Genomic DNA, 72,089 nt, shown 5'->3' on the forward strand with positions numbered 1-72,089 from the left:
GCCTTAGGACGCCGCTGAACGACCTTCCTGTCCTTATCAAGCCCCAACTTCTTCAAGACCTCCTCGGACAAATGCTGGCCAAACCGGTCTGCAAGAAACCAGACAAGAGTTAAATAAAAGAAGTAAAACAAAGCTCTAAAAAACAGGAGCATAACAGGCAAAGATGGGCCTCACACCGACCCTACTCACCCTGGTTGAGGGCCGGTATGAGGCCGACGCGGCAAAGCAGCTCATCCTGAAGAATAATCTGAGTCGGGGGTAACCATCCCTTCTCAGCATCAAATAGCTGCATCGCCCGCTCCTCATCCGCGTGAAGATAGACCTTCGAAGCGTCCATCTTAAGCTTACCCCGGGAGATATACTTCTCATATTCTCCCCGGTTCTCACACCGCAGGTTAACAAGGCTCTGGAAAGACCGAGGCAATGGGTAGTCCTCCGGCACTTGGACGTACACCTACCGCCGCTTCCAGTCCTTACAAGAAGTAATCTTGGACACAGAAACATAGCCCGGCTCCGTTTGCACGCTGTACCACCCCACCTTACCAGAGATCGACGGCCGAAGGGAGTGAAGCCGGCGGAATAAGTTCACTGTTGGGGCCTCCCCCTTAAAAAGACAAAGTCACACGAAGCCGACTATCGTCCTAATGGCCAACGGATGCAGTTGAGCCACCGCGACGTTCATAGCTTTGATGATGGCCGCAACGTATTCGTTCAAAAGAAACCGGAGCCCATACTCCAGGTGCCTGATATATACGCCGATATGGCCCGGGGGAGGGCAACAGACCACTTGACCCTCCTCGGGGATAACAATTTTGTACCCCTCAACGAAGGATAATGACCCTCGAAAAGAGTTTCACCGGAACAACTGGCGAATTTATCAGTCCATGCACGATCAATACCAGTCGTACAGGCCTCGCCGTGATCCAGGATACGCTGCCTCCCCCCATCAGAAAGAGCCCTTTCCTCACCGTCATCATCAACGTCATCACCAGCTTCGTCATCATCCACCCAATCCTCCAAAATTTGCGGATCAACCTCCGGAGAAGGAGACCTGGGACCCCCGGATCTTATCGGGACGGCGGCAAGCGCCCCCTCTTCATCAAAACGCAACGGGGAACCCCCCGTCGCAGGGTTACTAGGTCCGGCATCAGCAGAAGACATGTTCACAACAAAAAATTACTTAACAAATAAGAGATTGAGAAAAACTTGTTTGTTTACCTTGAAGAAAAGCACTAGCCGAAGTGACGACTATGAAGATTAGAAGAGAAAGAAGCCCTTGAAAGTTTAGAGAGAAGAAAATTTTTGAGAAAATGAAATTGGTGGCCAATTTCAGGGACTAACTGCCCTATTTATAGAGGAAAGCCCATGAGGAAGACCAATCAGGGCACAGCCCATGAAACGTCAGCCAATCAGCGAACAGACACGTGTCGGACATGCAACCATGGAATGTCAATCGTTGCAACAGTTGAACGTCAATCAACGCAACAGTGACCAAGCGTCTTCAACACGCCCCTTCATATCTCTTTGCCTATTCAGCTTCCTCAACAAGTTCCCAAGTATCTGTTCTCCGCCGGCCACATGATCAACCAAGCTAGGTAGCACCGGCCGGGGGCAATCAAAAACAACCGGCACTCTCAACCCTGGTCTCGGCCAACGTCACTTTCTTTTCCACATCGGATGCCCTTTACACATCCATGTGGAGGGGGGATATATCTGGTACGGCCTCAACATGACCAAGCCGACGAAGAAGCTCGCCGATGAAGAAATTTTTCCAATCGCAGAATATACGCTCAACACACATCGGAGCCCATACCACGACATAGACTACGCTGGGGGCAAATTGATGGGGCATATTCTGCACCCGCTGACCGAGTCAACATATTGAGCAAGGTCAAAGATATCCAAAGCAAGTCAACGCCTTGGACAGCCTAGCCGACGCCACCTGTCGGCCTGTCACTTGGGTCTCGGCCAGGCAACTAGCCAGCCGGGGCACACATCCGCGTACTCATATCCAAGACCCCTCGGCCGGCCTACCATGGGTCCCTCGGCCGAGGGCAAGACAGTCTTTCCACCTGCTAGCCACTTGGCCACTTGGCCACTACGTGACAAAAGGTGAAAGTCTATAAATACTCCTCAACCCTCATTGAGGAAAGGATCCCACAATTCATCTAAATATCACACATAAACTGGTATTATCTTCCTTATCTCTCTACAATATATTGCGCTAAGTAACACACAACTTAATCACTTTAAGTTTACTGACTTGAGCGTCGGAGTGAGTACGCTCGGCCAAAGCCGAGCCCTCAGTTTGTTCATTGTTTCAGGAGAGACCGAAAGGAAGTCAAGCAAAGACATCATTCTACGAGCCACGAGTGGTAACAAATATCTGCTCTGGAATTACACCCGAAACAAAAATATACACGATGGGAAAGAATTCAACTTAGATTAAATGTTACAAAAAAGAATACTACTATTAACACTTTTAAGAGATGTTTAGGCTTAAATTTTAAAACAACTACTATTGAAAGTTTAATTAGGACTCCAGATAATTATTATGGGAGTGAAATAGGATAACAACTAACAAGACAAGATGTTTATACCGACATAACGAAATAGAAGTATATGATAAGTAGTAGGCACAAGTCTTTGTTTCCTACACATATTTTTGTTTATCTCATTTACTTTTCTAGAGGTCGATTTTTTTAAAACTTCACATGGAATCAATTACACTGTAAACTACTACGTCTAATATTTCACGGTATACTATTTGCATAGTAAATTTTTATTATGGGTTATACTATTTGCATAGTAAATTTTTATTATAAAAAACTCTTTGATAAAGAGTAAGTCTTATCCAAGACAATTTTCACTAATACAATTGTAAAACAGATCTAAATACAACCCTATTAATGGAGAAAATTAAGTGGTTACTAAAAGATCATATTTTATGACAAATTTATATAAAACCGTTTTACACAAGTATTTTTGTCATTGAAAAGGGAGTAACAAATAAAACCAAGTTATTCTAATTCTTATTTTTTGCGGAAAATAAAAGTTAAAGATCATTGAAAGGGAAGGGATTATTTCATTAGAAGATAATATCATCTACTAAATTTGATTAGAGTGATAATTGTGGACATGGAATTCTCCACTCTGAAAACTTCGACAAATTCCTCACAAAATTGTAAGTTTTTTTACATTAATAGTTAAAAAAGTGTGATGTTTTCTGAAAGATTATTAGTCTATTATATAAATTCAATTTAATTGAACAAACTCCGATTTTTCAAGGGATGGCGAGCTTCCAATTTTTATAGACTCTTTCAAGTGATATTAGGGACTTCAACTCTTACAAACTACCTAAAATTAATTAAAAAATTAATCAAGATAATTTAAAAAATCTACCATGCTACGTATCATTTTATGAGATTAACACTAGGCAAACATAATTAGTGTGAATATAATTTCATTGCCTCCATGTTTACCAATACCCTGATTAGTCTCCATGTTTGACAGAGCAAGAATTCATGATTACTTGAACCGAGTTGATAGATAGAGAACGGTAGACTTGCTATTGGATAACTTATCTATAAAAGTAAGTGTAGTTTACGATTCAATTGATTTATTTTTGTTTAGTTAACGACATAATTTTTTTGATTGAGTTGTAGTCTATTTAGACAATGTCCTAATAGATGTAGACTTTTGATTTTATGTTTCAATTTTTTCTGAGTTAGTTTACGATATACTTCGTAATTATAATAATATAGTCCTATGTGCAAGACAACGACAGTAGACCATATATATACAAGTTTTGCGAGAAAATATTCGTGGTTGAAGACATATCTAATTTGGTGATGATCGTTGTTGTAAACAAAACGGTTACTGTGCACCAGTGCGGCAGTGCATGCATGTGATTACGACGGTGATTAGAGGATGTATGCAATTAATTATTAATTCGTACTTAATATCTTTTTATCTTTTTATTATTTTGTCTTTCTCAAAATAAATGATGGGACAAACTCTCATGCACACTATTTCACTAAATAAATAATAATAAAATTGGTAAGATATTAGTATTATTTTTTCTGAGAGAAAGATATTAGTATTATTGATAGAATAGAAATTAGAATTTTTTCAAGTTAATTCAAGTTTAATTAAGTTAAACTAAATTAAAGTTAGCTTTATTGATTTGACTTTGACTGAAAATATAAATTCTTATAGTTTAAAGTATGATTTTAATAAAAAAAACCTCACTAATCAATTTTTTTTTATTAATTTTATTGTCAGTCTCAACGAAAACTTAAGCGAGAGGACATTATTTATAGGCTCGTGCATCGCACGGGCATTAAATCTAGTTTATATATAAAGCAGGAATTTTTCAAGCGATATTAGAGAATCCAACTTTTTAAGAAATCTTAATAAGGGTAGATTTCGAAAAAACTTAAATGAATAAAATTATCCTAATAAAAGTAGATATCTTAGTATTTAAAACAAATTTTAATAAAATTATATTAATAAAAGTAGATATCTTAGTATTTAAAACAAATTTTAATAAAATTATCCTAATATAAGTAGATTAAAATTATCAAATAGATAATAGAAATTCATAATAGTTCAAGTTATCGCATTTATTTTCCCCCACTTATGGTCTCATACCTTTTTAGTTTTTAGTTTGTAATCTCGCATCAAAATTCAAGAAGTTGGCGGATAAAAAAATGAATTTATTTATTAAAGTGTTATGTTAAGATGATGTAGTGTAATCTTACGTAATTACACGAAGTATAAATTACGATTTCATCAAAATGTAATCACTAAGTAATCATTGGAGTGTGTGCATAGAAATCATAAACGTAAATGCCTCCATATACATTCAAGTTATAAATACATAAAACATTTCACTAATCTACTGTTGGGAAATTAGCGCCAATCTCCCACTCGCAACGGAAGCAACCAATCGACAAGTAAACCATAAAAGTAAATAAATATAAGCAATATTAAGATGAGACAGTATTTAGGGTCAAACCCAGGGCAAAACCTTCCAAACCGGAAGTAAAACCCACTAGCCAAAACGACTAGAATCCACTATAAAAATAGCACCAGTACAACGTAACCGTCTCGAATTAAATACTAATTCGAAACCCACAATAATATAAGATAACAACCTCTAGCCCTCCAGTAATATTAGTAAATGCCACCAATATTACTCCTAGAGTAACCTCCTAAACTATTGTATAAAAACACCCGTTATACTGCCTCTCACCCTCAAACCCCGACTTGCTCTCTACCAAGCTAAGTCATCTTGTTTGATTACATTTTGTGAGATACTTTTCCAAAGGATTTGTCATCCTTTATATAGCTATGTGAAAGTGACGTTACATTTTACTACATAAAGTCACCTCACGTTACCAACACATGAATTAGCACAATTCATATGTTTTTTTTTACATTCTTTACGTAATGTTAACAAATGAATTAATATTCATTTAAAATTACACAATGTTACATATACTTCATTAATACATGTAACACTTACCATTAAGTCTTGTGTTGGATGTTACTCAACAAATCTCCCCCTCCAACACAAGAGATCACCACGAGGAATCAACCATTGACCTTTTGAAATTACCAGCTGCACACCCGAGTTAGTATCTGGTCCCCACCTCTAACTCAATATCACGGCCAATGCACCGTGTACAGCCTAAACCCAGTTAATGACGTTACTTGACTCCGGAAAGAAACCTCTTGCTCTCCACCTTTCTACCAACAGGAATTTTACCTTTGCGCCCGTCTGTAACCTGAAAACAACCTACCTTCGTCGCCTCTTCCGCGAACAAAACACGTGCACGACTTTTTCGTTTCCAGCTATCCTTTGAGGTTTTTACTGCATCCAGACGGTATAAACCACGACGTAACTCCCCCTTCATGAGGACCATTGAACCCTTAATAACTTTTATTACTCCCCTATGAGCTTTACACCTATAACCTTCGGAGTCCAGTTGACTAAGTGAAATTAAATTCTGCCGCAACTTTGGAACATAAGCAATCTTGTCCAAAGTGTGCACCACCCCATTTGACATTTTGATTTTGACCACCCCAACACCCATGACATCAACTATTGAGTTATCAGCCAAACTCAATTTCCTAGTCACGCCTTCTTGGAGCTCATCAAAACTATCCTTCCGGGTGCAAATGTGGTTGACACAACCAGAATCTAATATCCATTCTTCCTTGGAAGACACGTCGTTCACATCCGTGACCGCAAATATGTCACTACCATCGGTAAGGAAACAACTACTACTTCCTTCTCCGGCAACCAAGTTGGTGTCGCCCTTGTTTTCTTCATTCCCTCATTTCTTAGGATAGAACCGCCTAATATGCCCAAGGTCACCACACTTGAAACACTTCACATCATTATTCCCAGAAGTGTTCCTGGACCGAGACCTGCCATGCTTCGATCCATCCTCCCTGTTAAACGATCGACCTCTCCCATCCCGAGCAACTACAACTGTATCCGTACTGTCGCTCCGCATCCCAGCCTTATCCTTCTTCCTCGCATCAAAGGACAATAAAGCTGTTTGTGCTTGCTCCACCGTGATAGTGTCTTTACCGCACAAAATAGTATCCACATAAGTCTCATATGTGTCCGGGAGAAAATTGAGGAGTAGTAACGCCTTATCTTCCTCCTCAAGCTTCACCTCGATCTTCTTTAACTCGTCTAACAGTCCATTGAATACATTTACATGCCCAATTAAATTTTCATCCCCGTCCATCCTTAACCGATATAACCGTCGCTTCAAAAACAACTTGTTGGTCAAACTCTTCGCCATGTAGAGCTTCTCCAACTTTTCCCATATCACAGATGGAGAGTCGTCATCAAGTACACAGTTGATGACTGAATCCGAGATGCACAACCTAATAGTACTTGCACATTTGGTGCAAACCTCTTCCCAGTTGTCATCACTCATCTTCTCCGGCTTACCATCATCTCCTTTCAAGGCTCTAGCCAAGCCAAGATGTATCAGGAGATCCTTCATCCTTCTCTGCCAAAGGGTGAAACTACTTTTACCATCAAATTTTGGTACTGCAAATTGAGACCCCATATTTGACATCCTTGCCAATTAAACCAGCCACCAGACCGAGCCCAGTGGCTCTGATACCACTGTTGGGAAATTAGCGCCAATCTCCCACGCGCAACGGAATCAACCAATCGACAAGTAAACCATAAAGTAAATAAATATAAGTAATATTAAGATGAGACAATATTTAGGGTCAAACCCAGGGCAAAACCTTCCAAACCGGAAGTAAAACCCACTAGCCAAAACGACTAGAATCCACTATAAAAATAGCACCAGTACAACGTAACCGTCTCGAATTAAATACTAATTCGAAACCCACAATAATATAAGATAACAACCTCTAGCCCTCCAGTAATATTAGTAAATGCCACCAATATTACCCCTAGAGTAACCTCCTAAACTATTGTATAAAAACACCTGTTATACTGCCTCTCACCCTCAAACCCCGACTTGCTCTCTACCAAGCTAAGTCACCTTATTTGATTACATTTTGTGAGATACTTTTCCAAAGGATTTGTCATCCTTTATATAGCTATGTGAAAGTGACGTTACATTTTACTACATAAAGTCACCTCACGTTACCAACACATGAATTAGCACAATTCATATGTTTTTTTTTTACATTCTTTACGTAATGTTAACAAATGAATTAATATTCATTTAACATTACACAATGTTACATATACTTCATTAATACATGTAACACTTACCATTAAGTCTTGTGTTGGATGTTACTCAACATATATATATTACTATTTTTGTTTAACTAATTTACTTTCTATAAGAATGTGGAGATCATTAGATGGGGGAATGAAACCGAGAAAAAATGAAGTAGAATTTGGTGGTTTAAACAATTCAAAGCTTTTGTGTAACAATGGAACAACTCATAGTATTACTCATATGATAAATTGATGATCGGTTCTAAACTCGCGCATTAGTAGTATCACCTAATTTCATCTACTATAAAATTCCATATATACCACCAGTATATATCCAAGTAATCTAACCATTATGAAATAGTAGGTACTACACACTCAAAGTACACTATGTAACTAATTATATGGTATGTTAATGTCAATCCACATTATTCATATACTATATCACATATTTCATTATAAAAATTAATCGAAACCTAAAAAACGAGCTTAGAAGATAACTGAAAATTCGGAACCGATCAGTTAACCGTTTAAATAAAAACTGCTTTTTAAACTAACCGAAAGATAGCTTTTTTTGATAATATGACATAAAAGGACCTAGTTAAGTACTCCATATTTAATACAGTATTATAAATTGACGTACTAAAAAAAATAGGTAGCTTATTTCTCACATGCTTCTCTTATTTTGGTAAATAATTTATCCACCAAATACTTACAACAAAAAAATAAATGAATTTTTTGTCAGATAAATTTAAGCTTATTTTTTTTCAAAACAGAGCCTAAATATGAGATTTTTAATTTCATGATCTCTTAACCTTCATAATATCAAATTAATTTCTTTTTGATAATTGTTTTGGCCCATGTTTACTACAACCTATTGTTAGGAGTTAATCTCATGTTCCATTTTTAATTTTATAAACTTTTAGCTATTGGTTTAGAATAAATATTAGCAATGAGACATTGTAAGACAAAGCACGTATATATCATAATCATGAGAAATAGAATAAATTGGTTCAAAATAAACAGCGTTCCATATAAGAAAATTGTTAACTCTATAATAAGAAAAAATAAATTTGATCAAAAGGAAAATCTATCACAATTGTCCAATTATATCTCTTTTATCTGGGATGTAGCGAATATAAATAAAGTTTCAGACTCAAACTGAATTTTAAATCATGTCTACCATGGGTGTTAGCTAGACATCGGTAAATAAAATATCAGAAATATTTGAAAACTATAGAATAAGCGAGAATATAATATTATATTGAACAAACTATTTTAAGATCTACACAAGTTGATCTATGGTTTTGAAATTTTTTACTTGTGACAACTAAGGGTATGTAATTTTTCTAATTAATATGGGTATGAGAAAGCCTACATTCGTCCTGTCCCCTTGCTCGTATGACATCCTTGCTTTTAGTAGTCGGTTTTTTTCCTATTATTCGAGATTTGTAGAGTATTTTAGTCTCGTTAGACTTTGGGAGGAAAATTCATTATTTTTTAGGAATTTCACACTAAATGTACGCCATCCTCTTCGCAATGATCCTACGTATGTATTGCTTTTGCAGAGTCGTCAATACATTAGATTGACCATGTTTTTTGACGTATTAATGGTGAAAGTTATAATTTTTACCCTTGAAAAGCAATGAGAAAATTGTTTATTAAGAAGGGAATGAAGTATACATGATGAATTTTTTAACATAACTCATATGTTGTGTTCTACCAAGTGTGGTATGTCGGTTATGTTGTTGAGCAACATCAACTCCGTAAGAGGACTATCTAAATAGACATTGTCTTATTATCAGTCGCCTTGGAAAAATCGAAATACAAAGGAGGATAATTACGGGTTCTAAAGTTGGCAAAAGGTACAGAACCGAGCATAGGAATGACTTTCTCGGATACAAAGATTCCTTTCGTTCTTAAGCGGAGACAATATACATTGAGGCTATGCTACGCTAGACAATAAACAAGAGTGAGGGACAATCACTTAATCATGTTGGAATTTATGTGCTGAAACCAGTTTTTAATAATGACCACCTTTACGTAGAAGCGTCAAGAACAACGTCATCCAAGGGATTAAGGTTCTCATCGTGATATAGACCAAATGTATCAAGGCCAAACGAAGGACATTATTTACAAAGAAGTTTTCACAAATTTATCAAATTATGTGTCGTATTATATATTTTGCTTGAAGCTTTTAAGGACAAGTTGTCTTAATTATAAATAGTCAAAGACTATTTTTGTTAAAAACCGATGACGCGCGAAATTATAAGAATAATAACTCTACAATCCAATTATATTTGTGAATGTTATACAACTGATATAGTCAATACCAAATGCCAACATTTTTGTTGCGTTTTTGTGAGGGGAACTAATGAGTAATCACTCCTCATTTAAACCAACTCCCGAAATTTTGTTTGCTTTCATTTTCAGCATGGTTTGACTTTTTGTTAAATTTAGTAGTTTTATATTATCAGACCATGGTAATGTAAACCAACGGTTCAACGTTGCCATAAAATACTAACTTGGTAACTCAACGATTTTAAATGATGTCATGCAGTCATGCGCATTCTAAGTATTGTGCGGAAGCGTGAAATATCTCGTGTTGGGCCTCTGTTGCGCCGGTGTCCACTGACCATAATACGATATTAACCGCTTTGTGCCAAGCCCTCACAGATTTACTCTTGGGCCCCTTCCCAAAAGGCTTCGTACTATTATATTTATATAAATGATCTTCCATCTTTTTTTTTGGGAAAAAGGTAAGCTTATCATTAGAAACTTGATAAAATGCCCCATACAACCTTACATATTTGATCAACAAAATAACCTAACTACATCACTAATGAGTAGTTAAGTAACTAGCCCAATCAAGAACTCTACTATTTTTAGCTTTGATATCACACTGTCCAATTCTCATCAATACATCATGCTTGACTTTGCTATATGACACTCTTGGTCTCCAAACCAGTCCATCCAGTCTGCTTATGTTTCGACAGAACCAAATCTGGGCCATCAAGCTTGCCAAGATAACTGCAACAATTTTCTTCCTGCAAACAGAGGGGTGTCTCCATTCAGTCCACCATTTGATACAGTCATTATCAGGCAACGGGCATAGGCACCATTCAGTCACTAACTGCAGACACATCCGACTGTAAATGCATCCAAAAAAAAAGATGCTCATGTGTCTCCTCCTCAAGCCCACATAAGAAGCAACAGTTCTCCTGAATGATATGCATTCTAATCAATCTATCATGGGTAAGCAATTTGTGTTGAGCCACCAGCCAATACATAAAAGTATGCCTTGGAATGATCCAGCTATTTAGCATCCAAGGATACCAACTGACCTTATCACCATCTGGTTTAAGCCATTGGTAGCCCTGCCTGAGAGTATAATGCTCTACCTGATTAGCACCAAATAAATTATCTCTATAAATATTTTTGACTTGGCAAATTTTCCTCCAAGCCTAACTACTCCCAGCACCTGGTTCATAATCCTTCCATCTAGACTATTTTATATAAACAGAATGAACTCATTTAACCCAAAGATGATCAGTCTTCATAGCCACCCACCACACATATTTACCTATGGCAGCAATGTTCCAACTATGCAGGTCTCTAAGTCCCAAACCACCATGTTTCAGGGTTGACAAATCTGAGACCAGGACACTAAAGCAGGACTCTCCTTCTGATCAGTCCTATGCCATAGGTAAACTCTACAAATAGATTCAATCTTACCAATGATAGTCTTGGTAAGGATAAAAATCCTGGCCCAATAACTATGCAAAGTGCTTAACACAGACTGAATGAGCACCAACCTTCCAGCATATGGCAGTTTCCTAGACCCTAAACTTCGTATTCTTACAACAATCTTTTCAGTTAAATAATGGCAATCCAAAACTGATAATCATTTAAGATAAACATTAAGTCCCAAATATTTGAAAGGGACTGAACCTTTATGCATTCTAGTGATATCCTCAATTTCCTTGATTAAGCTACCTTCTAAACCATTGCAATAGAAGTTATATTTCCCTCTATTCATAGATAGACCAGTAGATTTGGAGAAATATGAAAAAGCTTTCAGGAGCAGGTCAATAGAGGCTCTATCACCATGACAAAACAACATAAGGTCATCAGCAAAACATAAGTGTGTCAGCTGAATCCTATTGCACGGGGAATGAAACTTAAAGTCAGGATGTTGCTGAATAACCCTCAATACTCTACTTAAGTATTCCAGGCACAGAGTGAACAGGAGAGGAGATAATGGGTCTCCCTGCCTGAGTCCTCGTTTGCCTTTAAAGAATCCAAAGATGTCTCCATTCAAAGAGATGGAGTAAGAAGGGGTTGAAATGCACTGCATTAGAAGATGACAAAAGTGTTCAGGAAAGCCAGTAGCAATCAGCATGTCCTTCATAAAAGCCCATTCAACAGAATCATATGCTTTTTTGCAAATCAAGCTTCATTAACATTTGAGGAGAACAACTCTTCCTGTTGTATAGCTTAACCAGATCTTGGCATATAAGGATATTGCCTACAATATCCCTGCCTTTAATGAAGGCACTTTGAGAAGGATTTATGATATCTGGTAAAACTTGGTTCAACCTACCACAAATCACCTTGGATAAACATTTATAAACAGTATTGCAGCAAACAATTGGCCTAAACTGTAGTATTGTTTCAGGCACCTCAACTTTTGGAATTAAAGTAATAATTGTGTTATTACTTTGTTTCAGCACTTTCCCAGAATGATAAGCTCCCTGCACAGCAGCAATCACATCTTGACCCACAATATCCCAATTGTCTTTAAAGAATTGGCTACTATATCCATCAGGGCTAGGAGCTTTAGTCCCTGGGATACAAAACATTGCAGACTTAACCTCCTCTACAGTGACTGGTGCATTTAGAATAGCACAATGTCTATCATTCAAATAGGGTCCCTTTTGCACCAGTCTCTTGTTAACCGGAGTCACTGCAGTAGAAGTGCCCAACAACTTCTGATAATAATCTTTGAAAGCATCCTGGATAGCATCAGGAGTTGAATACAAATTATTATTCATATCCTTTATCTGAAACACTCTATTTTTGGACCTTCTTCTTCTAATGGAAGCATGAAAGTATGAGGTATTCTCATCTCCAGACTTCATCCAATCACATTTGGCCTTCTGACTGAGAAATTGATGTCTTGCTTTTCTTAGGTCAATCACTTCCTTGGCACACTCCTTTTAATTTTGACATAGCCGCTCATTCAGGGGATCCAAAATTAGCAATTCCTGAAATTTTTGCAAAGCTATTTCAGCCATGTGTGTAAGATTTTCAATGTTATCAAATTGCTCCTTGTTGAGATTCTTCAAAGCAGCTTTCAGACCTCTCAATTTAGTGACCACCTTGTACATAGGTGTCCCCTGGCATTCTTTTTGCCAGCCAGTCCTGACAATATCAGAATACCCAGGCGCCATTGACCACATATTGAAATATTTGAAAGTGGTCCCTCTCCTTTGATGTTTCACCTCCAGATGAATCAAGCAAGGATAGTGATCAAAGGTGCTTTCAGGGAGAAAATGGACATATCCATCAGGAAAGATATCAGTCCACTCAGCAATACTAAACACCCTATCAATTCTACTATAAACTTTTGTATCATTCTCATGTTTGTTGGACCAGGTAAAGAAGGAGCCCCTAGCACTAAGATCAACAAGATTACAGTCCTGTATAGCCTGTAACATAGGTTGAATCTCAGCATTAGAGACAGGTGCACCACCAATCCTCTCATCCCTTGCCATGACAGCATTAAAGTCTCCACCAACCAGCCAAGGACCAGAGACCTTACTGTGATAAACCCTCAGGCTATCCCATAACTCAGTTCTCTCATGAGCATGATTTAAACCATAAACCACAGTCAACCAGAATAGTTTTTTCCTACTTTTATCATAAACCTTTGCATGGATGCTCTGAACAGTAACATCACATATATCCACATCAAAAGAGTTTGGATCCCAAATATGCCAGATCCTCCCTCCCTTATGCAGACTAGTATTTGTGCAAATAGCCCAATCTTCACACAAATTTATTCTTACTTTATTCCAGTTTTTAGTCTTTATTTTTGTTTCTAAAAGTCCAAACAAACTTATGTTTTTCTAAAACAAGAACCTCTTTATTTCATGTTGCTTATTAGGGAGATTCATGCCTCTAATGTTCCACATCCTAATCTTATCCATATTTAGAGTTGGTCTTACTAGACTCCCCTTTCTCAACCCTCCTACTTCCAGATATACCCAACCTAGACTTGTGTAAAGACTGAGACAAATATTCCATAACAGAAAGTCCATTATATGAAAATGTCCTCCTATCTCCATTATCAGTCCTCATGAGTTTAGTAATAAAACGTCTAGGTAGAGAGCTTCCAATCACAAGTGTCTTCTGTACCAACACAGGAGTCAAAGTCACTTCAGCTGTGGGAATTGATTGAACTGCCTGCTGCATATGATCCTTCTGTATAGGCCTAACCTGCACATGTGGTTTCTGGACAGCCAAATTCTTTGGTTTCTGTTACTGAGCCACAACTGCTTTTGGTTTCCACACTCGCTTTACCACCTTCTTCTCAGTCCCCTTTCTACACTGCTCAGCAAGATGACCCATCCCCTTACAGGTAGTACAACTGAGAGGCAACCAGTCATACCTCACCTTTAGAGTTTGAGTTTTGCCATTCTCATCTAGAAATTTGATGACATTAGGGAATTGCTGACCAATTTCAACCTCAACCATAATACGAGCAAATCCTAAGAAGTTTATGAAAAGTGGAATCATCGCACTTAATATACTTTCCAACAATCCCAACCAACTTCTTAAGACTCTCAAGCCCCCAATACTTAACATCCAAACCAAATAACTTCATCCGAATTGGTATTTTCTTAACACCATGCTTGATTAATTCAGTCTCAGGTTTCCACTCGTTCACAATTACAGGTTTATTATCAAACAACAAATGCCCATTATTCAGAACAAATTGTTGTTGAGCCTTAGTTTTGAACCGGACAAGGAAGATATCGTTGGGTAAGAACGAAATCTTATCAATCCCATGTCCCTGCCAAACCTTCTTAGCAAACCCCGTAAGAACGGAGCTCGGAGGATTTGCTCCAAGAACAAAGCAATAGACAGAAGTAGACCATAAATTAACCTCACCAGCAACGTCTGCCTGCGTAACTTGAACAAGCGGAGCATCCTCAATGATGTCTTCAACAGCAGTGTCCTCATGAACCTCTTCTTCCACTAAAATCTCCTCCAAGTCAAATTCAAACTCCTGAGAAGAGAATTGAAGCTGACGATGGTGAGATTTCCCCTTATTGATGGATTGTAATCCATTAACATCGTGTTTTTGGTTTTTCTGAGTAGAATTTTGCGTATTTTTGTGATGATTTTTTGGAATTTTTTTGGATCTAGCCATTGTTTGATCAAAAAGCTACCTAATTTAGAGGGAATTTTCTCTCTCTAACTTTCTCTCTCATCACTCTTGACGAGATACATATGATCTTCCATCTTTATTCTACCGACGTGGGACATGGGTTTGCACCCTAACAATCCTCCCCTCAAACCAAGGACCATCATCTTTGACTCGGGCCTTAATCTCTACGGAGAATTTTCCACACCTACAGCCCCAACTTCTAGACACCCGAAACATCACAAGTCTTGATAATCTCCCCTTAGCCGACACACCATGCTACCACGAGCCATGTCTTGCACCACATGTCACCGCCTGGTCAAGTAGTGAGTGCCCCCCACATGCTCCTGAGCCTGCATGTCCATATGCCCTTCTTGGGAATTTGCTACACATGCATATCGAAAATCCTCTGCATCCAATATACCCTGGACTGGATCCGCCACTTCAGAAGTCCTATAACACTAATGGTCTCTGGCATCCAACCTGGAAAGGACCCACCAAACCTGTGGCACCCAACCTGATAAGGGTGCACCTAATCAACAGTTCTAGTACACCAAATGCTCTTTGTTCCCACAAGACCTATGACGCCTTTAATCCATTTAACCCTAGACCGGGTGCTCAAAGACTCACCCTGAACTTGGAGTTCCATGCCTTATTGTGTACAACTTCAAGTCTTAGACCTGCTGATACATCCTCGTGTGTAGCCCAAGTCGAACCTTAGGCTCTGATATCACTTGTTGTGCGGAAGCGTGAAATATCTCGTGTTGCACCTCTGCTGCGCCAGTGTCCACTGACCATAATAGTACGATATTGTCCGCTTTGGGCCAAGCCCCCACCGATTTGGGACATGGGTTTGCACCATAACACTAAGGAACTTCAAATAAGCCGGCAAACAGGTGGTGTCGTATCGAGTTCATGTCCGTGTCCTTGTCAATTTTAATTGGTCATTATATATATATATATATATATATATATATATATATATATATATATATATATATATATATATATATATATATATATATATATATATCTTCTCAACCCGAGCCCAACCCAATTACATAAAGAGGTTAATTGTCTCAACCGTAAATCGACCCATTTATATTTTCAACAACCCAACTCAATTGGATTGCTGGAAGATGACGGATACTAGCATGGCTAAAATTAGAGTACCCCTTAAAATTCCAGTTCGATGAGTTCACAATTCTCAAGCCAATTAATAAACTATTCGCATCTTTGAGCCATATTACTGTTGCCAACGTGACGTTCATTGAGCAACCTAGTGTCGTTAAAATCACCGAGAAATACTTGTGTCTTCCTTACACTCAAAGGAGGAGCATCAACCCTCTTATTTTCATTTTGTTCCTCCTCCTTTGAGTGTAAAGAGGACGTCCTTCCGGAGGACACGAGCATTTTCCAAAATCACCGGCTACTGTCAGCCGTGGAAGCACATGGAAAAAAAATATGGCAGCTGGAAAAAAAATGTTTTTTGTGGTACATAGTAAAAAAAAGAAGGGATATTCTACATGGTACCCATCGATTTTTTGACTTTCTACATGGTACCCCTACCTTTTTTAAAACATACATGGTACCCCTAATTGTTGTCATTATGAATAAGTGTACCCCTAACCTTTATTGAGCCTAATAGAGTCAATATGTCATGGGTTAATAAATGACAAATTTGGTTACACGTCCAAGTCATTACTTAATGCCTAAAACTGAGTTTAATTGACGGAAAATAAAGTTTAGGGGTGCACTTAGTGATCATAACAACAATTAGGAGTACCATGTATGTTTTAAAAAGTATAGGGATACAACGTAGAAAGTCGAAAAGTTGAAGGGTACCATGTAAAAAAAAAAAAAAAAAAAAAAAAAAAAAAAAAGGTTCAAATGACCATAATCATCTAAAATCCTCCATGGCGTTTTTTAATGGCAGATAGGTGTACGTGGCGTTTCTTTTACATTATTAAATTAAATATGAAGACAACTGGGAACAAAAGAAGGTAATGCAGCAGCACCATCATCATTGTTGATTCCTCATGTCCTAGTGATGTATGTTGTGCAATTGTAACTGTAAGTTTCATAGTTGACTATATCGCCATTCTTTTGAGCTGGTCTTATGCGTATGTTTATTTATTTCCACTTCATTTTTAAATAATTACAGTTAAATTATTCATGCATCCTCGCTATTTTTGGATTCCCTAGACTAGATAACTCACATTCCAGATGGAAAAAAACAGGGGCCATCTTCCTTAACTAGATTAGATATCATAAGACGATCTTATACAATAATTATGATTACAAGTTGTTTTAATACTGTACTTTTATATTGTACAACGATGTTACTAGAGATTACGGAACAACCGTAATATTGAAGTAAAACCTACTTTTAGGATTTGTCTTTCTTCCTTATGTTGCAAAACCATGGTAAAAAATCATTTTATTCATCGGACAGTTATTGTTTATTAGATTAGATTTTTTAAACCGTTAAGGTCCAGCCTAGGCCAGAATCTCTTCTCAACAAAACTGTGTAAAAACAGGGTTTTTATATTGTTTTCTTGTTATAATTTGTCCTATTTGTCATTAACAAACTTGTTGGATTTTCTGGTCTGGGTTTAACCATTACTTTAATCATTTAATTAAGGATTATCCGCCTTCCTTTTGAATTATTCATATTCTTTTAATATTTAATTATTTTTTTGTGCATGAACCCAACATTACAAAGTACAGTTCTTGATCAAAAATCCCTGAATTTCCCAGCTTTTTATGATTTGACAAAGTTTTTTTTTGGGTTTTAAATTTGTAATCATTTATTTCAGTTTGAAATCTTCTCTTTTCCTTGATAACAGTTCTGGGTTGTAGTTGAAATGTTTTTCATAATCCTTTTTTAACCATCTTAATAATTTACATTGTGTTTGACTTTAATGTTGTTAACATTTTAGCAATTAAGATCAATTTGGTTCATTCAGATTCTGGGTTTTTTTCAGATTTAGGAATAAGCAATTCATTTTAGCTGGTGTTTTTGGGTTATTAGTTCTACAATGGCCTTGTAGTAGCTTACGCGTCTCATTTATTGCTATCATTAGACGAGCTGCATAAAACCTGTTTGTAGAAGAAAGGTGGCGTAGTTAGAAGGTGACAGTTATTAATCATTATGGGATGCATATGCTCAACAGCCTCTAAGACATCAGCAGCAAATGAATATGTCGATCAAAGTCAAAGTAATAAAGATTTGAATAACTCTTCTGTGCAATTGACTGCTCCATCAAAGAGAGAAGATGGATTTGGTGATGGGTCATTTAGGGGGAGTAGGAACCCGTCGAGGGTCCATTCAGGAACCACTACCCATTCGGATTCATTAAACGGGTCTAGCCGGGGTCCTAGCCGGGTGTCATCAAAGACGCTGTCGCAGGTTCATCATTCGGGTTCTTTAGCAGCAAATGGCCATTCAGGTTCTTTGGCAGCAAATGGCCATTCTGGTTCTTTGGCCGCAAATGGCCATTCGGTTTCTCTTACTAAAAAGACGGATGACCATCAAAGGCTAAATAGTAAGACCATCATTGTGGAAAGACCATTATCAAATGGGTCTCACCATAGGCGTGCCACCCTGGATTTAGGGGCTAATGGAGGTCAAAAGCCAATGAGTAGGGTCAATAGCATATCACGTCCTGTTCAAGGTGCTGCAGGGTGGCCAACTTGGTTGAGTTCTGTGGCTGGTGAAGCAATCCAAGGGTGGATGCCTAGAAGAACTGATTCCTTTGAGAAGTTGGAGAAAGTCAGTTGCTTTTTCCACATTTCTCTTTGGGGTTTTGAGTTTTTTTTTGTTTCTGTTCATATTTTATGATTGTTTTGACTTCTTTATGCAACTGCATTTGACAATATAACAATGACAATACATCACCTGTGTCGTAACGGTCTGCCTGTGCTCTGATAAGGGTGTCTGCAGGATGAAATCACAGCCCGTCTGTGTTTTCTTAAAAACAATATGAAAATTGTGTTATATCACTCTGCCATTTCATTATACAAGAAGCATTATGGTTTTTTCTGAGCCATTGATTTATTCTGTCATATAACAAATCCAAAGGATAGTGACTGTTAAACCCACTGGAATTGGAAAAAGCTGCATTTGATGATCTTTAGAGTAATTGTCACACTCTCTGACTTGCAAATGTTATTTGTTCATCTCTTACATTGCTCTTGTTTGATTTGATAATCATAATCCCATAACATAGAAAAGACAGTGAGCTACTGAATGCTAGTGTATTGCTTATGTTTTTGAGCTGAGTATTTCAGCATTGTATTTATTTCCAATTACTTTCAACAGTGAACACTCTTCTCTGGTACATCTTTTGCTGTGTTTTTTGAGAGTATTGATCTTTCCCACCTATGTGCAGATTGGCCAGGGAACTTACAGCACTGTCTACAAGGCACGCGATCGTGAAACCGGGAAAATTGTCGCTATGAAGAAAGTACGATTTGTAAACATGGATCCAGAAAGTGTTCGCTTCATGGCCAGGGAAATACTTATTCTACGTAAGCTGGACCATCCAAATGTCATGAAGCTTGAGGGTCTAGTCACATCGAGGATGTCAGGAAGCTTGTACCTTGTTTTTGAGTACATGGAACATGATCTAGCTGGTCTTTTAGCAACGCCTGGCCATAAATTTACAGAAGCACAGGTAGTGTATCTCTAAAGTATAACATCTACCTTAACTAACAACATCTATTCATGATTTTGTGACCTGGGTTCAGAAGTTAGAACCCGTCGATACATAAATGGCCCTTGTGCCTCTCTTCACATCAAAAATGAAAAAATGAAAAAATATTACTAAGTTCAATGAAGATTTAACTGCTCATATTATGACATTTTTTTGTATGTTTATGGTAATCTTGCAGATAAAATGCTACATGAAGCAGCTACTCTCTGGGCTAGAACATTGCCACAGCCGTGGAGTTCTTCACCGAGACATTAAAGGCTCCAACCTTCTAATCAACAATGACGGGGTGCTGAAAATTGGAGATTTTGGCCTGGCAACTTTCTTCAAGCCTGATCAAAAGCAACCGTTGACTAGTCGCGTTGTGACTTTATGGTATAGGGCCCCGGAGCTTTTGCTAGGCTCAACTAACTATGGTGTTGCTGTAGATATGTGGAGTGTGGGTTGCATAGTTGCTGAACTATTTGCTGGGAAGCCGATCATGCCTGGAAGAACTGAGGTAATTTGTGATTTAACCTATTGATGTTCTTATCTGAGCCTCTGAGGTGGCCATGACAGACTTCAAAACTCTCAGTACAAGTCAGATGAGGGGTCAGTATCGGTCCAAGGCCAGACCGGACCGTAGACCGAAACTTTAAAATTTCATAGACGGAAGACGGAACCTAAAAGAGTATGGTCACGGACTCATGGACCTGACTGAACCTATATTTTAGGTTTGGTCTGGTCTTGTGACTGATGGACTGAAACTAATATTATTTGTGTTCATTGTTATGCAACGATTATTAAAGTTAAACTTCATTACTCAAATTTTTAAATAAACACTGACATTAAATTAATACTCCCTCCAAACAACTGTTTTCTACCCATTTTTCTCATATATGTGAGGAGTATTTTATTGAAATGGGAAGAAAACAGTTGGTTGGAGGGAGTAATTTTTTTGGTAAAATACTTACAGAGTAATTACAACATATTATCCTAAAATTTAGTCTACAAATCGTTTTGGTTTAGAATTTGGATGTACTGATCATTGTGAAATTGTTACAGGTGGAACAAATGCACAAAATTTTCAAGCTCTGTGGTTCACCCTCTGAACCTTATTGGAAGAAAACAAAATTTCCTCATGCAATAAGTTTCAAACCCCAGCAACCCTACAAGCGTCGTTTCACTGAGACGTTCAAAGATTTTCCACCTTCTGCTTTGGCCCTTGTTGATGCACTTCTCTCCATAGAACCAGAAAAAAGGGGGTCTGCTTTTAGTGCTTTAAGGAGTGAGGTAATCCCCATTATTTTAGTTCATTATTTCCATCTCCCATATTTTCATTTTCAATGGAGCCAGTGACCACTTTTCTTTGGAATTTGATAAAATAAAGGAATATGGCTTGTTTAAATGTCTGTGTGTCGTAAGTTAGTGTGTGCTTCTTATATTAACAAGTAGCAGTCATTCAATGGAATTTTAGACAGTTTTCTGTACATGGCATCTAAGAAAGGAGTATTGTGCTGTCAAAACAAGGATAGGGTTTTGTGCAATCAACTCATATATATTCACCATAACCAGGAGCTCTTAAGGCAATGGGCTAATGCTCTATACCAGTATTGCTATCTTAAGTGTACGACTGTATTTTAGTTGGAAAAGAGAAAGCTCTGGCATTTCTTCGAACTAATAGATTATGTCAGTGGATCTCTCAGTTGTACTTTACATCTGCTTCGGTAACCATCTCTAAACGCAGAGTAAATTTCCATTTTATCTTTTTGAGAAGAGGCAATTGCCCTACTGGCAGGGGAGGTGAGGGAAATCATTCTTGCAAGGCATGAAATTATGAAAATCAATCCCTGTCTACCAACATAACCTCCTGATTCTTGTAATTTCCCTTGCGTTTTAGTTTTGCTTAAAAGGTAGAAGTAAAAATTGTCTTTAAACAGTTTATAAGTTACCAAACTTCGAGTTAAAATTGCTGCTGTATATATGACACCAAAGAAGTTCAGCCTTCAGCGCGGTGCATTTGTTTATAATGTGACGCTATTTTTTTCGCTGATACCCTTTTGTTTCTTTTATCCTATATCTTACTCCTCTTTATCTGACTCATTTGCTGTCAGTTCTTCACGACACACCCACTTCCTTGTGACCCATCAAGTTTGCCAAAGTATGCTCCCTCCAAGGAATTTGATGTAAAACTTCGAGATGAAGAGGCGAAAAGGTATGTACCAGCCTTTAGTTAATCAAAACATCAAATAGTGTGTCTCCCTTACCTTGCCATCTGACCTTTATACTGAAAATCATTTTCTGTAATGAATTAATGGATTATAAATTAACTGCTCATCTGATAATCTTGGATTAAAATGCTCTTCGAAAGGGATGACCATGAAGATTATGGAGCTGTTCATATTTTAGTGTTTATACATTAATAAATATATGTAGGGAAACGGGACCATCTACATCAAGAGTGAGCATTCATATAGAGGCCCTGCTCCTAGTCGAACATTAAATCAATTTCAGAACATTCAAACTTATCTGAGGCTCTGAGCTCCTTAATGCCATTACCTGTTTGTGATGATTTATTAAATACGAGTTATATTATAAGGCATCGATTTCAAGTACTTCTCCGTCCATAGAAGAAAGATATAATTTACTTAAAATAATCGAAAGATCAAAGGTGAAAAGTTGTCTAGGAGTATTATTACTTAGCACAATATCTGAGCTTGTGTTACATATAAATAAACTGACTCCAGGCACAAGGCAGAGGCAGTAAAAGGACGAGGGCCTGAATCTGTCAGAAGAGCTCCAAGAGATTCTAACCCAACCCCTGTATCTGAGGACGGCGATGATGTCTCTTTGGAGGTAAACTCTTAACCTTAGCAATTTGACCTGACCAAATTGATCCAACATGAACCTGAAGTAGACCTAATCCAAAACCATTCGAATGACTAATTTAAATCAAACCTAAGTTTATCTACATAGAAAATAACAATAACTTCATAGTCACGGCCTCAAACAGACCCAAAATGACCCAACTAACCCTAATTGTAACTTTTGATCCGAAACAACTGGTATCAGTTCACCAAAACAGACCTGACCTGAAATTACTGGATCCGAAGCCGGCGGCCTATTGACCCGTTTGTTAGGTCTAAGTAACAACCCACTGCAAAAATTTCTATCTTGTCTCATGGCTCCATTTTGAAGTTGATTTCTGCAACCTCACATTTCACATTTCAGGGTAAAAAGGGCCCAAAGAATCACAATGTACATGGGAATGCAATGACTGCTTTTACAGTTGAGACACACAGGAGGAACTCAGCTAATGATGTTTCTCACAGTAGCTCCATGGTTCATCCAGTTGCCGTTGGATCTTGGAATAAAACATCAAGAGATGATGATGTCCTCCCGGCTACTGGACGGACCCAAAGCGCTTCAAGAAATGGTTCAGATTCAAGGTCTCAAAAATATGGATTAACTAACGGAGGAGCAGACTTGTCGTCCAGACAGGATGACTGGAACATTGGCAAGGACAATGTAAGTCATTTTTGAGACAATGGTTTAACTTTTCGTATTAGTGTCACTATTCAGCTATGTTGCTCCAAGTCCAACTTCATTTCAAGGGTCACACCCGTGTCCAACACGCCATTCAAGGATACGGGTATGGAATTCATACCCAGCCCTTATCAGGCTGAGATTTCTCCTAGACGAGCCTAAAAGGAAGACAACAGAGTAGAGGAGAGTCTCTAAAGCATGTAGTAATGATTATAAGCCTCATTCTTAAACACCTCTCTGCTTTACTATGTATCTGTGTCCTATTCAGCATAAAAAGTTATTTTTATATCGTTTTTTCTTCCTCGAGGCTTATTATCACTTCTCAGAGTAATCTTGGCTGATGTTTTTTTTTTTTCCTTTTTGGATTATAAAGGGCCACATGCCAAGGAAAAACAGGATTAACTTCTCGGGACCATTAGTACCTCCCGGAGGAAACCTTGAAGACATGTTGAAAGAGCATGAAAGGCAAATCCAACAGGCTGTCAGAAAATCGCGCATGGAGAAGGCCAGGAGTAAGAATGACGAAGAACATGGCCAGAACCGGTTGCTCAATTCCAACGGAAGAAATGGTTGGTAGTGTATAATCAAATGAAACCCCGCAAAGTAGCTCAAATGAATTTTGAAGGAAAGATTATATTTATTTTGACAAGAGACTTTTGTACAGCAAAAGAGACGGGGAGAAGGTGAACGGTAAATGAAGCCTATCCATGTATGCATACAATGTAGAGTGTCAAATTCTTTTGTATTTAACTGTACCTTTAATCAAATCTCGTGCGACCATCCCTTGTGCCCTTTTTTTCTTACTGTTTCTGTGTGCATATTTCAGCTCATAGTGTAAGATGTACATAAACTACAAGAAAGGAAGCTACGTACATCTTACGCATGAAGGCGGAAATTTGACTAGTACAGCGCACATTAGAGAGTTCAATGTTACTCTGAGAACAGGAACTGACGTAGTCGCCAAATCACCACTGCAATTTTAGTTTATTTTTGGCAAGCTCGTCTTTAGCATACGGGCCATTGTACAAAGCACGACATCTAAAGCATTTAAAAAGCAAAATGGGAAACGACATAAAACCCGGTGAACAATGCAAAAAGCCGGTAGAATTATGCATACCCTTAACTCAAAACTTAATGTACACATTAATACCGAGTACAGTATTTCTGTTCACGTATGAACTCCAACGCAAAATGGTATCGACATTTGACAGAGTTGAGCAACATCAAATTCTTACGTTACTGGATTTAAAGTATGGTGAATCTTCATGTGGCTGAATAAACTATACATATTGATGAACTTAAAACGAGAACAGTAGAAAGAAGCAGATCCAGAGAGAAATGATGAACGAGTGAACATAACTTGGAATTTAGTATTCTCATCTGTGCCGAAAATTGTTGAATATGGGTTTTTACTTGAAAGCATCAGTGGCGGAGTAAAGGAAATCTAAGAAGCCTGTTCCCTTGAGAAGGCCTTTACCAGTTAGAAGTTCGAAATCTAGTAATAATAGAAACCCAATGGCCGCAGCTTTTCCGTTAATTACTTCGTTCTTGGATGTGAAACCAAAACCTCCCGAACTTTCATCTACCACCATTCTTACCTGCAAACCATGTCAAAAGACGATTTGTAAGTTGATTTTATATATTCACAGAATTACAGGAAAAGGTAATGATTAAAGAATGTACCTCCTCCACGTTGACGTCTGTAGATGTGAAACCGGGTTGAGCTCTCCCACTAAACACAATCTCGGCAGATGCATCATTCGAACTCAAACCCATACTGATATATATGTTTTGATCATCAGTTTTGACAGGATAAACAAAGAGTGACCTGAGAGAAGGGGTGAGTACTCTAAGGACTGGGTTATTTGGATACCACTCTTTGATTTCTCCAGTTCGAAGATCGAATGTACTATCAGTTGTTGGGCAGACTATGCATCCATCCTGGAACAGTAAGAGATATAAGAGAATCCCATTTTTACCAAATTTAATAAAATCTTGATAAACTTCCAAAGTCGGTTTTGTAAACAGGCAAAAACACCACATACATACTAACTTTTCCCATTTCAGAAATTTCAAAATATGATTCCAACTAGATGAATTCCATTAGTTGTTCAGTACTTGGATTTGCGAGCTAGTCCCATAATCGACGTTCTAAGCATCAAAGTGCTCAAGTCACTGATACTTTAGTCCTAACTCGACTCAGGTTCCTGCAAATTATTCTCTCATTCCTTTCTCTTCTACTTGCTAAGACGATCAAATGTCGAACAAAATGAACATAGACAACTGACAAAGTGAAAACCCCATGAATTCTTAAAATGTGGAGAAATCTCCTAATCAAAATTTACCAGGGTATTCTAGCTTAATGGAATATAATCAATATTCAATATCCCTACAAACCATTCCAAACCATTCAAAGTTTTAGGGTCCGTTTGGATTGAAGGAATTGGAGAGAAGGGGAGGGGAGGAAAAGGGAGGGATTTAATTTCCTTTGTTTGGATAAAAAATATGGGAGAAAGGAAATGGAAGGGGAGAGAAATGAGAGGACTTATTTTCCCTCCTATAGAACAAACTATAATCTTTCCAAGGGTGGCAAGATTTGGAAAGAAAACATTATTTGGACTCTAACTATACCACCAACATCCTTCAATCCTCCATCCATTCTTTATCTCCCTCCTTCCTCCCTTCCATTTCCCTTCATAATTTTTGTTATCCAAACACCCACATCCCATTTGCCCTCCCCTTCTCTCCCCTCCCTTCACCTCCCCTCACTCCCCCTCCCCTCCCCTTCCCTCCTAAAATTGTATCCAAACGGACCCTTAGTAATTCCCAGGGAGTCTGATCCTGTGTCCAATTTACGTGTCTCATACTACGTCTTCATTTGACACATAAGCATTAATCATTAAAAAAACAAATTGGATAAATCTCACAAGATCATGCTGTGGCAGAATATAAAAGTAACGGGACATGAAAATGGAACATTCCAGGCCGTGGTGGAGGGAGGGGGCTAGTAGAGGCGCTCGCCCCGCTCAAAAATTTTGGTTAAAATTTTCGAGAATTTTTCAACTGTTCCTTATGGCATTACTCGTTAATTTTCGCCCTCTAATGGCAAATCCTTGCTCCGCCACTGAGTCCAGTATATTATCGCCAACGAAAAGGGCGGCAAGGAAACAAATGTGACTAAATTCTGAGAAGAATAGAGTAAAATGAAGTAACCTGGGTAAGTTTAGCATTAAGCAAACCCTCAGAATAAGCACCTTCAGCAGGTGACCTATTTTCGATAGCGAAAACAGAGTCTTTATACCAAAGCAGCAGAATGGTCTCGCCATCTTGTATAATGACCCTCCTTTCTCCTTTAGGCAGCGCAGACAATGGCACCACAGGAACCCAATTCTCGCCTGATCCCGGGGACTGTTCCGCCATCGTCACTTCCGCTGCTTTGCAACATGTAGTCATCCTTACCCCTGTGCCATTTACGTTACGGGCAGTGCATTGGAGCCGAGACACTGGCAGGTGCAGTGTGGTGAAGAAGGGTAGTTTGGGAAGAGTGTGTTTCGGAGGAGTGGAAACGGAGAGGGGAGTGGTGGTGGCAGCCATTGAAGAAGATTAAGGAAGAAGTGAAGGATATGAGTTTGGAAGAGACAGAGAGAAGATTGGGGAAAGGAAGACTAGTGTTCATGGCCACATGAAATGGATAACAAATCATTCAACTTTTTTCAAGTTTCGTATCAAATTGCAGGCCACATTTTATTTGTCACAAATTATTAAGTCGAGTATTTTTTTTTTTTTAACCCGGTTTGTTCTCGTCAATTCTTTACCTATTTTATCTACGGATGTCTCATAAATTATTTACAGAATGTGTTTTTCACAGTCCGTCTCATTGTAGACGGCCACTATCCGTCTAAAGCTGAAGACGGATAGTGGTCCTCTCACAAAATGCAAATGGGAGGGCAAGTGAGTGTATTCATTTTCCACTCACATTTTGTGAGAGGGACACTATTTGTCTTCAGCTTTAGACGGATAATATCCATCTACAAAAAGAATGTGTTTTTCAAGTGCAAGATCCAATGTCTTGTCACACATTTCCAACAAGCGATTGACCAGAAAATAATCGACTGGGCTTAGTTGCACACAAATTTTAATGTCATGGAGTCAATTTACGACTATTACAATGTTTAGGGTTAAATTGCACATGGTCGCAGACATATGGGGTCTTCGCTCCTTTTCGCTCCAAAGACTACAAGTGTGTAGGAGTGTAGCGGTGCCATCATCCCATCACTTGAGCACAATCTCCTCAAACAAATATTGTACTGATCTTAACCTCATCCTTCTAATGCACAGTCTATAAAATCCACAATAGAAGATTTGGAGAAGTAGACTGTTGTGGAAAGAAAAACTACTGACGAGAGCTACTCAGGTTAATGGCCGCTCCCATGATTTCAGCCATACAAGTTCAGATAAGATACTGAAAAAATAATTGAAAACAAGACGTAAATCGCAATATATTGCCTCTCCCAGCTTTTTAAAAAAATAGGTTTCCTATAGCCTGGAGTTTTGGTTCAGCCTCTATACAGGGAGTCGTGGCCAAACAGAACATTGATTCAGTACACAAGAATTTCAATCATGTGGTCTATCAACGTTTTACCTATCAGATGTTATCGACTTATCATTGTGGAATACTTGAGCTATCAACAGGACGATCTAAAGGTCAGAAAATCCAAGTTTATGCTCTGAATTGCTCAAATGACGAAGTAAGAATTTTGAATAGTCCATCTGGGTTATCAGTGTGTACCTAACAAAAATAATACGAGAAATTGTTAAAATAGGCTGAACATACCAAAAAGAAATATGCAGAAACTTGGTAACTCATAGAGATACAAAACAAACATAGAAGAAACTCGTAATATTTTGCGGATTCAAGTTCGCCACAGTCCACGATAAATATTCAATTCAAAATGAGTTTAAACGCATGTCATATTATGAAGAACAGAGTTCTAAAAGCGGCTAAAGGCTCTCTCAGATAATCTAATCCAGCCAGATGGGAAGTGAATAAGTTAAGACTGCAAGATAAAGTCAGAATGCTATCACAATTTGGAAATCATATTATTCAGTTGTATTCCATATTTATTTCTAGGCCTCGTGTTAGATTACACAACCTAATATCTCTAACGAATTCCACTCTCCAAAAGGTTCCCATTTTCTACAGTTACATATGAGATGTTTAGAAAACCACACACTTTTGTTGGAAATAAAGCTTCTGAGTCAGATAAAGTTCGTAATTTGCTATATTTGTTGGAACAAAATAAATAGAAAAACGTAAACATCCTGTGGAACGGAGGGAGTAAATATTTTCACAGTATAATTGGGAAAGACCCATTTAGCTGAGAGTAAAAATCGCCCAACTTTGTGAAATAAACTCACCCAATGCCCTGCATCTTCAAGCACATGCATCTGCACTCCGGCTCCTTCGTCAGCTGCTACCTCCTCTGCGGCATGAATTCGTTGAATATCCTCAAGAGCCCACCTATGCAAACTCCTTTCTGCTTTTAAAAAGTTTACGTGCACTCCTCGTGGAACATCTTCAACAATTTTCCTGTGCCAAGATCAAATTACACCCAAATTAGTACATTGAGAGAAAGAACCAAAGTCTACCTTCAAAAAATCAACAGGTTTATTGTTGTTGATGTTGTGATTCTCGTCTCAAACACCAGGTGAACTTAGTTTAACTTGCAATGCAACTATCAGTAAAACAGAAATGGCAAAATCTAGGTAACGCATTCCAGAAGAAACAGGCAAGAGTTGTCATGCATCTAAAAGGATGGCGAGTCATGAAAGAAGAACAATAAACAATGAAAGGAAAAGCAATAGAAATTGTACCATAAATTTGTTTCTTCATAAGAGTGGAACAGTTCAGAAATTCCTTCGAGATCGAAAACCCATGAGAACGAGGATGTTGTACCGGATGATCCATTTTGTCGAAGATTAGTTACCACCCACTAACAAACACCACGGGAATAACAAATTCTGAGTTACTCGGCTCCAGAGAAGAAAAGCTCTCATATAGTAAAGTTTTAGAAGTTTGCACGACAAAAATCTACATTTTGTATAGTTTGCAGTTGTGCACTCATATTATCATTTAAGATATTATAGGTTGTAGACTTGTAGCTATTGTATATTGTGAAAAGATTTCGGCCAACGTTGACCTGGTAGACCAAAAACCAAAATGGGGAAAATATAGACAGGGAGGAGTACAAATCAGGAACAAAAATTACTAAATTTTGCAAATCGTTGTCCCATTGGCTCCATAAAGAGCTGTCCACTATGTTCGAACCTGCCTTTCAGTATCTTTGCTTTCCGTGATCATACCCTACTTAAACTTTCACTTCTTAGTTATTTATCCGTATAATGTATATCCACTTATCTAGATCTAGGTCTTAGTTTTAACATAAGGGTTTGCTTTCTAGAACTATGAGATCACTACACCACGACCCCCACAACAGTCCATAAGATTTAAGGGGATTATGAAGCATTGAACATAGCTGATTGTGCCATATATGAGCATTTTTAGAATACGTTTGAGCTACGCTATTGCAACTGCTCATTGGCTAACAGAACACTCAATGGAGCCTACCTATAACCTTCCCATGGGGAAAACACTACATTCTAAGTTGTAAAAATTCCTGTAAAATGACTAACCAATCAGGGTAGCCCTCAACATAGGGCAGTTGATAGCCTTGATACACCATACAAATCGTCAACTAGTTACCATTTTGCTACAAAAACCGCTATCTCAGCATCAACAACATTACCCGAGTGCCTCAAAGGCTCTCTCTCTCTCTCTCTCTCTCTCTCTCTCTCTCTCTCTCTCTACTGTGGAATGGAGTCAGGGGCTAGGATGTATGCAAGTTTACCCCTTGAGGTGATTTGACATAGAAAGGCTGTATCCAATAACCCATTACGAAAATTGCAACGGCTGTCACTTTGCATATAACATACACAGACAGCTAGTCAGCCATTTTGTTTAATCATATTGCTAGGCCAAAGAAGAGTGAGTCTTCATTGAAGATCAAAATCTCGAAAGTATAAATATTATTTAGAGAAAAAGATTAGGTGAGAAACAACATATGATCCAATTTTTTTTCCTAACAATAATTTCACTAATGATCAAAACAAAAGACAAGATATTTTACATAGAAGAAAATGCATGTGTTAAAAAAAACTAGAACACGAGCTATTACCTGTGCCACGTCCTTTGAGAAGCCTTCTTGCACAAGGGCGTCAAGGACATATTGCTTCGATGGAATCTTCCTCAAGAAAAAACAGAATCATAAACATAATTAGCATTATCAATTAGCCAATAATTAATTAACACAAGTTCAACAAAGAAAAAATGCAGAGGCTATAACTGTTCAGACAGGCACACGGCAAAAAGAACTGAAAAACAGTAACATGATAAGGTATATGCTTTGAATTTGTCTGGATGTAGATATGTTTACTTTACTAGAAAAGCAAATGAAACAAAAATTGAACCATAATTCTTTCTAGATAATTTGAGATTAGAAGCTGAAACTATGGAGAAAGGGGAAGACGGTTTACCCCATGTGCTACTGTATTGATAGAAACCGACCATGATAAGACTTGGTATTTTTCCATGACAAATCAAGTAAAAACACTTAGAGAAAAAAAAAATGTAATTGGCCGCAGCCTGCAGGCAGCCATTCACTGGGAAAAAAAAGACTAAAACAAAAAAAGGAAAAGCATCGCATTAAACCTAGTTACCAAACCTTTTCAGGCATTCTTCTAAGGTAAGAAATCAGTTCTGCCGGATGATCCTCACCATGTCCACCAGGTCTAACTTTTCCTGGAGTAGCATCCAGAACCCAAACCTACACACATCACTCATCAGAAAGCTAGTAGAGTAAACTAGGTATGTCTTCTTGAAATTAAGCAGTTTCAAGCCAACTGTAACTTAGAAAATTCACATTGTCAAATAAAGGAGTACAAAAATCTCTCAAAATTCAAAACATGACTAAGATATTGTTCTGAAAAAAAATCGGGAAATAGAATAAATCTTTGGCAACAACATCAAGGGGACAAAACAATACACATGGGTCAAAATATTTGGCAGGTAATCATAACCCTTACTGTGCACTAAGAACTGCTGGTTTTCGAAAACTTAAATGAATGTAGTTTCTGAATATAAAGAAACTGGCAAGTTCTGAAAGTCGAGCGAGTTGCATACTTACCTTAACAGGACGTGCAAGAGGCTTTGCAGCTTGCTCCACCATGCTCATGACGACTGCAATACTTTTCCAGAAACATTAGTTCAGTAAACTACGGCTGAAAGTCACAACGGAAGTATTATGAACCACATCTACACAAAAAAATTCTACGCAGGAAATAGTACCTTTTCCTCCAAAGCTGTGGCCAACTAAAACTCGAGGTGTAATTCTTAGCTGAGAAACCTATTCAAGGTCAAACTAACAGCAAGTTAATCGCTGTGTCTATCAGAGAAAAACAAAAGAAAAAACAAAAAGGAGTTGGGAAAGGTCACTAAGATCATAAGAAACTGTTAATGTGAACTTTAAGTTAAGCATGGATAATCCCAAATGGAAGCGCAACCATCTTAATCAGTCATTGCTTTATGGAAAAATTCCTAAGACCCGGTCTGCCACTTTTAATCCTCCGTTGACAGCTTCCCAAAATAATCCTAAATTTGCAAACACTGTTCCATCATTTTGGGATTAAGGCTCTGTTGTTGTTGTTGTTGCAAACACTGTTCCACTTTTGCACCATTTTCCGACGCCGTAAATTTTCCATGATATAAATTAATTACGTTCAAAAATACAAGTTCTTCACAAATTTTATAAGTATATTAAAATCTAAAATTGTTTATTTTAAATTCCATTTCTGTAAAAAGGATAAATGAAAAATTGCATGATACAACTGGAACAGTGTTGCAACTTGGGATAATTTTGACAGATTGTAACTTAGGATAAAAATGGAAGAGCGGTCAAGCTTAAGATTATTGTGGGCAAATTTTCCTTCCTTAGTTTCATCATAGTCAAGAGTCAAGGAGGCACTAAGGTATTGTAACATCGCATTCTCTTGAGATTGATCAACTTTTGGTTGAGTTCAAACCTTCTAGAGTACACTGAAATACTGAATGACAAGTGATGTCTGATGGTAACATCTAGATGGTAGGGGTTGAAAATGGAAAGGATAGAAGACAAATAGGAAGAAAAAGGTCAAAGTCTTATTCTTCTTTTATCAATACTCCATCCATTTTAATTTTCATGTTTCATTGGGCACAAATGATTTCGCATTTTTGAGGTGTGCGTTCACGCATGGACGGTTCTAAAGGATGATTCATGTCAGCCGACCCCAAATCATTTTGGGATTAAGGCTCTGATGTTGTTGTTGTTGTTTCATTGGGTAGAAAAATTCAGGGGTTTAAGAATATGAAGTGGAAAATGAAGGTTGAGAGTAGACGTGGGATCATATATCATAATGGCCATAAAATCAGACAAAAGATAAAAAAATTGTAAATTAAGAAGTTTAAATTGGACAGCTCAAAAAGGAAAGTAGGAAGCTTGTTAATGGATGGAAAATGTTTTTGCTTATAGCTCATAAGAACAAGACACAGAATTAATGTGTATTAAATTAACTTGTTATCTTTACACTAAAACTTACCAGCTTCAAAACATCAAGAGCAGCAGAAGCTACAGTATGAGGCGATCTTTTCTTCATTGATGCGGACTCGCCATGACATCGTAAATCTATTAGCAAAAACTGCATCATATATATATATAACAATAATTATTACCTTTAAAATTTTAGTATTTCAGAATTAAACTTCTATAAGCAAAATAGTTAGCTTATCGAAGTAAATGACACAAACTACTCTCAAAAAGTTGAAGGAACCTTATAACACCACCAGTACATGAGCCATTAAACATTAAAAAATAGTACATGAATTCCTGTATTGTATGACACAGTGTCATATGGTATGGCAAACAAAATTCCTATCCTTTCCTCGTTTAATTATAGATTTATGGATTCTTATCTTTTCATCTTTCAATGATAGAGTTACGGGTTGGTCACATATATATATCACTGTCATATACGGAGTATAAGGTTTTGTGAAAAGTCATATAGGGAGAGGGGTTGCTCATGGGATGAAAATTTAATTAGACACGTTACAAAAAAAGAAAAAAAAAAAGATAAACTAAATCTTGTGATAGCCATAGCTTTGAGCTTTCCCATTGACGGTAATTAATTCCACACATTTGTATCATGAAAAATTTAAATAACCATGAAAGTTATGCTACTGTTTTAGTTTAGCAACATACATTTGAAATACTTGCGGATGAAAGCTCCCAGGGGTTGCTCGGTTTTCAGATAACAAACCAGCAGGAAGCTCTCAGCTATGCTACAGTTTAAGTTTAGCAACATACATCTGATATGTCATATGTGTAGCTGGAGATTTAATTATTAGTTCTCCATACTTATTTCCTTTAAACCCTATTAACACCTCCCCTCACTCTTCCCAACCAGCCACCACCTTCCCTATCTCCATGCCGGTGACTTTTAAAGTTTTAAACCCGCCGCGTCGTCAACCACTGTCCTTAACGTCCACCATCAACATCGTTCTTCTTCCTCCCTTGAGACAAGAGATGGTGAGTGGTGCTAGGGGCATCGCCAGCAAGCACTAACAACGCAACGCAGGTGCACAGGATTTCGACGCTCCTACAGTGACCATTCCCTGCGGAACTTCGGTCACCCAATTGACTCACATCGCCTTTCACTTTCTCCCTCTTCCATCGATCACTCTAAGTCTTCCAGCTGTGACCTACGACGTTTTTGCAGATCTAGCATTCTTACATCTCGATTTTGATGTCGACGGCGACAGTTTGGTACCATAAATAGTCGAGTTTTGAAATTACAGAGAGGGTGCGATTTTGGGAACGAGGACATGATGGTGAACAGGGGAGCCCGGCGAACTCTCCAATTTTCGATGCATCCATCGATGGTCTGGGTAGATAGGTGGTGAGTAATGCTAGGTGGCGGTGGCAGAAGGTGCCAGTGGTGGTGAGAGCTGCTTATGTGGTGCTTTGGTGTATTAATCTAATTATACTTTGATATCTACTTATAGGTTATTACTATATTTCTTAATTCTTGTGCCATTTGGAAAGGGGAGGAACAATGTGGAAGGGAGGGAGTAATAGTTTAACATGGTAGCAATAAGAGATCTTCGATTCAATTGATTTTCAGTTTAAGCTCCCCACTGTTAAGATACGCTGTGTCTGTGAGTTCGATTTGACCATCCAATGTCACACACTTAAACAGTTCGTAAGGCTGACCACAAAAAGAAAGCCAGTTCTGACAGACGAGCTCCTCTTCAAAATGTTGGCAGGGGATCATGAATGATCAGAAGTGTTTGCTAAAATGTAACTGATGAGTGATGACCAGTTAAAGCTTTTATCATTCAAGATACTTGAACTCCATATTTCAAAAAGATTATGATTGAGCCTGTTTCAACGAAGGAAAACAAGTTCTTTCTTCCAGTTTTGCATTTTAATCATATTCAAAATTTCCTTAGCAGAGCTAATGGATAGACTAAATACTATACATCAAAAGAGTCGCAGAATCCTTCTATATTTTCCTCTAAAAGATAGGAAAATACAAGATAAAGTGTACCTGCCACATTGGGAAACTCTTAGCCAGCCTACGAGCAAAGCTACCTGTATAACAAAAAAATCAACTTAAGCAAGTCAAGAAGAACATATCAATTGCAACTGTAATTATCAAATAAACATAAATTTATAATGGAAATGTAACTTGCTCAAGATATCAATAGGCCGTTCGAGGTAACTCAAATTCAGTAGTTTATCAAAGCAACGACGTCAATGAAATTGAAACAAAAAACCCTCTAATTCAGCAGTAAGAGAAGCAGCAGACATCTTTCGATAGAGTTACCCTTCCATCCATGAGGCATACGGTGATAAAAAACAAATGGCACTACTAACTTCTTTGCTAGGGCCACTAAACATCATGTGACTTCTCAAAAACTATTCTAAACCACATGTAACTCTTTATCTGGGTGATTGTTTTGTCTCATAAGATGGATCATTGGATTGTCTCCCTAGTCAACCTTCCCTAATCCCTACATAAATACATATTAGTTCTCCAGGATCTGTACACTTTCCCATGATAGTTACCACAATTTTGTCACCTTTGAGCTCATATAAAGAGATTCGAGTACCCTTCCTCGACATGGATGACAGACATCTCTAAATCTTCTTACAATAAAATTATTAGTAATTCGATTCCTTTCTCCCCTAAACACCCACAAACTTCAACAGAAATGTTTGGTGTCCTTTATTTCACTGCTAATCTTTTTTAATGCCACTTATGTTTATTTGTGTAACTTACTTGACTTCACCAGTTCAAATTCACTCCTGTTAGTAACTTAACTTCACCCGCTTAAATTCACTCCTATGAGATCTTACTCCCTAAAGGTTGCTTATGTATCGTCTTGTTGTTGATGGTCATTGAATACGCAAACAGGTATCAAAGTCAATGTACATCTATTTTTTGTCTCTACATCTCCAATCATAATTCTCACATATCCCACGTCCTCGTGTGCCTCATACATGCTAAGTCTATAAATGTCCATTCCCAATTCTTTGAAACCAATCTTCTTATCACTTTCGCTATAGCATTTTGTATTATCTTTTTGGCTTCTCTCCTATCATCTTAAATTCTCTCATAGTTCTCATTGATGCTACATTTCCCCAATATTTTTAGATTCTTGTTTGGTTTCATCACCCGGCTCACTTCATTGTCCCACCAAATTTGTCCTAACTTGATGGCCATATTTCCTTTAGAGACTCCTAGAATTTCCTTCGCTGCTTCCTTATGTCAGGTTCCATTGTTGTCCAAATCAAGTCACAAACTTTGGTTGACTCCGTCCTTTAAGCTATCAAACTATAAGGACCTAAAATTGCAAGTGCTGATTGGATCCCATATAGTATGCAAGACTGGAATATAATTTAGACAAGCCTATTAACCATATTTCTCATGCCAATTAAAATAATTTATGATTTCCCTACAACAATTAACTAAATTTTTACAACATTATGTTTCGTGTCCTTTTTGTCACTCATTCATATGCAAGATTGAAAGCTTAGTAACACACTCAGGTGAGTTGCAATCTCTGCGGACAATGGTAAGAAAATCCAAAAAATAAACGGAAAATTCACATGGTACCCTCAAACTTTGTGATTTTTCACGTGGTACCCAACTTTTTAAGTTTGTGCGCATAATATCCTTGAAATTTGATTTTCAAGCACAATTTGCCTTTTTATCGTTTTTAAAATTTTCAATTGGTCATAATTATAGACCAGAAATCGGAATTAATTAATTTTTTTTTTTAAATTGATTATCTCTTCGAGATCTATTGATTGATAAAACGAAAATGGTAACTCAGAAATTTAAGATCGAAGATATGGTTGATTTGAGATTTTCGTTAAAAAAAACCCTATAAAATGTCAGTCGACAATTTTTTTTTCACAAATCGTAGATTATGATGAGATAATCATTTTAGGAAACAAAATTGGTCGATTCAGAATTCCGGTCTAGGAGTTATGCGCAATTGAGTTTTTTTTACAGCGACAAAAAGGTTATGTTGTGCATAAAAATCAAACATAGAGGGTATAATGTACACAAACTTATTAAGTTGGGTATTATGTGCAAAATGGAAAAGTTTGAGGGTACCACGTGAATTTTCCGAAAAATAAATTTTCAAAGTAGAACTGGAATAGTAATTATAATTTTGTTTATGCAAAGATAACGCACAAATTTATAACGAAAACTTGATAATAAGAATGTGCTCAAGTAAAAATTAACACCATAGAGACTACTCACCCCAATTCTTTCGACAACCTAATATGCCATGGACGAGAACTGCCGTCGGTGGTTCAGGTACAGATTTATCCATGAGAGAACTCCATCTTACCTGACAAGAAAATAAAATAAAAGATAAACAAAATTTAGCTGTGTAGAGCATATTTTCAATCAATAACTTGTTAATATCATAGTCCTATTATCAACCCTTACAAAGCATGCTAAGAATTAGAAAAATAAAAACTAATTAAATACAGCCCAAAAATGATGAACGAAGCGAATAATTTCTGATCTAGAGTAAAATTTTGTAATATCTTCATCCTCTTCTGGGAACCAAGACAACATCAAAACTTAGTAATTTCTTATATATGAATGTTTTGCAAATTGGAGCCTCTAAGCATGGCATCTGGTGCCTAAAAAAAGAGTTACTTATTTTTTTCTTTACTTCAACCACTCTTGATTCGGTAATCTTAGCGGAAACATCCGAATTCCGACGAGCTAATACCAAACAATGAGCAAGTCAATGCGTGCAAAGGAATCGCGATTTGTATTCTACTTAACTGGATCCAATAACTCTCCTTAGTAAGAATATTTCCCACTCTCGTAAACTAGGTAAATTAGACGCGCCACCAGGAACTCCTTGTGTGATTACTTGTTAAACAATCTCTTGCATGTGCATCCATATCTGTTACGCTACACTCTCATAAACACAAACAGCCCGTAAATGACACTCTATTCTCCTCGGCTTTTTACCATCCGTATTAGCAACTGTAATGCAATATGCTTAATACCAAACCTCGCCTATCTCTAAAGAATCCAAACAGAAGAGAACACAAATGCGCCCACTACCTCTTAACTATTTGAGTATTTGGTGACCCTTGTTAGACCAGCCATTCCCACTTCTACCTCCAAATTTAGCCCTGTCACTAATATTTTTGCCAGCTTTAACATTCATTCACTTTTGACAGTGCTAAAGGATATCCCATCTACAATTGCTCAAAATTTCAAGACTTGCAAACATGACTTTCTTAGACAGTGCTAAGGCCTTTTATACAACTCGCCTTTTCAAACTCCAACTTTCTGTGCAACTACATTCGATTAAAAACTGCAAGAAGCTATCTTTAGGGACAGATAGAGTCATATAGTTGCATAATCCTACGTCTCTACTTTTCAGCCATCAACTTACATGATTCGCCTCAAATACATGATCAAGTGAACCCAACCCCGTATTCTTTTCCTGAAGATTTCGGCTTACGTTTTTTCGACAGAAATATAATACTCCGTAATATTCTTGAAATAAAATATGCTCAACAGAGCAAGTCCTCCAGAGAACTAGAAACTACTCGATCCATCTATTTGGATTCACCACTTTTACAATATGAGCACATATTTGTCCTTTTAAGTCAAACTCTACCTCAAAAGTAGAAATATATTGAATAATAAATGTAATGTGAACTGAAGGGATTACTCTAATTTCTTTAAAAATAAGGTAATAAGAATAAAAGCACCCACTGCCTTAGCCCATAAGGAAGCAAGATAAGTAACCCCACCCCCAAAATATAAGCTGCCAATTATTGAACACCACAAAACGTTTAAGAATTCCACTCTTGCCCCCACATGCCAAAATACCTCGAAAAAGTACATGTAACTTAAATTAAGGAAGCACGGGACATATGGGTTGAATGCAATGCCCAATACACAAAAGTCAAGGAAGTGAAAGGCCCAACAATGGACTTATGTGACAATGTATGCTAATAAATAGGCTTTATAAGAGAACAGTAAATAAGTTGGTTTTCTCTTTCGTATATTTTCCCTCTGAATCCCTAATCCTTATTTTAAAATTTTAAATAGGTTTAGCCCTCAACACTCGCAAAACTTGATCTTTTAAGAGGCCAGTTTTACTCTTTGTGTGTTTCTTATCTCTGCACTAAAATCAATTTATTATAATCCCTTCTCACTCCTAAAGACCTAATTCTTGCTCTCATTAAAAATTTAAAACCAGCATCAAGCATGATCATACAATTTAAAATAATTCATAAAACGTTGGTTGTGATTTATAAAAGCACCGGACACTCGGACAGTCAGAAGGCAGTAACTCACAAAATATATAACTAATCCAATGCTCTCCAAGCTATAGGCTACAAGTCTACAACTTGACAGTTACAGAAAGAAGGTAGCGATGAAGAGAAGGGAGAGATCTAGAATTGTTCCTCAATCTTGTTCTCAGCATACAGTTTAAATACCTGACTTTGTGGTGATCTGCTCAGAGAAGCATAAACAATTTCTAGGGGTAAATTTCATATTAAAGCTTCCAGAAACATCAGTACTTACAAGTGCTCCTTGTACAAGATCATAAGCCTGCAGACCAAAGTTGTCAAGTCACAAAAAAGGTAGTTCAGAAATATTTCAAAAATTTTGAAAAGTATAAAATATTGCTATTTCAGAAAATATGGGCCATCAGATTCAAAAATAACAGAGAAAGAAATATGTGGTGAGAAAGGGTATACCAGGGTTCCAAAACGCTTTCCCAAATCTGCATTAGATGTAAGCCTCTCATTCACTAGTGCCATTTGAATATTCAACCCAGTACCAATCCTAGTTGAGCGCCTCACTGATGAGCAAGAACAGCAAAGTGATCCACTCTGCAAGAGGATAACAGAGAAATGAGGGGAAATAAACAAGGTTGTTAGCTACTAAAAAATGAACAAGCGGATCACTGGCTATCGAATCCAACCACAACCAGCATATCTTCTCTTTTCCTGCTTTTTCTTTCACCCATCATAATAAAATTTGTTTCACTATAAAAACACCTTGTATTGGTGGCTACGTATGATAACATTATACATAACAAAGGAAAGACACGGGACAGTGAAGCTTCAAAGGGTTTCTTTTGCACAAATTCAAAGACTAGACTATATAGCAGGAGTTGGACTGTATCTGTAGCTTTGAGCAAACCAGAAATCGGTAAAAGGCAGGTGATAAAGACGCAAGACGTCCGAGAAGGAATAAGAAGCAAGTTGAAGAGGCAACCAAGTGCAAAGGTATTTGAATAACTATGGATACAAAGATAAATAAGGTCCTACGGAGGAAATATGACTTTGTTACCAAGGTAAAAGCTGCTGGTAGGATAATTTTGAAGCACAAAATTAGCAGGCCTACTACCAGCCTGCCACTGACTAAAGGGGAAATTGGATGGTTACCAAAGGCAGAGTCATCTACCCAGAGTTCACAGGAATATACAGCTCCGCATAAGCATGTGAATGAGAAACCACCTCAAGTGCAAGTAGCCAAGAACACCTGAATTATGGTAACAGTAGTAAAGAATCTATGGTTCAGTTATGAATAAATGTAGTGCACATATTTTAATTCCTTAGTTTTGTTCTCTTCTTATTCCCCAGGGCAATTGGTCTATATAAGCTATCGATGTAATAGGAGATCATATATTGTAAAGAATTCCCTTCTAAATGACCGGAAGGCGCAAGCCTAGGTGAATCATTCACCACAGTTTTCTGAGCTTGTAGCCTATCAAGAACAGATGCATTTCTATCTATTTACTATTGCATTCCCTACTTCATTTATATTTATCGTTTGAATTTGAAATAATCAAAATTACAGCCAAGTCTGACCCGACCCGTATTCGACCCGACCCGTATTCTGACCCGACCCGTTTGACAGGTCTAGACGTGATCCATGATGGTACATATGTGACATTCCAGTAACGAACAGCATAACAAACAACGGAGTCAATAAAGCATCCATGGCCTACCGAAAATGAGAAATGATAAACAGAATTACCTTTTGGCATTTTTGATAACAGATTAGAGTTCGATTGTTCAACGATGACAAAATCTCCTCATAGATAGAAGAACAATAAAAAAAGCTAGCAAAGAGAATGGGCCCAGAAAGAGAAGCGAAAGAATGCGTCAAGAAGGGGGAAAAAAGCAAATCAAGTTTCGATCAAGAAAGAGAGCAACTTCGTGCCTACCACACTGCAACTATGCTGACAACGTACACCTTTGATAGAGCATGTACAAAAGCTCCTCACCTAACCATGATCACTTGCCTTAAAACATATATCGACGAACAAACTCCACCAAGACTTCAACGGTTTATTTAAATAGTAGGAACCATAACACCATACTCTCCACAACTCCCTTGTTTCTATTGCAAACATTTCACCACTCTCAAATCTCACACCAACCGTCCTCTCTAAATCATACATTACAACCAAAGTTGATCTCCATCTGACTGCTCAGCCACCCAAAATTTATGACTTGGATGATAAAAAATTGTGGGAATCCGTAAACACTTTCATGTTCCTTTACAAGATACCATCACATTTATGGCATCAATTACGGAGTACCAATCTTAACCTTAATAAGAAATTGGTCATACAAGGCCAATCTCCGTCATTGCACCAAATGAAGCCAAAGAGGTGAACACGGCAACCTTCAAAGCAGTCATGACATGGTGCCGCATCCTTAATTTAATATCACGGTCATTACACATCAACCAAAATATTGGATGCTATAGCTTGAAGGTGTTAAATTACTTTTGACACTCACAGGATTAACTTTAGGCCCAGCACCTAGTATGGTTAAGTCAAATTAACACTCTATAATTACCGCCATTCACATCGTTTTTTGTTCGGTAAGGAGGAGTTTGAACGAAGGTAAACAAATGACTGAGACGGGGGATTCTTACACAAGTTGAAATTACAATTCAATCAACTAATAAACTCAGTAAGAGGAGGTCTTAGCCGGTGGTTAAAACGAAGGTATTGTGGAAATTACGACAATCACCTCCTAACTCATTCAAATAACAAATGTATACAACATGGAGCATATTAGGCTGAAAATGTGAAACAATGTAACATACAAGTAATCATTCCGGAAAGCTAACCTGGAAAGGTTTGGATTTGAAAGGAGCATTGTTGCCAATCCAAATGGACCGAAACGCCGGTTTATTTTCACGTGAAACGACCGGCGTCGCCGAGTGCCGAACCGGAAAGTTAGAAATGGTGGTCATTTAGGTGGATGGTAGGAGAGACAAGAGGAGTTGTGTTGAGTTGTTGAGCGGACAGATCGAAGCGCGCTCTCGTTTCTCTCTCCGACTTTCGGCCCTCTTCCTTTTTTATACCGCGTATACGTGTTTTTTTATTTTTCTTGACAACAATTGCGTACGTGTTATTTTATTGTTTCTCTAATCTATTTTGGACGACATCACTTTCAACTTTTCAAATCTCAAAGTTGATTTTCTTTCTAAACTAGTTTTAAATCCGTGTAAAATTGCACGGGTTAGCTTATTAAAAACTGTAGATAAAAATACCTCATAAAATCAAATCTTGTGCATTTTATAACACGACCCACCTCACCCCAATTCAATTTTTATTTATTATTTCTTGCTTTGAAAATAATGTTTTTTAGATTGTTTCTTCTTTTTTCTTAGTCATAAAAAATTATATGGTACTTTTTGCCTGATAATTGAATGCATTTTTTTTTTTGCAACATATCAATAAGTGTAGCAATTGCGTGTTTGAGAATAAATTAAATTCTTGTAAACTCCTTTTTTTTAAAAAAAAAAAAGTAATTTATTTTCGCAGTACATTTTTTACTCATCTCAGTACATTTTCATAATACTTTCCATAACTTACCCTCGGCTAAAAAACAAAACAATAAACCCAAGAGCAAATCCTCTGAATGAAATACCCTCTTAATATCAAATTTGTAAATTCTAATTCAATTATACAACAATATTTGATTTGGTAGTCGGACATTAATCATGAAATCAATGCGTTCCATTTTCTTTTGTATTTCATTTCTTTTTTTCAAGGTTTGGGGGTTTATACATATTAGGGTTTGGTTTCTTTTATCAAGATCCATCTTGTGATGCATAAATTATGCAAATTAAGGTGTCCTTATGTCCCAATTTGCTCAATTAACTACACTGGTCATGTAATTGTTGTCTATTTGTGATATTGATGTTATGTCTCTTCTTTCGATTAAGCGTCGTTTCTATGTTACAATTTGAATGTAGTTAGTTGAGCGGGTGAAGACTAGGAGGCGGTCGGAAGAAGGCGCAAAATTCAGTTGTGTGGGAGGGAAGGAATGCTGGTTGAAGAAGGGTGGTGAGTCCTCGATGGTTGGCGAGGCGGTTGGCAGAAGGTGGGGATCGGTGGTGGGTAGTCAGTGCAATACACCGTGTCGTCTTTCTTTTCTACCTTTTCTTGCACTCTTGCATAGTACATGGGTAATTTTTTGAGTGTGGAAATGAGAAGGGCAATTTGGTCAAAAGTGTACTGCGAGAAGTAAAAAGTGTACTGCGAAAATCAACACCCAAAAAAAACTAGTGTTAAACCCGTGCAAAAAATGCACGGGACGTAGTAACAATCGCTAAAATTAGATACGGAAGCATATAAATGAGCATGATTAAATTTGCAATCTCGTGACAATTTAAAAAGTCCACAATTGAATATTCGACGTACACGTTACTACGATTGTTACTACGCTAATCACTACCATACGATACAAATTATCCAACAAATGTATAAGTAATATGAACTTTACAAATACTCAAAAATTTCTTGGTAAACTACGTTGGTTGTAATATTCGATGTACGCTTGTTACTGTCGCAGATTAATAGTTTAAGGCTTTGTTTGCTTGTAACTCTCGAGATCGCAACATAAAGTTGTTATATACAAATTGTTAAGATAGTATTCAATAATAATTTAAAACAAAATAACCATCGTTAATGAATTGAGAGGATTAATTTTCTTGGCCGAAGGAATATTCCCGCGTAAAGCAAATGACCACCTACCATGTCCGGTGACAGCTACTTGATTTTATGGTATTGAAGGTCTACATTCGTCGTATGATTCGCCAAAGGTTGAACATAAGTCTCTTACTAATCGTTCGACTACATCTGGTGGACTATCGGGACCTGTGAAGTAATGCAATAAACACCAGCTTAGAGAGTAATAAAACTTATACTCGATTTGTTAAATATTTTATTTATAATAGACGGCATTTTATATACCTATGGTGGTGGAAGTAAGTGGCGTGGTTGGAGTACAATATTGAGGATCTATTTGCACAGATGCAGCTGATGTCACTCGTCTTGCTTGACGTCTAGTCGAAGCTAATATATACGAAATGACTATTAGAGTAGCTTTTTTTCTTTGTTATAGCCATTGAATAAATGTTTTCCATGTTAATGACTAATATACAAAATGAAATTTATTTAATATTTTAATTACGAATAATAATTAAAAAAATAAATAAGACAAAATAGTTGTATTTATGTAAATCATATATGTACGGGCCCAATTTCAGATAATTAGTTGGCCCATTATTTTTTTTAAGTACAAACAAAGCCCAATAAACAACAATCTTGGCAAGAAGAGTCGGCCCAATAATACCCTAAATTGAGTAAATAATTACCAGTCCATCTACACGATTCAATAAAACCCTAATTAAAATCCTCATATATATATACTCAGTTCAACACCTCATTACACCTTACCCTAATTTTTCGGCCGTCACTCTCTATAATCACCTCACATCTCACACATCTCTAATTTCTCATAAATCTCCTCACATCGAGCCGCTCTCTGATTTCTCATAAACGATTAAAATCATGTGATCATCGTTTCTTTGTCGTCGTCTATTGCCTTTCTCAGTTGCTTTTCCGTCGTCTCTGCCCTTTATTCGGTATGTCAATTTCATTTTCGTTTAACTATTTCTTTTTTCATGTTGATTTTGTTGTAATTATCATGTTTCTTGATTGTTTTTTCAAATTTTTGATTGAATTTTGTTAAAGGTTTCATAGATCTGTCCATATTTCGTTTTAATTTTAATATTATGATTGAATATTGTATAAGGGTTTGTTTATGATGTTTATATTTGTGACAAATTTGTTGATCTTAATTTTTGTGACATGTTTAATAATGATTTTTGATTTTTTTCGTCTCAAGGAAGTTAATTTATCCGATTTGTTCAAATTTGTGTATACATTGAATTTCTGTGATTTTTTTCGCCTCAAGGATGTTAAGTCATCAATGATTTTTTATCATCATTTTCGAATTAACAAGTAAAGAAATGAAAACAGAACAAAGTAAATGAAATCAAAAAGATTTTGACCAACTTAATTTTATTAAAATATATCTTTTGAAAACTTACAATGTTTGAATAAGTAATTCAGACTAGGAATTAATACAGGAGATCTCGAGTTACAATCTAAAACAAAATTATTTGGCTTGAGGCCTATTTCCTTTATTTTGCCGAAAAAACTCGATGCCTAATATGAATGCTGATGTTGCCTTTTATAGTCAGCTTCAGAGATCACTAGAAAAGTAACTCAAGTGTGTTGTTGAATTCTGATTTGCGGGTTGATATGGTCCGTTGCTTTTGAATTATGGAAAACAGCTGTCTTGGCATCTTCTGGAAAGTGACCAACTGTCCATCTTTTGCTTGTACTCAGATTAGTGCTCTTGCTTTTGAGTTTTATCACGGGCTTCTAAAGCTACCACTTGACCCGTAGGTATGAATAGGAAAAGTTTGAATAGTACTATACGTATTTTAATACGCATACGTACATGTACAGACCCATATACGAAATTGCATATTTGTACAAAACTTATACGTACATGTACAGACCCATATACGAAATTGCATATTTGTACAAAACTCATACATACATACACACCTTTTTTTTTTATGAATCAAAATTCATAAGGGTCTTGAGATAAAGGCCCTCCATGAATATCGGATGTGCTGGAATCAGAGGATTCAGCCTCTGCGTCAGTTTCTTCAGGACTATGATTTTTGATGGCAACCAACATTTGTTGTCGAAATGCTGGATCATTGAGCAGTTATTGTTTAATAGTTTGATCGTCAAATTTTGTAGTTGGTGATTTTGGGATTTTTGGTTGGTTTAAAAGGCGATGTGCCTTTATTGAGTTGGAGGACACCCCATTCTAATTTTCTTCTAGTTTGAATGAATTTTTCTACATTTTCAGGGGAGCAGATTTCAACAAGGAATTTGTCCCACCATTTGATATTGAATCCGCGGACTAACGAGAGGGGATAGGGAGATGGATGCACTTGCAGAAGGGTGTAGTGCCAACAAAGTATCCATGGAATTTTGAATTCGGCATGGAAAAGTAAAGGTTTTGAGTATAACTCTCCTTTGGTATGTGCAACAAAGACTTCAAACCCTTTGGTGCAATTTGGAGGGTAAATTTCTTGTAGGTCCAAAGAAATACCACCAGGTATAGAACCAGATAGGGAAATTCTTCGGACAGGTTTTATTGAATGTTATGAACCAAGAATGGTCATAGTCTTGAAGAAGAAGAGCTCTAGACCATGCTTGTTTGTAATCTGTATATGAATATGTTTGAGGGATGAATCGTTTTGAAAATTCCTTTTCTGCATAAGGTTCGATCCATTCATCCGAATGGATAACCTTGTTGATTATGAGTTTTGAGTAAATAATGCGACCATCAGTAGGGGATCGCTCATGTTTGATCTCTGGTGAACCAGAGTCAACCAGAATGAATTCATAAAATCTTTGGGTTTTATTAATGTGATCAGGAAACCAATGAAAGCCTTGTGGAAAGGTTTTATACATATTTTTCCTGACTTCTTGGACAGAAGGTGTAGTTTTGAATTTGGTTAGGCAGATTGTTTCTGTTACTTGAGTGATATAGTAGCCAGCGGCTCGGGAAGTATTATTTTTAACTTCCTGCTGTTGTTTCTGTGCTTTGGTCAAATTTGATTGGTTTTGCACTGCTTGAGAGTATGGCAGAGCAGGAAAATTTGAAGCTAGAGGTATAAATTGATTGGACGTTTTGATTGGGTTTTGAGTTTTTGATGTAGTTTATTTTGATGTGGTTGGTTTTGTGATTTGAATGTCCATCTCGTAGCATCAGAGGACTGGTATCCCTGTTGGGCAATTCCCTTGCCCTTGTTCTTGGATGAATTCGACATTTCGTCCCTGTAAAATTCTCGTGTCAGAAAATCTGGAAGAGAATTTTTATCTCCTTTTATGTACTCAATATCAAAATTAAATACTGACAGTATAGCCTGCCATCTTGCAAAAATTTGTTTTGATACAATATTTTGAACATCTTTTTCTAAAACTTCTTTTGCTGATTTACAATCAATTCGTAAAAGAAATTTTTTGTTGTATAAATCATCCTGGAATTTTGAAGTACATAAAATAATAGATAAAATTTCTTTTTTAATAGTTGAATAATTTTTTTGAGGACCAAGCCATATACCAGAATGGAATCTGACAAGACTCTCTTTTTTATGCAGGTTTTGCTTAAGTATGCCTCCATATCCTATATTAGATGCATCTGTTTCGACTATCATGAATGCACTAGGATGAGGAATGACTAAGCAAGGTAATGACTTGACTTTATCTTTGAGATGCTTGACTATATTAGTATGAGATGCTGGCCATGCAGGGGGGATTCTTTTTGAGTCGTTCAAAAAGGGGTTTGCAAATTTGTCTTAATTTTGAGAAGAAATCTGAAACATAATCCAGGCATCCCAAAAATCTTTGAAGTTGTGTTTTATCTTTGATTTCATCTGGGAATTTATCAGCAAATTCGATAGCTCGCGCTATTGGCCGTATAGTTCCCTTACGAATGTCATGTCCCAAAAATCTAATCTTAGTTTGAAAAAGGTTCATTTTTGGGGCAGATACTACCAATCCATTTTTCTCAATTGTATAAAGAAAGGTTTGAAGATGTTTGAAATGCTGCTCAATACTTTGAGAAAATATCAAAACATCGTCAATATAGACAATTGAAAATGCTGAAAATGGATTAAGTATTTCATTCATAATATTTTGAAATTCTGAAGGAGCATTTTTGAGTCCAAAAGGCATTACGTTCCATTCGTAATGTCCAAATGGGACTGTAAATGTTGTTTTGTATCTATCATGTTTTGCAATTTGTATTTGCCAGAACCCTGATTTCATATCAAATTTTGAAAATATTTTTGCGTTATAAAGTCTCTTGAGAAGGTCTCTTTTATTTGGTATTGGATACCTAATCCATTGAAGTACCTTATTAAGAGGCTTATAATTGATAACTAATCGATGTACTCCCCGTTCTTTTTCGGCATTGTTCATGACATAAAAAGCTGCACAACTCCAGGGAGATTTGGAGGGTCTAATGAGCTTTTTATCCAAGAGGGTTTGAATTTCTTTTTTGCAGACTTCTAAGAGCTCAGCATTCATTTGAATGGGTCGAGCCTTAGTAGGGATTAATCTTTCAGAGAAATCCTTGATGTAAGGTAGTGTGACTACATGTTTTTTTCTCTCCCAAAATGCATTGGGAATGTCAGCACAGACCTTTGTTTTAAACAGATTTTCAATATTATCAATCTGTTTTTGAATGACAGGGGATTGAAGTTTTTCATCAATCCTTTCATAAGAAATTTCTTCCTTCAAATTTTTAATCTGAATACGCTTTTGATGAATAGTATTAATCTTTTGATAAATAATAGAGGATTGAAGTAATGAAATATCCTTTTGAGCAATAGGAGAAAGAAATTCAAATGTTATTTCTTTTCCTAAGATATTTGTATATATCTCAGAGTTATCTACCCGAAAGGGATAAATTTGTGTTAGGAAAGGTGTTCCAAGAATTAAATCTTCCGAAATATCTTTCACAACAATTAGAGTATTCTTAAAGGAATAATCCTTATTAATGATATGAGCTTTATAAACTTTATGCTTGATCTTTAATGGGCTGTTATTAGCACCATATAATTTGGTATCAGTTTTTTCGTAATATTTGGATGGTATAACTCCATCCTTAATAGAGTTTTGATCAGCACCACTATCAAGTAGTGCCATTAGTTTAAGGGTAAAATCCTTAACTCTAACTGTAATTACGCAGTACCATTTTTGAAATTTTATCTTACTAATGGTTTTGATGAATTTATTTTCATCATCTGAATCGTCTTTTGATGATCCTTGAGGATCTTGCTGTTGGTCTGGGTTACTTGTTATGAATCGTGACTCTTCCAGGGATGTAAGTCTTAACTCAATATCAAGATCTCTGATTCTGAGATTTTCCAAATAATTTTGGGTTACTTGTTATGAATCGTGATTCTTCCAGGGATGTAAGTCTTGACTCAATATCAAGATCTCTGATTCTGAGATTTTCCAAATAATTTTGGATTTCATTAATTTGAACTTTTAATGAATTGATCTCTTGTTGCATTTGTTTAACGGGTGAAGCTGTTAGTTCTAATGCAACTGGTGACTTTCCTTTAACAGTTGTTGAAGGATATTTGTTAAAAAGTTTTGATATACTGAATGGCTCAGTAATAGAAGGTAAAATATTTTGATCTTTCAAGACTAGACTTTTGAGACGAATTAAGGCATCCTTTTTAACGTCAGGATTATCTACTTTGTCTATAACATCAAAGAGAAATTCCTTATCTTTGTTGTTATCTTCTTTTGTAGAGATGACATTAATTTTTTGAATAGGGGAGGATGATCTTTGAGTCATAAGATTGAAATCGATGAGTTTTGAACTATGTCGAGTTCTTCCCCCTCAGAAGAAGTGGAAGAAGACTGAAGAAGAAGCTTTGATAATTTATTACAAAGTTCTGAATCATTATGAAATAATTCGTTTATTTTCTTCTTTGTGGTGCATTTATCTGCTTTATGGCCTGCTTTACCGCATCGATAGCAGATAATTTCTTTTGATGAAGAAGGTGTAAACTTCTTCTTTCTGTATTTATGAGGCTTTTTGTAATAAGGGGAACTTCGTTCTTTTGAATGATGTTTGAAACTGCTTTGTTTTTTATGTGCTTTTCTTTTTGATGAAGGAGCTTGAACCTTTTCAAGGCCGAATGCTTCACAGAAACATCCTAGTTCTTTTCTAGAAAGTTTCTTGTCTGAACTGTATTTTGATTGAAGTTTAAGTTCTTCACATAAAGATAAACCTTCATTCTTTACGAAGGCAAATAATTTCCCATAGGTTATATCTTTGTAAGGAACTTCTTCAGATCCTACAGTTTCTTTAAGCTTTCTAAATACCTTTGAGCGAAAAGGTTAGGAAGACCAGATATGAAATTTTCTTTCCAGAATGATTCATTGCAATCTGGTCGTCTTAGCACATAAGTAAGGAACATGTCTTTATACCATCGATAGTCACTTAATGTTGGACATCGAAGGTTAGTCAAGACAATCTTTTGAGCTGATAATTCTTCTCTGGGATTTCCAACAAAGTACATGGCTATTGTAACTATAAGGAAGCTACAACAGTCATTAATAGTTTGTTCCATCCCGTTTTCATCTTCAAGAATGATAGAATGATTAAGAATTGCTAATTGATCTTGAAGAGTTAGGGAATTATCCCACCAATTCTTCAATTGTCCTGTAAAACCAGAAACAAGTTTTCCAAATACAGCTTGTTCAGTATTAACTCTACCGGTTTTATAGGCAGCCATAGCCATACCCATTTCTTGAAGTGTATTGAGAATTTCATATTCAGCTTTTCCGTCTATGTTCCACTCATGAATTGTATCAGGATGATATTCATGAGTACGGAATTTAGATCGTTCTTCATATTGAATATCAGGAGGAGTTGGTTTAGGATAATAGTTTTTTGTGGAGATATTTTTCCAAGACCGTCGTATTTTATTGATATTTGGAGTTTCTGAGAATTGATTTTCTATTTGAATAATTTGATCGGAATCTTCAGATTCGGAAGTTGAAATAGAATCAGAATTCCTTGAAATAACGCCTATTTGACTAGGAGGTGTTTCCTGTGATGATTTAGAAGAATTTGATGAACTAGGTGTTTTATTCAATAAAGGATAGGGAAGACTTTGAACTTTGAAATGAGCTTGAGATGAGATTTCATTAGGAAATTTTCCTAATGAAACTTGTTTTGAGGGAAAGGTTTGATGAGGTCGATGACCTTGTAGAGTCCATCTTAGTAGACATATGGTCTACTTGATTGGCTATTGAATGCAAGGCTTGATTAGTGTAATTGTTTTGTTGATATATTTTTAATATATCATCTACAATTACTGGCTCGCTAGCTTGATCTTTTCGACCGACTTTGAAGGGATTAGCTGTAACTTCTTATTCCTCTATGGAAAATTTAATTGGAGCAAGAAGAGGATGAACAGAAGTAACTGTTCTTCCATCCGCCATGTTCCAAGTTCTTCTTAATTGAGTTTGAACTTGTATATGAGATTGTTCATAAGGATTTTCTATACCCTTGTTATGACAAAAGAGAGAAAACCAAGTGAAAAAAGGTATGTTTAAAGAATGATGATTCATATCTTCATACCAAATTTCCCTTATTTGACTTTTAAATTCTTCTGGAAACGAAAGAAACCATGATTTCTTTTAAACATTAACAGGAGAATTAAAGTATTTTCTTAGATAAGCCTTATCTATCTCAAAATCTTCCTTAAGCATATTAATAGATTGGAAGTCCGATGCTGTTGGAGATTGAGGAGGAGATGATGTGGCTTCATATTCTGGAATTGGAGATTTAAAATGAATTTTATAATTGGAATTTTGCAAATCAATTTGAGAGCATGATTTTCGTGGAGGAGTGTATCTTGGAATTGAAGTAGAAGATGAAGATCCTTCTTTAAAAGGTTTGAATCTCATAATGACCCTTTTATCATCTTCAATAACTTCATCCAAATCTTTTTTGAGCATATTAGGAGTAGGAGGTTCCTTAATAATCTGGAGTTCCTCAGGGATAGTTATTTTATCCCATGAAAGAGTTTTGGCAGTTGTAACTAAAGATTTAGTTCTACCGTCTTTTGAATGAACTTCCAAGAAAATAGTTTATTCTTTGGAAGAGGGTTCATGAATGAACTTGGGATTAACAGTTGAGGACATCAACGTGAAATAAATTCTAAAGACAATTGCAAAGTTCCTTGCAAAATCTTTGAATTTATTATCTTGAATATGAATATCAAGAATCAAAGAATCTTGAATTAATGGATCATGTAAATCAATTGAAAAATCAGGAAAACAATTGAAATATACAGGTCCATTACACACATTAGTTTGTATAACAGCCAATAAAGAATCCTTATATGACCTTAATCTATTATCTCTTAAAGCCATAAACAAAGGACAATCGACACCTTTATGAACTAAATGTTTGACTGCTACTTGAACTAATCCAAAATGAATGAATCTATATTTTTTCTGTATATAGTTTTGAATACTTGTTTGAGAAAGCAAGTGCAATGTTTCGATAGGATTACAAATACTTCGAGTCTCTTCATGAGTTCGTATTGAAAAAACAGTTTTAAAATCAAATGATCCTATTTGATATATGCTAGTTGGATTTTCTCTGGGAATATCCCAATTTGAAAAATCAACGGGAACATTGATTTCATTGCTTTGAACTGTTGTTAAATCTCTACTTGTTCCTATTGGAAATGCTCTTCTTAGCCAGTTTGCCATAAAAAGGTTTTGACACACTAATGAATGCAAACTTTATGCAGACGGGAATAGTGGGACCACCCTACCGGGAGTACATTTTATAACATGACCCACCTCACCGCACAGATCAAAATGACATTATAACGGATTTCGTGTGAATTTTCTAAGAATATTTTTTTGAATTAAAATAATATTTTTTTTGTGTTATGCCCCAATTCAATTTTTATTTATTATTTCTTGCTGTGAAAATAATGGTTTTTAGATTGTTTATTCTTTTTTCTTAGTCATAAAAAATTATATGGTACTTTTTGCCTGATAATTGAATGCATTTTTTTTTGCAACATATCAATAAGTGTAGCAATTACGTGTTTGAGAATAAATTAAATTCTTGTAAACTCCTTTTTTTTTAAAAAAAAAACTAGTGTTAAACCCGTCAAAAAAATACACGGGACGTAGTAACAATCACTAAAATTAGATACGGAAGCATATAAATGAGCATGATTAAATTTGCAATCTCTTAACAATTTAAAAAGTCCACAATTGAATATTCGACGTACATGTTACTACGATTGTTACTACGCTAATCACTACCATACGATACAAATTATCCAACAAATGTATAAGTAATATGAACTTTACAAATACTCAGAAATTTCTTGGTAAACTACGTTGGTTGTAATATTCGATGTACACTTGTTACTGTCGCAGATTAATAGTTTAAGGCCTTGTTTACTTGTAACCCTCGAGATCGCAACATAAAGTTGTTATATACAAATTGTTAAGATAGTATTCAATAATAATTTAAAACAAAATAACCATCGTTAATGAATTGAGAGGATTAATTTTCTTGGCCGAAGGAATATTCCCGCGTAAGGCAAATGACCACCTACCATGTCCGGTGACAGCTACTTGACTTTCTGGTATTGAAGGTCTACATTCGTCGTATGATTCGCCAAAGGTTGAACATAAGTCTCTTACTAATCGTTCGACTACATCTGGTGGACTATCGGGACCTGTGAAGTAATGCAATAAACACCAGTTTAGAGAGTAATAAAACTTATACTCGATTTGTTAAATATTTTATTTATAATAGACGGCATTTTTTATACCTGTGGTGGTGGAAGTAAGTGGCGTGGTTGGAGTACAATATTGAGGATCTATTTGCACAGATGCAGCTGATGTTACTCGTCTTGCTTGTCGTCTAGTCGAAGCTAATATATACGAAATGACTATTAGAGTAGCTTTTTTTCTTTGTTATAGCCATTGAATAAATGTTTTCCATGTTAATGACTAATATACAAAATGAAATTTATTTAATATTTTAATTACGAATAATAATTAAAAAAATAAATAAGACAAAATAGTTGTATTTATGTAAATCATATATGTACGGGTCCAATTTCAGATAATTAGTTGGCCCATTATTTTTTTTAAGTACAAACAAAGCCCAATAAACAACAATCTTGGCAAGAAGAGTCGGTCCAATAATATCCTAAACTGAGTAAATAATTACCAGTCCATTTACACGATCCAATAAAACCCTAATTAAATCCGCATATATATATACTCAGTTCAACACCTCATTACACCTTACCCTAATTTTTCGGCCGCCACTCTCTATAATCACCTCACATCTCACACCTCTCTGATTTCTCATAAATCTCCTCACATCGAGCCGCTCTCTGATTTCTCATCAACGATTAAAATCATGTGATCATCGTTTCTTTGCCGTCGTTTATTGCCTTTCTCAGTTGCTTTCCCATCGCCCATGCCCTTTATTCGGTATATCAATTTCATTTTCGTTTAACTATTTCTTTTTTCATGTTGATTTTGTTGTAATTATCATGTTTCTTGATTGTTTTTTCAAATTTTCGATTGAATTTTGTTAAAGGTTTCATAGATCTGTCCATATTTCGTTTTAATTTTAATATTATGATTGAATATTGTATAAGGGTTTGTTTATGATGTTTATATTTGTGACAAATTTGTTGATCTTAATTTTTGTGACATGTTTAATAATGATTTTTGATTTTTTTTCGTCTCAAGGAATTTAATTTATCCGATTTGTTCAAATTTGTGTATACATTGAATTTCTGTGATTTTTTTCGCCTCAAGGATGTTAAGTCTTCAATGATTTTTTATCATCATTTTCGAATTAACAAAGAAATTTCTATGCATGTTCAGTTTATGTGATTTATTTGTTATTTCATGTTTATCAAATTTATGTTCATTGTTCAATTTTTGTGTTAATGTTCTCGTCTTCACCTCAATTTGATACACTAATTTCTGGGTTTGAAACCCAGAAATTCAACCCTAAATGTCAAAATCATCAACCCGAGTCTGAACCCGATTCTGAACCCGAGTCTAAACCCGAGTCAGAACCCGAGTCTGAACCGAGTCTATGCCCGAGTCAACCGAGTCTATGCCCGAGTCAACTGAGTCCATGCCCGAGTCAACCGAGTCCATACGCGATTCAAGCGACTTAAAACCCAGATATGCAAACTCAAACTTAAACTGACCCAAACCATAATCCTAAAGAATCTGAAAACAGGCCCAATTCTGTCTAATTATTTTTAAATCTTTTGTTCTAACGATTATGTTTTGATTTCTCTTCGGTTGTTTCAAATTGTAAGCAATCAGAGTATGCCTACACTTATTGAGATAAGTACAATTACACTGTCATTTACATTGAACAATTGTTGATTTTCATTTTTTTTTAAAGTTGATGTAATGTTCTGATTCACCCATACTAAGTATTTTTATTTCAATGCCTCATCTACAGCATAAAGAGGAAAGGGAGGAAAGGGAGTAATGATGATTTATTTGGGATATTTTCACAAAAATTAAGTCACACTAATTTTCATATCTTTTTTTTTTTTTTTAATTTGTTCCCTCTAATTGAAGGAATTTGCCAATCTAATTACTTTTTTTTTATTGATTTTTCAGGTTGTCCTATAAATATATATAATGATAATGATATTATGGGATATTGACTCAAGTATTCTAAAAAGATCTACTTCTGACATAATTTTTGAGGCATATAAAGATAAGTATCTAAAACTTGATCTTATGAGATGCTTACTTGTGTCTTTTCCTCTGTAGTTTTTTCGCTTTTGTTTTGAGTTTGAGTTGTTGCCCTGTTCCATTGCTAAAACTTTAGCACATCTAAGGTTGTTACTTGCTGATTCCTTGTCTCTTTTCTTATTTGTTCTTGTTTCTTTCCTGATTTATTATGCTTTGTAAACCAAAAATTTACTGACTTAAAAAAAGCTTTTCTCTGAAGTAATTTTTTTTAAGGACCTTAGTAAATGAATGAACTAGTTTTGTGGCCCGTGAATTTCACGGGATATTTTGTTTTTAGTGTGATGTTTTTAGTGTTTCTAGTAATTGAGACTTTATAAAATACAAATCACATAGTAAGATTACCTTATAAATAATTCATGATAGATCGTGTATTAAAAATACGGGCATTGACATGTTAACATAAAGATCAAAGTCGATAAATTAAAGAGTGCTATTTTTTCAAAGCTAAAATGATGAAAAAAACCAACAATTACCAAAATAAAAAGGCGAATTTAACAAAAATAACCCAACCTTTGATAAGTCTTCCAAAAATAACCCGACCTTTTAACTTAAACAATAATAATCCAACCTTTGTATTTTGGTCACATAAATATCCCGAAATCTCAACTAAACAAATTTCTACCAAATATTGATAAATGATATTTGTAAAATAGTTTCATAAATCTTTAAAGTCTATTATGTGATATCATATATAAAAAAACTCATAACCAAAAAACTGGAAAAATTATAATTTCTTTAGTTTGTCAATGGAAAATTAATTATAAAACAAATATATAATTTTTTTTTGAAAATAAATAACAAATAACATAGATTTTAAATTTGTGGAAATAGTTATGCGAGAAATACTTTTGATTTTTTAAACCGTGGATTTGAGGAAACAAACAATTTTTTAAACATATCATTTATTCATTTTGGGATTTTGAACAACAGTATAGTATTTTTTCAAAAAAAATTTCCATGCTTCAAATTGTTCTTAAATAATTTTTTCATAATTTTATATAATTACTTATGCAAATATATCGTCAATAAGTTAATGGATTGATTAATATATGATTAAATTATTATTTTTCGAAATATAAGTAAAATGTTGGGACATTTCTGTAACACAAAAGTAAACGTTGGATTATTCTTGTTAAATCAAAAGGTTGGGTTATTTTCGGAATACTTAACAAACGTTGGGTTATTTTTGTTAAATTTGTCAAAAAAAAAAGGAGAATGCACATGGTGCCCTTGAGATTTGCCATTTTGCACGATATACCCAAAATTTTGATCCGAAAACCTTTAAGTGGTCATAACTCGTGTTTAATAGATCGGAATATGACGGTTTTTTTCATATCGATCGTCTTTTCGAGAACTACGATTTGGAAAAAAAATGTCGTATTTGGATCCCGTGGCTAGGAGTTTTAGTATGTCAAAGTTTTTTTGACCGAACAAACTTTGAGTAACCATATCTCTTGGTAACGAATTCCAAACTTGAATTTTTTTTCAAATCGTAGTTCTCGAAAAGACGATCGATTTGAAAAAAAAACCTCGTCACATTTCGATCTCTTAAACACGAGTTATGACCTCTTAAAGTTTTTCGGATCAAAATTTTGGGTATATCATGCAAAAGGGCAAACCTCAAGGGCACCATGTGCATTTTCCCAATAAAAAATACAGTTGAAAAAAAAACTAAAAAACTATTACTCATTCACGTTGATGTCGTCATTCTTACACTTAGTTTTTAATATATAGTTCTTTAAACAATCCTAATATTTTACTTCTCTATATAGTCTTCTTTTTCCAATGAATCGTCTCTATAAAAAAGTAACTCAGTAATTAGTGCGAATTAACCAACAAAACAGTGGGATTGTTTTATAAAATATTATCGTTATTAACTTAAACTTCCTCTTAAATAGAGAAAGAAAGAGGGAACAGGAATGAAGTCTTAGAGATCTAAGTATGTTAACCTTTGAATAGGTCAACACCACAAATCTTGGTAGACCCTAAATGAGAACAAAACAAATACATACGATGAAGTTGAAAAATGTGATCAAAACTTCATACCAACGGAACTTGCACTAAAAAAGAAATAAATTAGTGACACATTTAGTTCTACTAACAACAGGGATGAGAAAAAATTTGGTTTATAAATTTTGCCTTCCAACAAAAATATATAAACAATTGAGGATGCATTTATGACTTTTGAGCATTATTTTTTCATTATTATCAAATTTAATATAAGTATAAATATGAATTAAGGTTCATGACTTTTGAGTTTTGAGCATCATTTTTTTCGTTATTATGAAATTTAATATAAACATAAATAAGGAGTAAGGAGAAATGGAATGTATAAGGTTTGCTTGATTACTAATAATTATAATTTTTATTTTTTTTACAAAATCTACTTTATACAAGAGTGGTTTAAGATATTATCGTATGTAATTAAATATGACATATAGATTATGGTAGATAGTTTGACTTGCCTTTTAATTATATTTATAGAATATATATTTTTTATTTAGATTATAGAGTTACATATTTTTCTCAGTATTATGAAGTTTAATATAGACATAAATATGGTGTAAGGAGAAATAGAATGTGAAATGTTTGCTTTATTATTATTATTATTATTATTATTATTATTATTATTATTATTATTATTATTATTATTATTATTATTATTATTATTATTATTATTATTATTTTACACAATCTACTTTGCATGAGAATGGTTTAGAAATTATCTTCCGAAATTAAAATATGACATGTAGAATAATAATGGTAGATAGTATCGCTTGCTTTTTAATTATCTTATGAAATTAAAGTTAAATAAATAGGTAGATTAATAACCAAATTTATGAGAGAAAAATAAAGAGTTTATATTAGTTTTTTAGTGATTGCAACTACTATTTTTTTTTTAATTTTTTTGGTACTTATAAGCATGTGACAATTTTGGAGATAATTAACTTTTTAATACATAGTTTTGCCTTTTTATAATATTGTATAAAAATAAATAATTAAGTAATTAATATAGATGAATTAGTATTAACCTCTATAAAAATGCCATGTGAATTAAAATTAAATGTTTTAAGTATCCTTTTAGTTATATTGTATAGATATATAGATTTTACTTCAGTTTCGTGCCTTTTGTATTATTTCATCCCTCTTCAGATTACCCACGTGATGCTTTGTCTTATCTGCATTCACATACAATTCCCGATGCTTTAAAATTCATATGAAAAATATATTGATCACAAGGTAAAACATCAACATGGCAAAAACTTTACAAACGAATCAACATTGTCACATTTAAATCATTGAAATTAAACCAAATGGGAAACATAAATTTAAATATAAATCAAAGGATTTATAAAACCAATAACATAACAAATTAAAATATACTTTATTGGACATAACAACAACAATAATCAATATACTCTCCATAATCAAATAAATAAATTAAACCATAAAATATAATCCACAACTTAGAAACTCATGGGCAAACGTGCAATAGATTTTAAATAAATATTGTGAATAGAAACTATCATAGGTATTATAGGTTTTATAGCCATCACACAACCATAGACTCCCATATTTTAATTTTATTTTTAATTTATTTTGTGGTATTATTAAATTAGATAATTGATTGCTGAGTAACCAAGAGGTGAATTAAATAGGGAAAAATGTTAATAAAAATTATGGGTATTAAGTAGTATAAAGAAATCTAATCAATTTATTAACATATTATATTACAAAAATTAATTATATAGGATGAAATTTTAATTAATTTGGTGGGTGTTGAGTATTATGAAGAGTTTTAATCAATTTAATATAATATTTAATTAAAAAAATGAATTAAATAGGAAAAGTGTTAATAAAAATGGTGGGTGCATGTTAAGTAATATGAAAAGTTTTAATTTATTAACATTGTTTATTACCAAAATTTCAATTAATATGTCAATTTTAATTATAAATTATGACATTTATTAACATGTTTTTATTACAAAAATTCAATTAAAATGTCAATATTGATTATAAATTATGAAATTTTGATGTAAATTTGTAAGGGTTACATAATTAAATTAATTTATAGAAAAATGAATTAAATCTATAAAATAAGACAATTATGTGGCAATGAGTTTTGATGCTCACATTTACGTGGCATTTTTGGATCCTACGTGGGTTTGTCTATGTGGCGTTTATTAGTCATTTTAGGGTTGGCTTTTAATTATATTTTATAGATGTTTGTGAACTTGTATTTTTGGAATATATAATGGGATAAAGCTGTTGTTAGTGGGGAACATGTTAATTTTTGCAGTTAGTTTTCTTTGTTTACCACCTGCAAACAAACTTCTTTTGGCGCATTTTTTCGAAATTTTAATGAAAAATTCTTTCAGCGCATTATTTAGAAATTTTCCTGGGTTTAAATTACGGAATCAGTTCTACTTTTGTAATTAATTTGAGACCATTATTTTAATAAATTCTATTTCGGAACCAATATGAATGTTCTTAATAAGTATTCTGAGACGATTATGTTGATAAATTTAGTTTTGGCTGATGTTGACTATAATTTAAATTAGTTATTATTTTGGCATGTTTTTTGAAGGGCTTATTTTGAGACCCGCTATTTCGTTAGTATCATGATTTTTTCGAAGACATGAATGTCTTTATTATTATAATATGGATTTTTGATTAAAATTAGCGTATGAATGTTAGGCTATTTTTGGTTGAGTTTTTTTTTTGTCTTCTTTTTATTGTATTGCCTAATTAAGCAATTATTAGGCCAGCAATTCTGAAATAAACGTGCGTCGTCTAACATTGATAAGAGAAATTATAACTATTGTTCGAGTTAAACAAACAGCCATGCTAAACTACTTGAAAATAGAAAAATAATATTCGAACTACTGCTGAATAACGTGAAACTAAAATAAAATATAATGCTTGTTTTGCTTCTTATGCCATCTAATTCTTCGCTGATTTCCCTTTTTTTGCTGATGCTTCGTATTGCACATCTTCGTCCTTGTCTGTCGCACATAATGTCCTCTTGCTTGACGGTGTCAATGACTCCGTGTTACTTCCAGTTTCATTTTCTCCATCCTGCATTTTTCCTCTTTGCATAAGTTTAAGTTCTAATAGATCATAGCCTATGATAATTTATATTAATTTTGGGTGTAATTACAATATTTGGATTGAATTTCATACCAACAAAGAGTCTGATTGTGTTTCACTTGTGACGACACTTTCCTGTGTGCAATTATTACATATACTTTAAATAATGATAGTCATAAATCAAAGAATTATTAAAGAAAATCTGTCAAAGACAGAATAGAATTGATGTTTTACCTGTGTCGTATTTATTGTTGAAAGTTTATCCACAGATTCATCTTTATGTATTTCCTTGACAGCACTATCATCCTGTAATGGTTCACAGATTTTTTACAATTGCTTAAAAGTGCGAACATAATTCATTTTTTGCGATTAATCTTTTAAGGGATTGTTATGTTTTACCTCTGAAATGCTGGCTGCTAACACTCCATTCTCGTACTGAATTTTCTCCTGCACATATCATGCTAATATTTTAAGCTCTTTTAAGTAGAGTATATTTCCAGAATGCAAAAAATTATAAATTTACTACCAAAAGACAGCCCATTGAGTCTGGTATTTCACTTGAGGCAGCACTCATTTCCTATTTTTAAAATGTTAAAATTGTTAGGTAAACGATTTCTGATATTTGGTAAAATTTAATAAACAATTTAAACTGCTTTATTACCTCTATCAGTTTGTATTGTTTAGTCCATGCTTCTATATGTCTCAAATTATCACTATAGTCTACAACAGTGTAGCACCTTGAACTTAATTCCAAGTTGTACCTCTTGTCAACTATTAACTTGAGTACATACTTCTTTCGTAACATTGAAGTTAGTTCTTGTGGCACTCCTCGCATATCTCCTACCTGTGTATATTTTAATGTTCAGAGAACTTTTTATGCTATGATTAAGATTATATGTAATAAAAAGTATTAATGTGTAATGTAATGTAGTGGTCATACCTGTTTTAGTTTGTCTAAACATTCCAAAGGAGTCTTTGCAACCTTCTTTTTGATTTGTTTATCATACATGATTAAGTTTGCCTTTGCTCCACTATCATTGCTGATTAAAAATCTCACCTTAAATCTACATGTATTAAATATGATTATGTCGTAAGATATTTATGTATACATAATGATATCGTAGAATAAATACACATGGGATTTTACCTTGTTGCTCTATCTTCGCTGCCCAATTCATGTGCAATACAACTTTCGTCTGAGCAGTACCATTTGCCATGTCTCTTCCCAACTGGACTTGTACACTTTTGGCATATATTACGGTACCATCCAAAAGTGTCGTCTTTTTCAGTTAAGTATGCTACTGTCACATATTTGCCAGCCTGTTTTGTACATATGATTTTAGTTAAGTACTCAAAAACTAAAGAAACTAAAGTAATGGTTAATAAAGTTGATGTATCATGTAAATGCTAACCAATTAAGTACACATGATTTCGTGTAGTGTCTTGTAACTATCATCCAATATTGTCTGGTTCTTGCTTTCAACAACTCATTTGCTTCTACCAGGCCTTGCTCTTAATCTGCATTATTTGGTGTGTTAGATGAAGTAAACTTGTTTCTGTAGTTTTTATGTTTAAAAAAAAATCTGTTTTTTTGTATGTGCCCACCTTGCCCTAATATCATCTGCCTCTGATATGTTCGGATTAACATAAATCTTGGTCGCATCGTCTACAGTTGATAGACGTATATGTCCTCCTATAATTCGAAAAAAATAAGCAAATATTTAGTGTGAATTTAAATTGAAGTAATCTGGAAAATCTGAAAAATAGTGTTTATTTTAATGAACTGTGCATGTATCGTAGATGTTACCTTTTGTGACTACCCTTTCCACGCATTGTAAAACAATAACTGGTTTCTCCGACTTGTAGCGAAGATTTGTTGTTATATGTTCACCGTCTTTAGTGTATGGCCCCCTCATCCAAAATGATAATTGAGTATCGCTGCAATTTTTTAAGGATTGTTTTGATAAGTAATGTGACATTTTTTTGAAATCAACTTTGAAATTATGTTAGAATCGAAAATAATATTAGTCTTACGTTTGGTTTGCCAAGTCTAGTGCCATTCTTTTGGAGTTGTTATGTACAAAGATAGCTTTGTAGTCATCTACTCCTTCAATGACATCTATAATAATATATAATTTATTTAGTAAATTGTACATAAAATATTAAATTCATTGTGGTAAGCATTCAATATGAGATTAAACAACATTTAAAAAATTAAGGTGCTAATGATGATACCTATTAGTTGTCTTCCTTCTAGTTTGTTACTAATGATATCTTCAAAACCGACAAACTTAAAACCATGCTTTAGAATTGAGCCACACTCTATTTCATCAATGGTTGTCCGTGTACCAAATCTGATCCGACACTTGTGTGTTGTTGCAAGGTTGAATCCGTGGTTATGAATTGTTTGGAATCTTCCAATTTTGTATGTCTTCCCTTCCTGATTTCTTCCATCGTATTTCTTAATAAGTGATTTTGTGATTAGTCCTTGAATAACATTTTTCTCTTCATCAACCATTAAGAATTCAACTTTATAAAAATACCCTTTTCCTTGATTGTTCCAATCATCTTTCTTTCATTTCCTTATCACCCTTGCTTTTATGTATATATTGAAGTCTCCTTCTTGAATTTCAGCAATCGTTTTTTGGGTAGGTTACTCCATTGTTGAATGTATTTTTTGTTAATGTGTTGTTTGTTTGGAAATAAGTGGTGGAAAGGTTTGATGATTATAGGGAGGGAGTTATGTATGGGTTTTGGGTAGTGTGGGAGAGTTAATTAATAATGGCAGATTGTGGATTGTGGTTGTAGTAGTGGTAATGTGGTATGATCGATGTGTAGGAAGTTATTTGATAATATGTAATTTTAATTTAATTACTTAATTTACTTCAATTTAATTACTAATTAAAGTTATCCATTATTATCATTATTGTGTATGTATTTTCACTGAACTACACTATATTAGTATTAATATTAATATTCCGGTTCTTATTGTGTTACAGTTGTGGACATTCTGAGATTTTATAAAGGTTGGATATCGATGATGAATGGGGGTGAATGAACTTAGGTTTGTTAGCCTTGAGGTATGTATGATTACTATTGGCAGCTAACTAAAATGCCACCCCACAAAAAGTGGTATGGCGGCTTTAGTTATTGTTACCGAGTTTTCATTAAATCTCGATGATGAGTGGTATCATAACGATCTGAAAGATCTTTTATATTTTTTCGTTTTTATTTTAATTATTTCGTTTTTTTTGCTTTATAATTTATATTTCTATGTTGATTTAATTGTCTTTTTTTTTTCTCGTCTTGATGTAAAGCAAAACAAAATGGAAGCAAAGGTCGTCCAACATTTGATGAATCTAACGAATTGTATTTTTTATTTATCAGTCTCTAATTTAATTTATGATTTTTAGATTTTATTGATGTAATTGTTGAAATTTGTAATATTTTATCTGCCTGTAATAATGTAATTTTTTTTTTTTTTTAGATTTTAAATATCGTTTTGTATTAGCAGCCAGAATCATTAGACGGATTAACACCAAATATCTGAATTTCTCTATTTCTCAATGTAGAGAGAGTAATTAATTCGTGAAATTTTGGTAGGAGCCGACGTAATTTGTAATCTTTTGTAAAGCTATCATAGACATTTATTGTAATTTTCTATTGTAAATAGATTTTGGATGTACATTTTTTTTATTAGCCGGTAGAATGTTTACACGGAATTAATAGCCACTGTTTCCAAAAATGGAAATTAAACAGTCAATATCATCAAATGTGGAGAAAGAGTAATTAATTCCATAGAAATTTGAAGGGCCCCACCACTGCTAAATTTAAGCAACCAATAGAAATGCAAAGAAAAACCCAGCTTTTATACTAGGTAGATATATAGTCGGTATTCTAAAAATATAAAAATAATGATAAAAAAAAGTAGAAATTTTGTTGCGTATAATTTCTTTCCTTCTTTCATATGAAATTAAATGCATAAGAAAACAAAATATAAGCATATGAAATTAAATGGAACCTTGATGTGAGTTAAAACGTGGTGGGAAGGAGGCAAAGAAAGATTTTTGGTTTCCTAAATTTAAGGAGTCAATGAAAAGAGTTTAAAAAACTCCTCTTTTATATATAGGAGATTATTCACGTTCCTATAACAACAACGATATCCGTGTTTAGTCTCTATTAACACAAATTTCCGTCACAAGTTGAAAGCGGATAGTGCACCTCTCACAATATGCAAGTGGCAAATTAAGTGGGAATTAAATGGAGCACTCCACTTACCCTCTCACTTGTGATATTGGGATAATGTCCGTCTTCAAAGAGATAAGCTGCTCTATTAAAACAGGTAATATACTGAGAACAAGAGTTAGCTCAAATGATAAAAACTCTCTTATTTAAATTTTTGGCACGGTCAATCAGGTCGATCTATCGTCTCGTGCCAGGCCGAAATCCAATCCCTCCATTGTGGCTTACCCATGGCCCGGTCAACCACGAGCGCGAGTCGTGTCGTGCATGGCCCGTGGGATAGCCCAATTTCCTATATATCTTTTAAAACAAAAATGTTTTTGATTTATAAATAATTAAAATAAGTAAAGATTTTGGTGCCAGGAAAAGGTAGATTTCCTTCATTAAAGAATCGGATCCCCTTAAAAGCTACATGGAGAAAGCGATACAAGGACGAGCCGAGACGAATTTTTGTTTTGAAGCAAAAGAAGCCACGCCTAAACCATGCTCCCACCCGGTTTTGTCCTTCGGCCTATTCGAGGTCCAAACTCAAAATCCGTCTAAGAAGGCACGGTAATTTTTGTCACGTCTCAATTCTTTAATGAATTTGGAGACTTTTTAGCTGGGACTTTTATTTAAATAAGGATCCGAGCTAAGATAAAAACACAAGACATACAAAACCGAGTAACAAGTTTATCGGTTTTCAACAATCGACCTTAGTTCGCTTCCAAATGATCCTATTCTTTCTAGTTAAATAAATCAAGACAATCCTAGGCTAAATAAGGGCTGGTTGGTCATCCAAAAGAGTCCAAGAGGGTTGTTTTGTCATTTTCAAATGAAGATCAAATGTCGCTTTCAAGGAAGGTCTAAATGTCGCTTTCACTCTTACATTTGTGTAAGGCTTGTGTAAGGGTTTTTAGAGCTGCTCTCTATGGACTTTTTCGGCTGCTATATTGACCAAGGAAGGCTCCAATTTTGGCTTCCCTAGATAGCTCAAATGTCACTCTCATTTGTGGAGACCTATGTAAGACTTAGGGAAGAGTTCTTGGCTTATTGTTGTTGTTGTGCATACACGGTTGTCAAGAGGCTGATTAGCATCTTTTTTGTTTGTTTTCTTACTTGTTTAATGCTAGCCCTTGGATGTAAAATAGGTGGTTAAGATTAGAAGGCTTGGGTACTATATAAATGATAAGTATAATTTTAGTGGCATTTTACCCCATATTTAATCCATTACTTGACTCGATTTTTGTACCCTTCAATCGACTTAATAGCTCATTTATTTACTAATTTATAATAATTAGTCGTATTATTTTATAATTAATAATTAATTGTATTTATGTATAATATTAGTATTGTTATTATTGTATTAATTTAATGTGCAGGCAAGATGGGAAAGTGAGGCGGAAGAGCAAGACAGGATTATGAGAAGAAATGGCGGAGGTGAAAATAGGCCAAATCATTGAAAAATAAACTAAGTAAAGGAGCAGCTGCTAATTTCAGACGGTCTTTGCTGAGCTTTTACTACCACCTCCAGCCATCGTGGGAGCCACCCATCACCATCACCATCATCCTCGCCCATATCGCACACCTGCATCATATTTCAATCCTGTCCTCCATGCCGGCTTACCGGCAACCGACTACCCCTACCGGTAGCCACACACCATATTTTGCTCCTTTTTGTGAAAGTCTCGCTACCGGTCATGACCCCGGCAGCCGGCCAACCGGCATCCAACACTTTTTCCTCTACATCTCGCATCAAATATTGTTTTCTCTACCGGTGCCCCGGCAGCCGCCATGCCGGCACCCACCACCAATGCATAAGTCCGTCCCCTTTCTTTAATGGACTCGCTACCGGTGCCTACCACGACCGCCGGTGGACCGGCTGGGCATCCCTTTTACGCGTGTTTCACACTGTTGCTTTCCCCTTCCTTCTTTTTATTTGTTGTTTTGTGAGGTTCTGTTTTTTTAACGATTAATCCCCCCTTTTCCCAGTTTAGTTTAGTTTGAGGTGTCCATTAGTTTAGTTTGTTGTTTGTTGTTGTTGTTGTTGTTGTTGTTGTTGTTGTTGTTGTTGTTGTTGTTGTTGTTGTTGTTGTTGTTGTTGTTGTTGTTGTTGTTGTTGTTGTTGTTGTTGTTGTTGTTGTTGTTGTTATTATTGTTATTATTATTAGTAATTAGATTAGTACTTAGAAGAATATATATATTAGACACCATCTTACACTACACATTACCATACTACCTTAGAAATTAGACTAGAAATTAGATTAGAAATTAGTCTCTGTTATTCTCTCAATATTGTAAGACAAGAACATCTCCAATTAATTTTCCATCTAAATCAAAGTTATAATTTTTCTTCTATATTAATTTAATTCCTCTTTAGTTTATTCAAATTTTACAATTATCAATAGTTTACATTTACATTAGTGGGTTGCAAATTGAAGGAGGAAGAAATTCATCCTTGTTATTCCAATCCAAGTTTCCATCTTTATGTTGTTGGTATAATTCTTCTTCTTATTTCTCTCCTTTAATTTAATTTGTTTACATTTGCATTCTTTCAAGTTTTGTTTAATTGTTTATGCTTGAATTCTTCTCTTTTGTTGTTAAATTGTTATTGTCTCTATTTTGTTCATCTTATTCATGTTCACCATTGTTGTTTCTCAGCTAAAGGTTAAACCTTTGGGTGATTGTGTTAAAGTTTGAGTCTTTCTGTCTTAATCCTTGTTCTTCTTAGTTAAATTAGCATTTCCTCTTTGATTTGTTGGGTTATTACATGATTAATTGTAGAATCCATTTTCACATCATGTTCATGATTAAAGAATTCATCTTTATTAATTATTTTGTCTTAATAACTATGATTAGCGAGAAGTCCTTTAACTAGGACTCGGTTTAATCCAACATGAGTAATTTGCTTGATTGATTCCCATTAAAAGGTAGTTGTTGGGGAGGATTAGTAAGGGTAGACTAGAGGATTGAATTTGTGAATTGGCAAATTTTGGGTAATGTCGGTTTGTGACCCTTGTCCACCAACGAAAGTTGGTTAGGTCGGGAATCGGGTACCTGAAAATTGGTCATATTGCTAACCTAGGTTGAGACCGAAAGGGAGAACCAAGGGAGGGCACCTCTAGACTAGCGTTTGAATTCGACCTTCGAGAGAAGGAGTTGGATGACCTGGAAAATGATGAGGGCTTATGGACTTAGAAGATGCTATGATACCTTAGAGAAGTGCACGTTTCTAGGGTAGTCGGGCTTCTACCTTAGGATTCCGACCTCCGAGACCGAAAGGAAGGGGGGTTAGGAGAACTAGTGTCCTAATGCGAACCCGAGAGTGGGGTATTAGGCGAATTAGAGCCATCTCCTCCTTACATATCACCCCAATGACTAGCTAAGGGAATCATGATGATGAATTATGAATTGTTGGTGGAAAATCGGGTCCTAGCTTTTAAATTCCTTGAATTACATCATTTTCATTTTCTTGCTTTATTTCCATAGTTCAATTGCATTTTAGTTTATTTAGTTTAGTTGATTAGCAAAATTTCCATCTCAATTATTGTCGACTTAGCTAAACACAAGATTTAAAACGATTAATATTCTCTCATGCTCCTTGTGGATTCGACCCTCAACTAGTGCAACAAACTCATTCACTTGAGAAGTTAAATTTGACAACCATCAATAAACCAAGTCCTTGGTTGTAAAAAATCAGATTTGAGTGAATTTAAGAATGAGTAAGAAACCAAGTGTTTTCTTCATCAAAACCTATTCTTTGCTTAGTGCTTGAATAGTCCTCTCTACTTAGTGCTTGAGGTTGGACGAGTCCTTTACTTAGTGTTGGGATTAGTCTTAGTTTTAACCTATTGCTATGTGTTCGGATTAAAACATATCTTGCTCAATTTACGTCCATCAAAGGTATTTGTTGAATGCAAAACCGGACTCAAGTAAATTGTTTTTCTATTAAGGTTCTCAGCAAGAGTTGAACAGTGCTCTCGACCTTTTCATTCCTCCTTGTCCGTCCAAATTTCAGTCTTTATTTCACAATCAGACAGTTCGTTGTACTGTCCAGTTTCGAGTCTTTGTCCAAAAACTCGAGTCCTAGAGGTTTCAGTTTAATTGGTTATCAGAGCTTTGGTTAGTATAACACAATTCTATTGTTGTGTTAATGTCAAGCCTTTGTGAGTTCATTATATATCCTTAACCACATCAAAAACCACAAAAATAGCCATGAGTGAGATGAGTGAAGAGAGGATGCTTGGTCTTGAACAAAAGTTTGATCGGCTAGCAACAAATGTCAATTTAATCTTGGGATCCATGACTACATTGATGGAAAACGTCCCTACCACTGAGAGGAGGAGGAAGACCACCACCACAACCACCACCGGGCAGAGGTAGATGTCGTGGGTTCATAGGCAGAGGAAGAGAACACGAGGTTGCTCAAAGTGTCAATGAAGGTGAGCCCAACTCGGATTCAGAGGATTCTATGGCCAAAGCTTTCTAACAAGAGCACACCAAGGATTTAAAGGTAGTAATTCCTGATTTTTATGGTAGCTCAAACCCCGATGATTGGTTAGATTGGCTTGAGACCATGGAAAGAGTCTTTAAGTTTAAAGATTATTCGGATAGCAAATCTTTCAAAGTTGCAATCTTGAAACTCAAAGGCCATGCTTTTCTTTGTTATGATAACTTAAAATTTCAAAGCAGAAGAGATGGTAAGGAACCTATTAAGTCTTGGTCTAAGTTGAAGGAGAAGCTTATGAGAAAGTTTGTGCCTAGAAACTACACCCGAAACATGTCTACTACCATAAAATGGGCATCCAAAACAATCCCCTATAAACCCCAACCCAAAACCGAAATGAATAAGCCTATCACCACGAAATTGTTTTCCAAAACAGTCCCCCACCAAGCTCAAACCGAGATCAAGGTCGTTGAAACAAACCCTCAAACCGAAAACACAACTCTTGACAAGGGTAAGGTAGTGCATTGGGGTGATGATGAGGTCCTTGTGTGTAATGAGGATGGGGAAGAAACGGGTCATGAGGAAATGGGTGATGATTTGGTGGAGACGGATATGGGTCTTGGCTTGGTTACTTGGAGAGCTTCTAGTAATAACATTGAGATGCTAAGTCAAGAGGTGAGCGGTATGTGGAGTGTCCATGTTGTCCATGCCAAAGATGAACTCAAGGAGCCAAGGGTCCAAGCATTACTCAAATGGAAAGATCAAACCAAGGGAGCTTTCAATGGTTTGTAATGTGATTATCCTACTTTCTTTATTCCAAATTTCACTAATTCGTTTGAGGTTGAAAGTGAAGCTAGTAGCATTGACAAGGTGGCTGCTCTAATGCAAGAATTCATGCTAGTTGTTTTCTCTAGTAAAGGATGTCATATTGGTAAGGAACAAGTCAAGGAGAGGTTCTCAATCCATGCTCAAACCGAGAAGTACAATGGGACTTACGAGGAAAGGTCCAAGAGTCCTATGCAAACCAAGTTTTTGATCACGGAGACCTCGTGTGGATGCATTTCAGCAAGGGAAGGGTCGTCAAGCAAAGAGAATAATGGTCCATGGTAAGTGGAAGAGGTCCTTTCAAGGTCACCGAGCGAATTGGGTTCAACAAGTACAAGGTTGTTCTTTTGGGCATCCATGTCACCTTTGATGTTGGGGACTTGAGTCAATACTATGAAAAGGTCGAGGGTGATGTTGTCGAGGACTTGAGGACAAGTCCTTTTCAAGAGGGAGAGTTTGAAGCAAAAGAAGCCACGCCTAAACCATGCTACCACCCGGTTTTGTCCTTCGGCCTGTTCGAGGTCCAAACACAAAATCCGTCTAAGAAGGCACAGTAATTTTTGTCATGTCTCAATTCTTTAATGAATTTGGAGACTTTTTGGCTAGGTGTAGATACCTCATTTCTGCACCTCCCGCAAACCACCCGGTGATGATTGGGCCGTATGTTTGGTACGCGGAACGATTTGTGACAGTTCGTAAGTTTATTGTCAAGTGATTGCTCAAACACTTGTGTCTACCTCTTAATTGTCATCTACGCGCCGATATGGTCGTTTTGACAGTAATTAGAGTACATTTGGAGTCCGGGCTTAAAACCGTCTTCATTTTCTGATAACCGCTAAAATCCCGAGTCAGAATGTTCTGGAATGTTCCGGATATTTCTATTCCATATTTCACAATCTTTTAATCTTTGGTAAAGAATTTCCCGTAATATTCATACAAAATATTAAGGAAAATAAGATTAATCCGTTATTCCATAAATTAAACACGGAAATCTTTCTTCCGCAGGAGGAAACCACTTGGGAACAGACGCAACAGGTGCCGCGCCTCTTCCAAGGGACGTAGTGGATGCTGCACCTCTTCCCAAGTCCTTTTCTGCGTATTTTTCGTATCTTTTCATATCTTTTCGAGATTCACTTCCAAAGTCTCTCCGAAAACCCTAATTCCTTCACGTGATTAGTATAAATAGGAGCCTTCGCTCCTCATATTTCTCACGCGAGTGTTCGCCCTTCTCTGTTGGGGTTGGTGTCCTTAACAGTTAGTGCAAGGACTTATAAATCTCTAAAAGGATCAAAGGGCATACTTTTGGTATTATTATCAGTTGATCCACGTTTATCAATAACGGTTGGCTTGCTAGATAAGTTTGACGTTATTGTCATACAGATGGCGGTGATCAACTGGTCCCTAAAAGTCACACCTATAGGATACGTTTGAGAGATGTGTGATATGAAAATACGAGTCATGTTGATGCCAATTTTGACTAACCAGTTAGTCCGAGTTATTTGACTAGTAATTAGTCAAAATGTGATGTTGAGATATTATATTTAATACGGATTAAATAAAATGGGCTAAGGCGAATTAAACGGTTAATTCGCAAATTAAATATAAACGGTTATATTTAATTAATGTATATTGAATAAATTATACAATATCGTCTTTGTCGGACATGT

The 72,089-nt window shown here is 35.6% G+C and overlaps 4 protein-coding genes across 6 annotated transcripts; 1 reads left to right on the top strand and 3 right to left on the bottom strand.

Moving 5' to 3' along the window:
• Window positions 1–12,948: 12,948 nt before the first annotated feature.
• LOC141641568 (uncharacterized) lies at window positions 12,949–15,167 on the bottom strand. The gene is made up of 4 exons (XM_074450225.1): window positions 14,606–15,167; window positions 14,315–14,502; window positions 13,960–14,230; window positions 12,949–13,832 (listed from the first exon to the last, which is right to left on the bottom strand). The coding sequence occupies exons 1-4, from the start codon at window positions 15,165–15,167 to the stop codon at window positions 12,949–12,951; spliced, it is 1,905 nt and encodes a 634-aa protein (XP_074306326.1).
• A 1,970-nt stretch (window positions 15,168–17,137) lies between these two features.
• On the top strand, window positions 17,138–24,196 carry LOC141643264 (putative serine/threonine-protein kinase At1g54610). 3 transcript variants are annotated; one of them, XM_074452343.1, is made up of 9 exons: window positions 17,138–17,234; window positions 18,338–18,936; window positions 19,556–19,840; window positions 20,058–20,375; window positions 20,921–21,148; window positions 21,970–22,070; window positions 22,603–22,711; window positions 23,087–23,383; window positions 23,775–24,196. In XM_074452343.1, the coding sequence occupies exons 1-9, from the start codon at window positions 17,216–17,218 to the stop codon at window positions 23,976–23,978; spliced, it is 2,160 nt and encodes a 719-aa protein (XP_074308444.1). In that variant the 5' UTR covers window positions 17,138–17,215; the 3' UTR covers window positions 23,979–24,196. The 3 variants fall into 3 exon arrangements, with proteins under 3 accessions (XP_074308444.1, XP_074308442.1, XP_074308443.1); XM_074452341.1 differs by having other exon boundaries at window positions 17,144–17,234; window positions 18,248–18,936; XM_074452342.1 differs by lacking the exon at window positions 17,138–17,234 and having other exon boundaries at window positions 18,231–18,936.
• A 287-nt stretch (window positions 24,197–24,483) lies between these two features.
• Window positions 24,484–27,190, bottom strand: LOC141643266 (uncharacterized). Its single transcript, XM_074452345.1, has 3 exons — window positions 26,615–27,190; window positions 25,085–25,342; window positions 24,484–24,999 (listed from the first exon to the last, which is right to left on the bottom strand). Exons 1-3 carry the CDS (start codon window positions 26,993–26,995, stop codon window positions 24,811–24,813), a joined length of 828 nt encoding a protein of 275 aa, XP_074308446.1. The 5' UTR covers window positions 26,996–27,190; the 3' UTR covers window positions 24,484–24,810.
• A 685-nt stretch (window positions 27,191–27,875) lies between these two features.
• LOC141643265 (uncharacterized) lies at window positions 27,876–42,451 on the bottom strand. The gene is made up of 13 exons (XM_074452344.1): window positions 42,209–42,451; window positions 39,814–39,948; window positions 39,638–39,664; window positions 37,328–37,418; window positions 35,099–35,142; window positions 33,092–33,190; window positions 31,806–31,863; window positions 31,645–31,697; window positions 31,183–31,284; window positions 30,637–30,702; window positions 29,276–29,394; window positions 28,820–28,991; window positions 27,876–28,190 (listed from the first exon to the last, which is right to left on the bottom strand). The coding sequence occupies exons 1-13, from the start codon at window positions 42,332–42,334 to the stop codon at window positions 28,122–28,124; spliced, it is 1,161 nt and encodes a 386-aa protein (XP_074308445.1). The 5' UTR covers window positions 42,335–42,451; the 3' UTR covers window positions 27,876–28,121.
• Window positions 42,452–72,089: the final 29,638 nt, after the last annotated feature.

This window comes from Silene latifolia, chromosome 2 (assembly GCF_048544455.1).
Source record: "Silene latifolia isolate original U9 population chromosome 2, ASM4854445v1, whole genome shotgun sequence".
NCBI classification, from domain to species: Eukaryota; Viridiplantae; Streptophyta; class Magnoliopsida; order Caryophyllales; family Caryophyllaceae; genus Silene; species Silene latifolia.

Excerpts from the sequence above, each read along its gene's own strand:
- LOC141641568 (XM_074450225.1), bottom strand. The coding sequence starts at position 15,167 with ATGGCTAGATCCAAAAAAATTCCAAAAAATCATCACAAAAATACGCAA. Across the intron at positions 14,503-14,605 it reads AATTCGGATGAAGTTATTTG|GATTTGCTCGTATTATGGTT; the intron begins GTTTGGATGTTA and ends TAAACTTCTTAG. Across the intron at positions 14,231-14,314 it reads AGGGGACTGAGAAGAAGGTG|GTTAGGCCTATACAGAAGGA; the intron begins GTAAAGCGAGTG and ends CCACATGTGCAG.
- LOC141643265 (XM_074452344.1), bottom strand. The coding sequence starts at position 42,334 with ATGACCACCATTTCTAACTTTCCGGTTCGGCACTCGGCGACGCCGGTC. Across the intron at positions 31,698-31,805 it reads CCACAGCTTTGGAGGAAAAG|TCGTCATGAGCATGGTGGAG; the intron begins GTACTATTTCCT and ends AAAGTATTGCAG. Across the intron at positions 28,992-29,275 it reads TATGAAGAAACAAATTTATG|GAAAATTGTTGAAGATGTTC; the intron begins GTACAATTTCTA and ends ATCTTGGCACAG.
- LOC141643266 (XM_074452345.1), bottom strand. The coding sequence starts at position 26,995 with ATGGCTGCCACCACCACTCCCCTCTCCGTTTCCACTCCTCCGAAACAC. Across the intron at positions 25,343-26,614 it reads TTAATGCTAAACTTACCCAG|GATGGATGCATAGTCTGCCC; the intron begins GTTACTTCATTT and ends TTACTGTTCCAG. Across the intron at positions 25,000-25,084 it reads CAGACGTCAACGTGGAGGAG|GTAAGAATGGTGGTAGATGA; the intron begins GTACATTCTTTA and ends CATGGTTTGCAG.
- LOC141643264 (XM_074452341.1), top strand. The coding sequence starts at position 18,316 with ATGGGATGCATATGCTCAACAGCCTCTAAGACATCAGCAGCAAATGAA. Across the intron at positions 18,937-19,555 it reads CCTTTGAGAAGTTGGAGAAA|ATTGGCCAGGGAACTTACAG; the intron begins GTCAGTTGCTTT and ends ACCTATGTGCAG. Across the intron at positions 19,841-20,057 it reads ATAAATTTACAGAAGCACAG|ATAAAATGCTACATGAAGCA; the intron begins GTAGTGTATCTC and ends GTAATCTTGCAG.